Here is a 65,000-nt window from a genome sequence, read left to right on the forward strand (position 1 = left end):
GCGCTTGAAGCGTTCGCAATATAGTGCTAGGAATCACCAGTTAAGGTCAGGGTTGTTTGTCCTTCTGTTCTTCTTTTTCTCTGTTGTTGACATGCTACCTTTAAGCTGTTTGTTACGAAGCAGTATTTTGTAGGCACACAGTGTGTATAGTCATCATGTGAGGCTGCTTCAAGAAGTGCTTGCCTAAGTTTCCTTTTCTATGCGGCTGGTCCAATTAGTACATATTATAGTTCACCACTGAATTTTCTCCGATTCTAATTGGTTTAAATTGGTCACGTGATGCAATAGTGTTCATCCATGGAGAGACACTATCAGCCCATAGTGCCTGTCCAAGGAAAATACCTGGATGGATAGTACTCGTCCGTATAAATGTTTCTGTAAAGAAGCGGGCTTTCAGAAAGTAAACAATTGAAATATATTAAGTGGGTTTTTGTCTGTTTTCTTTTTCAAATTTTACATTTGGCTTCAACAACCTTCCATGGCTTTCATCTAAAAAAGTTGAAAACAATTCAATATGAATTTTGAACTGGCACGCGGAAGAAAATTTAGTGGTGAACGATAAAGACAATAGAGTGTTTATGTCTTGGAACTATCGGTCTGATAGTTGTCCCTTGGAAATTTGATGTTCTTAAAACTAGCAAATATTTGTTTTAAGAACATCAAATTTCCATGGGGCAACTATCAACCGATAGTTCCTCAACAGAAACACTCTATTGTTTAAATAGGGATACATGCCAATACCTTGTCATGTCTTCATTAGGTGGCATTGCCATTATCTCTTTGTGCCAGCTCTTGTGTGAGGAACATTGCCATTCTTGTTATCTTCTGGAGAATTTATTCATGTTTTTGGATACTTGGTTTTTTTTGTTCTTTTAATGTAAAAACAATTAAAGAAGGAGAAAGCAGTTTGTTTATCTACTTGTATTTTTATTCTCAAGGATGTCTTTTATCTCTTGGTAAATATGATGTAGTTCTCACCAGCTAAACTTTGCCTCTAGAGATTCAGTCTGTTCTGTTTTGGTTTCATTGTCAGTTGAAATAGACTTTAAAAACCTAGGTCTTGATAAGATAGTCATACTCCTGCAGTTGTTTCTGATTGAATTTTGTTTTCTTTTAAATTTCCCTTTACTGAGGAACAGCTTTTAATCTACAAGGCTGTACATGTATGTTATTTTAAAACAGTCAGTGTAACTTAAAATATAATTGCATTTGTGTGATTTTGTGTGTAACAATAATGCTTTGAATTTCTGTTTTTGCAGTAATCGATGATCATCATGGGTTGGATTAGGGCAAACATGCACAAACCGAAGAAAGTTGTAGTAGAGAAGGAACTAGGGATGGTGAGCATCAGCCCTTACCATGGTATGTATCAGTTGCCATGCATTGATAACTTCTTTAGAGTTGTGTCTTGCCAAAATAATTCATTTTTTTGTTACCTGTACGTAATTGGGTCTTAACTGTAATGGCAGCACTTTCACAAGAATTTTAGAGCTTATGTCCTCATATTATGCTTCAATATCTGGTTAGCTTATGAGTTTTTTCTTGTACACTAAGTACTCCAGCAATACTAAGAAGAACATTGCAAACCAAATGTGTTAGAGGAAGCCAACTATTATGTATTAGAGAAAGCCAACTGTTATGTGTTAGAGAAGGCCAACTATTTTTCAAAACACATCTTCTTCGCACCTGGATAAATTAGCCAGTTTCTAGTTTTTAATTCCTTTTCATCCCTGCTATGAAGGCTTAAAATTTAGCACCGGGAGTGTTTAGTAGATGGAGTTTCAAAATCTCAAGGAAGAAGTGATTGTACAGTACCACTTTAATGCACAGCTTATTATCCTTGTGTATCCATTAAACTAGTCAACAACCCATTGTCCCCACTAGAACAAAATAATTTTGTTTTTAAAATTGATATAAAATAAAAGTCTCAACTTACCGGTAGTTTGGGAGGGTCTGTGGTATATTATAGGTTAAGGTATAGATGTATGGCAGTGATACAAGCAATTTTTGCTGCATGTTACACAGAAGATATTTGCATATCATATGTAGTTATTCAAGCATTTGTTGCAGTGCACATATTTTTTCTATTCTTTGTTGTGACTCTTATTTAAAACCCCAAGAGCTGTGAACAAGACAGCTTGTAGGAAGTTGAGCTTTCTGTGTTAGCAAATGACAACCTTAACTTAAATGACAAAACTGGTAAACCATACATGTACAATTGCCCCTACTGTATTCTACATGTATACTTACAGCCTGCAAAGCACTCACTTTCTTTCCTGCAATGGTTTGGGGCACAACAAACATAAATGAATTAAGAGAGGTTGAGGAGTCAAGAAGGCAGAGCAAAGAAAACTTTTGGATGCCATAAAGCTCCTAGAATGAGCTTGACGGCTATTAATGCAGTGTTCGAATGACACTAACTTTATTGCTAATTTGCCCTTTGGGCAACTAGTTCTGTTTTTGTTGGTTCCCCATGTGTCTTTTTAGTTGCCTACCTAGTAGACTTTTGTTGCCCATTAGCACTCACGAGAAAATTTCAACTTGCAGAAATGCTCAACTTTTTTATAAACTTGCCTTCTTGTTTTGGTGTTGCAACAGTGATTCATTGGGTGATTAATCAGTCTTAGAGGACATCACTCACAAGATTTTAAACATCCATGAACTGTGCCCACACATTTTGATGAGACTCCACTTTTCTAACAAATAGACCCAGTGAAGCACTTTTACTGGTCAAATACGATGAACCAACTGTCATGAATGAAAACATAATTCATGCCCAGAAGCACATCATTATCATTAATATTATTGTTATTATTTTTGTTGTCATCATTGTTGCTTTTATTGCTATTTTTATTTATTATTATTGTTATTATTAATAATTGTCTTTTTAACTATATATTAAGGAATGGCAAAAAGATGGCTCAGCCTGTACCTGTAGTACCTATTTTGTATTTGTAATCATAGATTAATGAAACTGCTTCTCTTCCTCACCAGAGATCAGTCGGGGAGTAGCTTACAATCCTGACAACAGTGCCCCATTTCTTTTTGAGTCACAACAGTAAAACTTATAGCCAAAATATTGCCGTACCGTACAATTTGTGTGGAAAGACATTGACACAAAAGTTATTTCCAAATACTGTTGCAAAATGCATCTTTGAAAATTCAATGAGGTTATCAAGCATTTTGTAGTATTTTAAGAACTAGGGATTAATGCTTTTTATGGTTCGCACAATTACTAATCGACTAGCCACTTTTATTTAGCAAGCTTTGGGGCAAGCTTCTCACAAAATTTGGGTTCATGGCTTGTTTCGGAAATGAGAGTGAATTGTAGAAACTTTCAGTGAATGTTAGAGTTGAGTTTACATGTCTTTGACCTTTAAGTTAATACTTCTGAACTTCTGCTCAAATGATTTCCCGGAAACTTGAGCATGGTTTGTATTAAGTCAAAATAAGCTGGTTCCAGAAATTGAGTAAAAGTATGCCAGCAAAATTTTTTTTACTGGTAGTGTTGTCCAAAAAATGGGGTCCAGTCAAACACCAGTAAGAATAAAAATATTATCCCCACTAAATGGAATTAAGTAACATTATCACCGAGTGAAAGACAAAATATATCCCAAAATTTGGGAAAAATATGTCCCAAATTTTCCAAAATTTCTTAGCCAACACTTCAAAGCCCCAAAATTTATGTTGCAAACTTTGACATGGGGTAGTGTGCCCACAATAACTGTAGAACCACCTTAAGTAATGATGAAATGGAATCAATAGAATAACCATGATAAGAATGGTGTTACCCTTTTGATACAATATTAATAACAAACAGTGGGGCTTAACTTTTCAAAATTACAGAAAAACTCAAATTGCATCTAGGGCCATCAGATCACAGTTTTCAAGCAACATACATTTAAATAGAAAGGAATTGTTAGCCAAATTAACTTTAACTAAAAATAACAGACTCTTTAAAAATAAAGTGGTTTGCTATTAAACAGTTAAAAAACAGCTCCTTTATATTGCTATATGTAGAAACATAAAAAATGAAAAGGGTTTGTCAAACACAACTCGATACACCACCACCACCCACATAAATTATGATACTCTCCCATGTAGATGTGGAAGGAAAACACCTTGTTTTCACTCTAAGAGGAATTGGAGTTTGCAAGCCCTGACAGTTGTTCAGATTGGTTTCTTTGGAGTTAATGACAATAAATTGATTAACACCAAATTAATTAAGAGAGCACTCAACAACCAAATTGATGCAATTTTGTTGGGTTCTTCATTAGGCCGTTGCTGTTGTTGTTGTTTTTCATCATGACAGAACTCAAAAATGATATTGTTCGTAAAATGCTTGACAGTGGCCTTATAAATGAGTAGTTTTATGGACGTTATTTTGAAGATATGCTGTTGATGGACAAACCAAATAAATCTGACATGTTTTACAGTCAACAAATTTGAAGATGGCTTGATCCATTTCCTGGACATTTCTCTGAAAAGAACATCCATTGACATTTATAGGAATCACACAAACACTGGACAGAATGCCTTGTTTTCTAGTCAAATACGTTGACTTAGCAAAATTACTTGGGTTAGGCCTTGTTGCAGCAGCCTTCTCGTATATGTGAAATAGACTCTCTCATTCAGAAACAAAGAACAATGATTCAAACGTTCTGTTGGGGAATGGCTTTCCTAAATCTGTGGCTTCTAATCTTGTGAGGTGTTTCAGACACAGTAGCTCGGAACCTAGAACATCTTATCCCAACAACAACAAGACTATGAGTTTTAAGGATTTTAAATTCTAATGTGGGGTTTGGGATTGGCAGTAGTTTTGCTAGGCTAATGATGTAATTTTGAAAGCAGATGGGAGCTCCTCTGGGGGCCTGTCCAGAAATCCCCATCAATGTCCCAGACCAAAAATGGCATGTGCTTTTAATTATTACTTCATCTCATGCAGGAAGGAAGTGATGTCTGAACAGTTTTCATTGAAGTGCCTTGAAACCAGAACCAGAGTATTAACAATATTACAAACAACACAACAAAGAAAGTACAGGATGCAAAACAGAGCACAGTGATGCAAACCCAAATGCAAGTTAATTTTGAAACCAAATTGAAAATTGCTATGTAGAGTGAGACGGGTAACTGCAATCACAACTGGTGGTTTGCTATTTGCGTGAAAAATTAGCAGACATTAAGTTGAAGGAAGTGACTTTATAGAGAAGTCCATTTGCATCATATTAATCAAAAACTGGTTTTCTTAGTTAGGTACAGAAATACAGTATGTTAATAAGCAGTTTCTAAGAAATCGATTTTGAAATAAAAACTAGCGCTAAAAAGTCACGACGTTTCGACCTCTACGAGGTCATTTTCAAGTGAGCAAATTTTCTACATTAGCATATAGCCATAAATATGTTAAAAACAACTTATAATAGATAAAAATGTGGCGAAGGCTAAAATGTGATAAAATATGTGAAAAAGTGTTAAAAATATACAATGGAAAAATAAAATAATCTTAGCAAGAATTGCCCTAAACAAATAATTTGGCGCGAATTGAATCGCACTGTTTGTTTAGCATTGGTTTCAGTTCTTTGATAAAAAACATTTCAAAAATAAGGCAGCCAAATTTGTTCTGACACTTTCTTAAGATTCGAAAACTCTGTGTGATGTCTTCTGGCTCCATATCGTGCTGCTCTCTGAGGTGGTTTCCGATTGCCGATCCTTTGTGTTCTTCAATTCGTTGGTGTAGGTGTCGGCACGTGTAACCGACATAGCCTGCATCACACAGGCCACACTGAAATGAATACACCACGCATTGTTGACTCACAAGAGGCTGCTTGTCTTCCCTGACCTTAATTTCATCCTTGATCTTTCTACTTGTGTAAACTGGGCTAATATCTGCGTTGATCTTCCGACTGAGGTCAACCAGCTGTTTACGTACTACGTTTGCGGATTTCTGGTCCTTGTAGGGCAACACGATTCTGACTGGGGCTTCTCTTTTATCAGCCACTCGAGTATGTGAATCCTCGGACATTTTTGATTCAATAAATCTGCGAATGATTGACTGCACAAGGTCGTCAGGATAGCACAGTCGGGAAAAGATCTCTTTAAGGCGTTCACATTCCTCGTGAAAAAACTTCCACTTTCAAAATACAGTATGAATATTTATAATTTGAATTATAATAATATTACTGTTGTACTTTAGATTATAATTCCAAAGCTCTTTTTAAAAAGTGATTTCAGTTTCATTATGTAGTTTGGTGCTTTGGGCCCAAAACAGCAGCCTGAAAACGGTCCTTGTAAGTTGATAAGCCCTTGAATAGCCAGGAAGTTTCAAGAAATGGGCCCTGAAGAGGCAAAGGGCCGACTTCAGACACAACTTAAAGCGAGTTTCAATTAGTCCAGCAAATTTATTTCACTTTCTGTAGGAGGAAGGTAAATTCCTAAAGATAAACATGAAACGAATTGCTACAAATAACTAACTGAAGACGGCAGAAAATTAAGAGGAAAATACAAACAGACGATAAACTAAACGGCTTACCAAAATGCTGGCAACGGGGTTCAGGGAACCAAGAAGATACAAGTGAACCGGACGATAAACTAGCGCTAAATGAACATGAAAGGATAACACAAATATATACGCAACGAAATTTACATACGACGCGAGAAAAAAAGCATGCAGAATGTGAAAAAATACATTAACATACGGAACAAAAAAGGACACAAAGAAAACACGAAATAGCCGTAACAGGCCCCTTCACAGAAAGTTTCAGTTTTCCACAATATTGTTGTGTCTATTGATGAAGTAAATCCTTCTCCATATTTTTAATAGCCTGGCCAAACCATACCTGAAGGCATTAGATGATATGATCGATGAGGAGGAGGGGGAGTTAGAAGAAGACAAAGAAGAAGAAGAAGGACAAGAGGATCAAGAAGAACAAGCGGAAGGGCAAGAAGAGCAAGACAATGATGATGAACACCTCTACAGAAAGTTAATAGAGGATGAGTTTAGTGACAGTGATAAAATCAGAATTTTTTTCGTAGATTTTTAAAATTTTTATCAGGATTTCTTTAACAGATGTATTAATAAGTAATAATTAAGTAAATAGAGGATGAGTCTGAACTTGTTTTGATTGTTCTACATTTACAACAGCTTATTCAAATTAGCCGAAGCTCAAAGGCTGAGGAAAATATGTCATTACTTTTTTTTTTACTAAATGAACCACAAATCACTGTGTTGCCTGTGACTAGTTTGTTGGATCTAGATCTAAGGGACAAAAGAGTGACAGAACTTTTCATCTTTGTAATAAGAACCCAGTCACAGTCGTGCCTGGGTAACTGTGTCCACCTTCCTTGGTTTAAATAAGCTAATCAAAATGCATGAATGGTGAAAATATCAAGCATCATGTAACCTGTTGATCAGTCGACAACTCCACCTCTCACATTTCTTTTCATAATTTGGATTTGCCAGATTTGAATGGAAGCCATAGGAAAGTTGTTGAAAACATGTCAAAAAATGATGAAAAAAAAGTTAGTTTGGTGGCCTGTGTTAGAAGTGCACAACTGTAAATGCAATGATAAGTATTATATTAGTATCTCCAAAAGGCATTTATCTGTCAAAAATAGAATTTCTCAAACTAATTCTAACTTTGGTTATTTTGCCTTTGTAACAATACAAATCTCAAGATTATAGTGGTTTTACAACACAGGCTAAAAACATACCCTAAAATGTAATTTTCGAAAATGTTTGGATAAAGCAACGGTTTGTATCATACGTGAGCATTGCAGATAATTCAAGCCAATTAATTCAAGGTCACAAGTCAGATTGTTTTGGTTCGCCCGTGTGTAGAAAGATCTATAAGATTCCAGTTGATAGTGATAATGGTAATTATGCCTGCTCGTGAAAACACCAGTTGTATAAATTCCAGTCTAGCCATAAATAAATAAAAAAAGATTTGTAATCTTCTTTGTCATAACTGAATTATGTTATTGAACTAGTATGAGGTCCGTGTTGGTAAAACATTGGTCGAGTTCTTCGCCTTGCAACGTTACGGCGAGATCCATAGACTTGTTAAAAAAAGAAATACCCGTATCAGTATCCGACGTAAGTTTCATTCCACGTTCAATGCTAAATTCCTGAGGGGTGTGCCTACAAACGAGGACTAACAATAGAGCTATAAATCAATGAACATAATAAATCCCTCTAAGATTCTCTAACCGAAACAAGTGATAGGTTGAGGTATCACTGAATTCCTAATTTTCAACCTTCTGCTTTCATTTCATCGTCTCTCCCGGTTAATAACACGCACCGTTGTAGCTAGTTCCAGCCGATCCCAGGAATGCAAATCTCATTAGCAGTCAGTGCTCTGTCTGATAACCATAACGAGTACTTTTAAGGTATCAAGTCTAATATCGGAGATTCGGTGATATTTCTTTCTAAAAACAAAAACTGAAATAGTGTTCAACATAACCTTGCTCAGCACGTCTGCGAAAATCTATTGGTTCCTTTCAGAGGTTTCTTTAAGAGCACTCGGCTAACTTCAAGGTGCGATTTCCGTACAGCGCCAGCATTAATTATGTATGCAACTATCTCAAACTATCACATTATACTCAAACAGCAATCGTGAAAAGAACGAGTCAGTCAAAAAATTGCATGTATAATTAATGTAAGGGGTGGTGCGAGAATCTTGCCAACCTCCTTGTCAAAATAAGAGAGCCCCTCTGCCAGTTTTGTCCACATAGTATAACTTCCACTGACAGAATCGCTATGATTACGATGACGACCACAAAGCGCTTTGTGGTGTATTGAATAGGCCACAAAGCGCTTTGTGGTGTTTTGAATAGGCCACAAAGAGCTTTGCGGTGTTTTGAATAGGCCACAAAGCGCTTTGTGGTGTGAAAAATTGGAAAAACCAAATTATTTCAGAAAATAGCTGTGAGACATTTGCGAGTCAACGAGCCATCCAGTTTTCAATGTTAAATCCCAAAATAAAACACCACATAGCGCTCTGTGGTGTTTTGAATAGGCCAGAAAGCACTCTGTGGTGTTTTGAGTAGGCCACAAAGCGCTCTGTGGTGTTTTCAATAGGCCACAAAGTGCTCTGTGGTTTTTTGACTACTACTGCTGTTTTGTAAAGCAAAGCGAACTAGGAACAGTTAGAAAGCACGCCGGCCATAAAAATCTACTCGACAAGAAAATTTCTGTAGTAAATGTTCGATGCTACAGGAGACGGCTTACCCAAAAAGGTTCAGTCAGCCTCAACAAACTTATACTGAGAAGAGGGCTTTCGCGAACCGGATTTCATGTGAGTGACAAGATTGGGAGTAGAGAAATATTGCGCAGATTGAGTGGTAGTTTTCAGCACCGAAACTAAAATTGGTCACACTGCTTCTCAGAAATTTTGTTTTGCCTCTGTAATATCATTAAACGATCTGAATAATTTGAGGATAATCAAAGCGCGGAGTTTAATATCGGCTGGCCGGGAACACGCAGTTCGCAAACCGGAGAGCAACCACTGTTTAAATCTTCGATCGAACTTTCATATTGAATTTGAAACTGAAAATACACTAAGCGGTCAATTTCCGATAGAAATCTTGTGAGGTAAATGCCATTCTTGCACATAGTCGCTGCATATTTACGTTCAGAGTCACTCTGGTTTAGAGTAAAGACATACAAAGTCAAATACTGCTTCCGTACGCTACCCCTCCAAAAATCAATTTTGCTCGAAGACCGAACTGCAACGGAGTTTAGTTACCAGTCTTATGCTGCGTGTTATTAGATAGAACGCATGATATGATTGGCTCCGTATATCACATTACGTCAGAGGACATGTCTGCTACACAGGACATAACTGCAACGGTGGTTTACCCGTGGTTTTTTAACCGCGCGGCCATGGGCCGAGCGCGGTTCATGGTTTACCCGACAGAGCTGAAAAACGACTGCGCATGCGTAGGGTTTTGGCGGGTGAGTCGACGAGTGGTGGCATTTTCGATCGTTTGATCAATGCAAAGTTTTGGCGCCATTCGATGTTAATTTTTTGGACTAATATCATCCGAGAAAAATGGAGAAGATGGAACTTTCAATGTCATTTCAGTCAAGCAGATGTTCCTGATATCCTGAACATATTTCTGGCTATATTGACGGTCTAAACACAGCAAATTCTAGCAGACATCGGTCGCAGCGCCATGGTGAGTAGTGACCGCTTTACGCTTGTTAAGCTTATTTTGGATACCACTTACAGGTTAAAAAAGTGTAAATTTCAACTCCCTTGTTGTCAATACATCTATTCAAATGTGTTTGCTCTTTACAAATAATTATATATAGATGTAACCGACCCGCAAGGATAAACCTGCCACGTAAGCTCGCATTTGAGCACATCAGCTTACATTTGTACTTGAGCACTCGTTGCATGCTTTTGGACCTCACCTACTTTCTGGATACAGTAGTCGGAGTTCAAATTCAGTTTGGTGCACATTTCTACAGATGCTTTCCTTATTTATCTCCCCGTCAATTTAGTAAGTAACTATAAAAATTAGTCAATAGAGCCTGAAATATGCACGGAAATGCTCAAAACTTTGAGTGAAAAAACTGTGCGCAAAATTTCCCTCACCCAAACGGTAAGAATTGCCTGTCTCGACGATGCTTTCTCGGGAATTCTTGAACTGGAAGCAAGCCCAGTAGAAGGTCAATCACTGCAGCAAAAACATAAGAAAGGGAGGAAAAGGAAAGGAGAAAAAAAATGAATAAAATAAAAACGAAAAGTTTACAGATGTAAACCACACTTTCTCTTTGATTTCTGCGTATGCCCTGGCCAAAATGTCGTAAAACGCGATGCTGGTGGAAAGAAAGACATGCTGTCCTGTTGCAACTGCTATTTGAGTCGATTGCAGCTAATTTGGCTCATATCCAGCCTGAAAATGTCCAAAATGTCCAAAAAATGCTTTTTAGACAAAAAGCTCCGGCAGTTAATGGGTTAAAAAGTAGTTTAAATAGTGGAATTTAGGAAGCTATCAAAATATATGCTAAAAATGCTAAAAAGCTGGGAAACGTTTAGTGAGGTGTTAGTGAAACTTTACATTAGTGACTGTACCAAGAGTGAACTGAAAATTGTTGACTTGCTTGAGCCAAGAAAGTAATTCAAAGGAGTACTGCCATTCTGCAAAAGCTATATTGGGCTCCACCGTTCCCATGTAAGTGGCTGTCTAAGAGGAAAACATCTTGTGTGGTTGGAATGAAGACGACAGTATTGGAATTTAAAATAAAAATAGATGTTTATGCTGTGTGTTAAAGCAGTTCTCCAGTGAAAAGGTAAATTAGCTGCAGGACTTGCTTCAGGGATAATGCTAACAGGCATTTCAGGTCCTACAGTGGTGCCACCAATTACATTGTTTAATACAGTAGATGATTGTAGAGCTTGTAAACACCAAATGTTTGAGGAATGTTTTGTATCACTGAGTCATAGATGCTGTTACCCACTAAAATCCCTTGCACAATTAGCTGGTACACCCATGTCTGGCTCAGTGGACTGTTGAGCAGAGGAATTTGAACATTTTCTGAAAAGAACCTTTTGCTAAACAAAAGTGCAATAAAAGTACAGGCATTGCTTCCTTTTTTTCCTAGAATTGTGGACTGTGAAATACTGCTTGGGAATGACCAGAAAGTGACATTGCCATGATGGTTCGGAGGGATGATAATGAGTGTTAGAACTCGAGAAGAGCTGTTAGAGGGAGACAAGGTATTTGTAGCTGAAGGTTGATTTCTGGATGAATGATTGGCCCGGGACAGAAGAGGGATAGTTGCATAAGTATCCAGGATGCTTTTAACCTTTTGAGACCATTCTGGTGAGGTGTAGAAAAGTTCAGCGTCGGATATGTTCAAGCCTGTAAGTGGTGCATTATTGCTTTCATCTTTATGGAGTTCATCATCATCATAATTTTCCCTTTCATTAGCATTTTTAGACGACAAAAGCCCATTGTTGAAGGTGTTTGCTAACTTTTGAACTTTTTTCTTCAGTGGTTCAGCACAGATTGGACAGCAATGATTTGAAGGCAAGCAAGCTTGGTGAAAGCAGTGGAAGCAGGCCAGTCTAACAATGGTATCTGTTTCTCTTGTGCAAGTTGGAAAATCACAATAAATATCTGGGTGAGGTTGTTGGCCTGGCTCTACATCATCGAGATTATAACTTAGTGGAAGACACTTGGTGTCTACTGTGGTTTCAAATGTTGGGAGATGGTACAGTGGCTTCCCTTTTGGTCTTCCATTATTTGCAACTGGACGTTCAACCTGAGTCAAATAAATGAAATGTTGAAAAATTAAATTGTGTGCATGTCAGTAGTACATGTACATTTATTATGAGGAAAACATGATGTTAGTAATTTTGTCTGTTTGTTTTTATTTTCTATTTTTTAAGTCAGAGATGTTATCAGTATTCATTAATTATGTTCATTTATTTTAATATTCATTCTATTGTTTGGTACATTTTATATCTATGTCTGCATATCCTTATCCTACATATCTAAGAATCATGTAAAGAAGCCTAAACCACGCATTTTACTTAAACTGTCTTAACACACCTCAGGAATTTGACAATACTTTAGAAATGTGGAAAATGCTTGCTTGCAGCTTGTGTTTTTTCTTGCATCATCAAATTCTCATATTGTTTCATGATGGTATGATAAATGATTTAGACTTCTGTATTTATTAATTTTATGACCTTTTTTTGTTTTCAGGATTGTTACCTGGTATGATTTGTGGCAGTTCTGTGAAATGCTCTTAAACAGATCAAGAAGAAATTCTGCACTTTTCCCTGCAATAAGCCACAAGTTGGATTCACTCTGCTGACCACGGTGGTACTGTGGAACAAAGGACTGGACAAAGGAACTTATTTGTACCAGTTTTACATTTGCATGTCACAAGAAACTCAGAAATACGTGCCACTCATTTTAAAGGGCATTCTTATTGTAACCTCCCAGTAACCATACCTTTTGAGGAGGGCTGTAATCGAAATTAAATTTAATCAATTAGCCAAAATGGCTTTTTTTTCAATGAGATCTTTTTGGTAGTGTGCATGAAGCTATTTGTTGATTAGAATTGCTTATTTATTTGTAGACTGACCTCATTTACTCTCTGCAACTGTTGTGCTATGTAGTTGGCATGATCTTTAGCAAGGTCTGCTTTTAACTGTTGCACGTTCCTAGGCATGGTGCTGTATCCTAAAATCTGACCAGCAGATAGGCCTTGCAAGGACATGCCAGAACTAGCTGTGTATAAGCCACTGTCCTTTTGCAATGCAGATGTTTTTTGTGACCTGTCATGTAGGTAAAAGTAATTTGCTTCTATTGTTACAACCCCTATGAACAATGAATGAAAAACAATTTTCTTACAGGTAGCTCACTTCATTTAAAGTTTGTTACCTAAAATAGGCCATTATGTGGAGTAGGGACGCCACTCTCTGCTCTTGCATCTCTCTCCTTCTGTTGGACAAGCTTTTTCTTCCACTTAAACAGTTAAGGGTGTCCTCAAAGAGTCCAGGGCTATTTTTGTCTGTAAACTGTTTCATTGCCTCTGGATTGTAAATTTTCTGGTCTGGGGTGGTTATTTGATGTCTGTACAGGGCCTTTTGAAATGCTTCCGACTTCTTTTCAATTGTTGACTCTAATAGAAAAATCAACCATGACAAAAATTAAAATATTTTTGTGAGAAGTATAGAGTTTTTGTTATGATGCTAAGTTTTAATTCAAGCAGCTTCAAAACAGTAAAAACACCTTTTATCTCTGCGAGCTGTTTTGTTGCCACATGAAGCTGTGTTTGCAAGGTGCAGCACTTTTTTGTCTCCTTTCTGAGCAACAAATCCATTTCCTCCGGTGACTTCTAGGAGGAATGCAACAAGAGGTTTGTTATTTCGAACTGATTTTACACAGCTGGCATCAAATATGATACAAAATTATGAGAAGTACCTGTTTTGGCATGGGTGAGGTGTGATGGAATGTCACATCAGTACTTTTTCTCTGAAATCATCAAAAGGAACTTATTTGTACCGGTTGTACATTTGCATGTCACAAGAAACTCGGAAATATGTGCCACTCATTTTAAAGGGCGTTCTTATTGTAACCTCCCAGTAACCATACCTTTCGAGGAGGGCTGTAATCTTGTTCATCTTTAAACAATTGGTCTGCATTTTTCCTACAACTGGAACACCATCGCACACCAGGACGGTAACCACTCGTAGTACGTCCGATGCGGTCAAACATTTCATAAAACCTCGCTGGTATGTTGGCTGAAATATCAGTTGAGTGCACAGGAAGTGGACATGCAAAAAAACCATGTGCTTCGCGGTTTATTCTGGTCCAGTGTCGAGTACATGCCCAGCTGTTCGTAATGCCACCGACACACCTTGCTATAGCAGCATTGAACCTCCGCATTTTCCCTTTGCATTCCTCGCCTTTTCTGGTTTTTCTGTGGTACCAACAGGTCCGCTCACCGGAAGTTTCCGTGAACATCAAACTCATTAACATAATCTGCAACACGAGCCGAATTTTCGCGGCACGAACTCCGACTTCGCGGCAAAATTTCGATGAGTGTTCAAGGATGGAAGTGTGGTGCTCAGGAGATATGTTTTAGAACTAATATCGACCGGCCTTAAAGGAAAGTTTCTCTCAGCGCTCTTAAATTTTTCAAAAATGCCGCCATTTTACGTATACGTTGCTATGGTTTTATGTTGTCTTTCCCAGTTTCTCGGCGCGCGCGAATGAGCATGCGCAGTCGTTTTTCAGCTCTGTCGGTTTACCCGTGGTTTTTTTTTTACCCGCGCGGCCATGGGCCGAGCGCGGTTCATGGTTTACCCGTGGTTTTTTTTTAACCGCGCGGCCATGGGCCGAGCGCGGTTCATGGTTTACCCGTGGTTTTTTTTTAACCGCGCGGGCCATGTGCCGAGCGCGGTTCATGGTTTACCCGTGTTTTTTTTTTAACCGCGCGGCCATGGGCCGAGCGCGGTTCTAGGTTTACCCGTGGTTTATTATTTTTTTTTTGTCGGTGACCAGACGCAGACCTCCGCTCGGCCAAATTCCGAGTCACGCAACGTGTGATGTTTTTTCCGCCAGAAGCTGTTTAAACATTAATACACGGATAATTTTACGGATATTGTTTCCTTTGTTGTGGGTAAAATATATTTTCTTTTGGTTTTATCGAAGCGTTGGATTCAAAGGGATTAATAAATACGCTAAAAAAAGGTATTACGTCAGCCATGGAATGCGTTAACGTTGCAGCTTTCACTTTCGCTACGTGACTAATAAGATCGTGTTTACTTTGGAAGTTTATTTCGCCAGAAGCGGCGGTCATTAATTTATTTGCAAGTTTGCGAGTATTTCTTGTGGTTTTAGGCAAATGAAGTAAATTCTTTGGCTCTTTCATCGCAGCGAGTTCATAGATCGGAAGGAAAATGAAATATTTGCAAGCCAAGCAAAGAACATGTCAGGACATGCAATGATTACGTCATTGGTAGGGAAATAACCACCGTACTAAAGATAGCCGTCGATAACGCAATTCTTGAATTATGTGACTCGTGTGACTTCTTTGCTAGCCCTTTACTCAAGGAAAATATTAAATTTAAACTTGACTTTTAAGAAAGAAAGCTGTTGTTAATAGTGTTCGTATCTTCATGCCCATACATATCCCAAAGAAAGTTCCAGATTAACACTATTACGTCATCGGAGATTTCGCAACGGCTACGACTGATGGTGCAATAGTACAGTCTGTGTTGATCAAGTGATGTGATGTCTACAGTAATCAATGAATCATCAAGGATTACTTTCGAATGTACACTACGTTGCAACTGTAGTGCTAAGAAAATAGTTAAATTTTAAAAGCGCGGTTTTAAGATCTAACAGATCTTCTTGTTTTTCGCAGTTTTGTCTGCGACCAGACCCAAGCTTCCACTCGGCAAAATTTTTAGTCACGCAACCTGTGATGTTTACTCGGCAAAAGCTGTTGAAACATTAATAAATCTCATCTCCGATACTGAATTTCGCGGGAAAAAATTAAAAACCCAGCGTTCGTCAAAAATTATATTTTTTCACCAGAAATTTAGCTCGGAACATATACATATTTATATTCCTTTGAATCGTCGATGAAATGACCTTTTCCGGATATTTTTTTCCTTCGGGGTCAACAAAAACCTCCGATTACAAAATCACGCCGAACCCACACGTTGCAAAAAAATCTCTTCAAAACCCTGACTTCGAAGCGATATAACACTTCAGCGTTAATAGATACCACACATCGGTTGGCGGTAAATCTATTCGTTAACAATCCAGCCTTGTGTTAAAATTTCAGCGAAATCGAAAAAAACCAGAATTAATTCGAATTTTTTTGTGACCTCACTCCCCAGACTTGACCTAACAAAGGAAGCAACGAACGCCCATAGCAACCGAAAAACACCAACATAACAAAGCCAAACGTTTCGGCCAAAAATCTCCAGAATTATCTCCTGAGAGCTTAAACTTGAATGGGAACATCTTTTTCGAACTTTTTCCAACTGATTTAGACGAAAGACTGGCCTCGGCGGGCTACAAGAAAGACCAAGAGAAAAACAGAAAAAGACAGCAGAACAAGCCGATAACATTTCATCGCACGGCTTTCGGCACGAAAACGAAAATACAGCTTACTTCTGGATAAATTCAGCCTTAGAAGCCAGCAACCGGCCCCAAATTACTTTCTGTATCCTTACAAATGTCCTGACTTCCATCTCCGAAAGATTTTGCCCCAATTTTGAGCAAATAAACATTTTGTCGCCGGTGACCGCCATTACGGTGGCTTGCATACTAAATTAGCTAACTTGACAAAATTCTCCCGAGGGGGCATGTGACGAAAAGAGCTGAAAGATGGCAGTAGTAAAGCACGTTAATAGGGGCCGTAACCAATCAGCGTGCAGGGATTGTACCACGTGACCTAAAAATTCCCATACATTCTTTTAAATTGTAAAATCCAAGATGGCGCCTAGGTAGGCAAAACATGGCGCCCGTGACGTCATGCAGTTCGCGCATGCGTAAAAATAGACGAGATACAGGAAGTGAATTTCAAAAATTTTATTGACACATTTTTACATGGGTGAGTATCCGTACGGAAACGACATGAAAGTGTTCGTGTCTACGACGCGTTTGTCGAAGACGAGTCCGTAGAGTTTGGTGCGTGTGATGACCTTGAGATGTTTGGTGGCAGGGTTTCTGTAGAAGAAGTTGGGGTTGACGACGGGGATGTTGCGTCGTTGCTCTAGAGGTTGTTCGAGTTCGTCGAGGAGATTTTGTCGCATGACGTCATAGTTGAGTTGCCTGTATCCTCGTACATTGAGTGAGAAGCCACGCACCTTACAGCACACTTTTCCATTTTTTGTCGTGTACCCGTAATTCTTGGGTCCAGCGGAGGTGAAATCGATGATGTAATCACCGTCGTCCAATTCGTTGGTCATCTCGCCCAGGTAATCGCCTAGCGTGACATCGGCTTGACCTGGTTTGTGCGAGTAGATGACGGAATCGGTGTCAAAGTAGAGAACTTGTTGTTTTAACAGTTCCAGGTAGCTGTATAATTTGAGTCGAGCCCAGCAGGTAGTGAAAGCGGCGACGAAGATGTTGATTCGTCCGTTATCGGGTTGATTGTCTTGGAGTTCGGTGTAGACGACCTCTAGGGCTTCGTCGTGGGCGATTCTGACTTGTCGTATGTCCTTGAGTGGATTGGAAACGAGTGCAAAGAGTTGCGCTGCGGTGTAGACGACTTCGGTAGTGGGTTTGTGTAGGTTTTCGCCGAACTTGCCCCAGAAGGAGTTGAGCATGAGTTTGGCGGTGGCTTTGCGTCCTGGATTTTTCTGGATCATGGTAGGGTCGAGAGCGATGCCTTCTTTCTGGTGGTATTGTTGCACGTACCGTGTCTTGTCTTCAGCTGTGTTACACCAGTTAGGGTAGCCAGCGGATTCCTGTTTGATTTTTAGCCAGGTGTTCACGTAATCGGCAAAGAGTCCTTTTCGTCGTTGTTCTGGCGGGAAATGGTGGACTTCGTGTATCTTGATGAGCGTGTATCCCATGGCAACGGCTTTCTGGATTTCGGGGGTGCACCAGGTCCCTCGTAGCGAGCGTTGCTCGACCGTGTGAGGGCAACGAGGCGATTTCTCAAGGAGGGGTTTGTTCATTTCGTGTTCCACGCACGATCGGCAGAGTGGGAAGGTGAGTTTACCTCTGTGCCGAAAAGGTAGAACGGGATGGTAAAGTCCGTGAGGAGGCAGTATGTCCACTTTGGCCATACCGAAGTAGTGATGGATGTCTTGGTCGTCGGGGTTGACGATGATTTGTGGGTGTCCTACGGGGTATTCGCATTCCTTGTTGACCCAGGGGTAGAGCGACGTCACGTCGACGTACTTGGTTTGTTCTCCTCGAGCCACGTCGGTCACGTGATGTAGTTTGACGGCGTTCGTGCGTCCTCCGAAGAAAGCGTCTCTGGGTTCGAGCGGTTTGACGATTTCGAACGTGTCTAGGAACCGACGTAGATCAGGGTCGGTTTTGACTTCTAGGTTCCAGTCGCATTCCCACTTGACGCAGAGCTGGTAGCCTTGGCGACTGAGAAGGTCGTGTTTGCGGAGTGTGGTCTCGTAGACTTCCTGCATGGTGCGATCGGCGTGACAGATGGGATATCGGTCTCGATGGGTCGGGAAACAGCGAGGACATCCGTGCCATAGACATCCGTGGAATTCGTAGACGGTTCGAGTGGTCGGATCGTATCCGTCCACGAGCTGATTGACTAGTCGTACTTCGCCGCCGTTTCGTACCGTGAGGATACGATCGCCTTGACCCGTGCGTTGCAACGAGTGTTCTTGCCAGGCGAGCCATTTCAGGGCTTCGACGGACTGATTGGATCGGGCGCCGTGCCATCCTCGCGGGGGCCTGGAGGCGATGGTGTTGATCGGGACGAGTTTCTTGCGCCAGAATCGGTTGCAGGCGGAGGCGATGGTGATGCATTTCTCCATGGGGTCAAAGTCGGCTTTTTGTTTGAATTCTTGCCGGAACTTTTGACAGCCCGCTTTGAGGAGTTTGACGTCCGACTCGCAGTAGGCTTCCATTTCTTCCCTTAGTACGAAATGGTAGTCGTTGTCGACTTTCTCTTGGTACCACTGTTCGAACTCGGCTTTCTTTTTGGCGGACATGCCGTCGGGATCGTACATGTCTCGCGGCGGCATGGGACCTTCGTACTCTTGATTTTCTAGAGTGTTGAATTTGTGCGGGAAGAATCCTTTACGCAGTTCTGTGATTCCGAAGGTGGCGGGAAAGTTGGCCAGCGGGAACGGGAGAAAGCAGAGGGAATCTTTGAAAGTCAATCTGTCGGATTTTAGGGACAGTATCTTGGTGCCGACGGTGATTTGGTCCGTGACTTCTCGATGGGTGGCGTAACAGTGTTGCAGGATGAACATCCCGTCGTAGCCTTTGAAATTGTGAAAGATGACGATGACGTTCCGATCGTCTCCGTCCTTGTCGACGGCGAGGGATTCGAGGTGTTCGAACATGTCTGCGGTGCAGTTTGGCCCATAGAAGGAGTGGCATATCTCATCTTCGTCGTCTTCCAGGCAGAGTAGAATGGGTGTCTGATTCCCTTCGTCGTCGGTGATGGCTTCGTAGTCGCAGTACACTTGAAGGGGCGGGTCTTTGTCTACCCAGACTCGCGTGTCTGGATCGTCGGGACCTGGTTCTTCAAAGGGTCGCCCGTTGACTTTGTCGCGTGGGACGCGTTTCTTTTTGGGCTCGTCTTCGTCTTCGGGGATGCGTTGGATGTAACAACGGTGCGTCTCCAGATAGACTTGTTTTTCACAGATGCTGCATTCGCCCCATCCACACTTGTGATCGGGGGAACGACGGTCACCTCCTCGCCCTTTCCTATCTTTTAGTTCGTAGACGTGGCAACAGTCTGGACACTTTTTGTAAGTGTTGCATATGGAGGGGATGTTCGAGCTACGTCGTTGCAGGTGGTCGTTGTAGCATTGCTCACCGAAGAATTTTCTGTGACACCATTGGCATATCGAGGTGGGTTCGGTAAACTTGCCTGGCGCTAGGAGTCGTTTTTTCTCGATGAAATCGGGACAGTCCTTTCGTTTGCAGGCGGGACACCATTGACCGAGGCAGGTATGATTTTTAAAGTCGTCGTGATCGTAGCCTCGATTGCATTCGTCGCAGAAGTAGGATTTGTTGATGAATCCCTTGAACGAATTGCATCCGTCGTAGTGATCGTCTTCTTTGATGAGACGAATGATCTTATCCGAGGGTTCGGGTCCCGCGTAGATGATCATGTGGGGTGGGTCGATGGACATGACTTTGATCTGGTAGCCAGGTAAGGCGGCCTGAAACTTTTGTAGTTCGTGAATGCCACAGGGTCCTTCGGGAACGTCGGCTCGACGGTGGAGCTCTTGGGCCAATCGCTCTTGGACGGGTCGTCCCTGCTTGAGGCTGTGGTAATCTTGGTCACGCGTATTATAGTTCGCGTCAGCTAGGGCTTTCATGGTGACGATGGCTCGGGCGCAGCAGAGAGTGTCTTTGTTTTGGATGGTCACGCGCGACCGTTTGACAATGTTACGCACGGCGGCGCAACTTGGCTTGTATCGTTTTTTTCCGCTGCCACGACCCGGGGTACGTATGAAAGTGGTTTCCATGGTAAACGTGTCGTCGGGGGTGAATTCTTCGTTGGAGTTGAGTTTGGCCGCGAGAGACTGGAGATAAGTGCCTAGTCTTTCACTCCCTTCTTCGAATTCTCGCACGGTGAAGGTGGTGGACTGAAAGGCGTGCGTGAAGGCACGGGACTGCATGGTGAAATGTACCGTGGAGTCGGGTGTCAGGGTAGGATCCTGAGCGATTTGTTGCTCGATGGATCGCTGAAGGGCGCGAGTCAATTCTTGGCCTAGATTGTCATCGCGAGTCAAGTCTCTGTTTTGTCTGAGCGTGGCTTCGTACCGTTGTTTGTTGAGGACGTTTCGCCAGTTACGTCTTGCACCTATGGGGCTTAATTCGAATTCTAGAGGTGGTCTTGCACCACCACCTGATTGGACCATCACTGTGTCGAGAGCTGGATCAAATATCCATTCATCGTCGTCGTCGAAGGGGAAGGCTTCGTCGTGGGTCCGTCTGTTCTGTGAAGACATGAATGAGACAAAAAAATGTTACCAACATCGCTTTTTTATTTTTACAAGAACCAATCATGATACATGAGTATATGAGCGTCTAACTTTGATTTTTTATTAGATACATGATTTAATGCGTTTCTAAGACTAGCTCCTAAATAGACTTTCTTTTTCTCGTGACGAATGTTGACATAATGTCCGTAGTAAGCTACGTGATAAGGGCTATGCCCGTACAACGCTCTACAAACACTTAGATGACATTTCCTACGGCGTATTTCTATGTGTCCGTATCCCCATTGTCGTTTCAGCTCGTCATAATCTAAGATACTTCGTATAAGTCGACTCAAGGGTATATTGTTCCTTCGATCGCGTATGCACTGCCAGGTGGCCAAGTCAATCACGTAACACTTTAGTTCTTCTGGTAGTCTATCCCAGTGACTCTGTAAGAGAGTTTTTTAATCCGTAAAATTCAGCGTGTTGTATTTGATAAAAGGTAGGGTATGAGAAATTCTTTGCTACGGGGACGTTTATCATGGCCTCTTTTATATCGTGACCTAAACTCGTTTCTTTAGGTTTGTCGTAAATGTCAATGTAACAACCTATTACTTTAGTATCTCTGAATCTGTCTTCTTTTTTCTTATTTATGCAGCATCCCGCATCACATAGAACACGGACAATCTTAATGTGTCCTAGACCCCATTGTTCTTTCAGTTTGCCGTATTGTACTATTTCGTTGAGAACACGTTGTAACTTTTTGTTTCTTCTACGCTCGAGTCGTATTTGATTCCTGGTTAGGCGCACGATGTAATCTTGTAGTTCTGGAGGAAGCAGATCCCATCGACTCTACAATCGTAAAAGTCTTTTAACATCTTCGATTCTGTAATAGGCATGATTAAGTCCGTACCCTAGAAATACTTCGTATCTGTGTTGGGTTGTGTTGTGTGTTTGCGTGTAGAATCCGTACACGATCATGTGCTTATTTTTCGTTCCGGGAACTTTTCCTTTGGGGCAATGCTTTAGCAGACACGTCTCTATCTTTACTTTGATTGGACCTAGTCCCCAGGCGGCGCGTACATTTGCGAAGGCATGTATCTCGTTGCGCAGGGCTTTCCACATTTCACGTTTGCGTATATCTATTAGATACTGAGTCTCTCTGAGGCGAAGGATGTATGTCTGGATTTCAGGAGGTAGCCAATCCCAGTAACTCTATGAAAAAGAAGGTGATGAACAAGGCGTGACAAAGATGAATGAGGGTGAGGACGAGTCTCAGTTGTCTAGGGAAGCGACGATCGTACTGAGATAACAGGGCGTGTGACAGATATGGCAGTACAACTTTTCTTTGATCACTCCCTTGTTCACCATCTGATCGTCGAGTGCTTGGACGTAGCAATCGTAATGAACGTAGTAACGACAACACTTGGTACGAGCGCAGGTTTCGGTTCTAAGGATAACTTTATCACATAGGGTGCACGTTATATTATCCATTTTTTAGATACTCACTTCTTCATGTTGATTCATGTGTTCGTTCAGCTCATCGTCAGTGATCTCATCCATGATGAAGCGCTCAATACAAGTGAAGACACTCAGAGTGCCGTGAACGGGTCGGTCCGATCTTTTTATACAATCGGTAGGATGGTGTCCAGTCTACGACCGGGGGGCGTGGTTGGGGGGATACCCCCCTATCCCCTGGGTCTACTCATACCACGTGACTTCTACTCGGGCTGCGATTGGTGTATGACTTGATTAAAAAAGCGAGGTCAGCGTATTTCAGTTTTTGAGTCATGTCGATTGAACCTAGACGCAGTCGTCGACTTCGAGGTCTGCCACCCGAAGAAGCGCCTATTCGACAAGTTTGTTTCATTTGTCAGAGAGATATCGACATCGGCTCCTTGACGCTATGTCAACGCACTCCATGCTGCGATGTCTTCATGCATCGTCGTTGCTACCAGGAGATGGTAAGACAAGTGCGAACCTGCGGTAACTGTCGACGCGTGATCGAAGATAATCAGCCTGAGATCGTGCTGGAAACCGATGAGGAACTCGAGGATGATGATGATGTCGATCCGTTCGTGTTACCTTCAGGTGCGAACGGTTTAGTTAGATTTAGGCAAGAGTTGGCTCGATATCGTGGTCAGGATAGACCTAGACACTGTCATCACGAGGGGTCGTATATGTGGAATGATTTGCCGTATGACCTCGACCCCGACATTTGGCAATGTTATTACACCATGGTAGAAAATTTCGTGACTTTGTTTACGAATGAAATCATGTACGTGCACGGATGCGTGCATCTCCCCGTAGAACCTGTACGAGAGATCAGGAATGTTTTGTACCGTCTATTCATATTCAACACTCCTTACTCCACGTTTAACTTGATTCGAATTCTAAGGTTCAGACTCTTCTTTAGACGCGTGGAAGGGCTAAGCAACATTGTGATTCAGCATCTCTGTGTATTACCCTTTCCCGGTGGTCCATCGCTTTACAATGAGGACGGTCTATGGAACTGACACTGTTTTTTTTTTTTTTTTTTATAGTGTATGAACAACGACAAAGAATTCAGGATGACATTTGGCATTTCAGAGACACGGGAAGACCCTTTGAGACGCACAATTCATTGACGCGTTCGTGGAATCGCTTGCGATATCCCATTCCTGTTACGGTGTGGTTCCATTACTATCGCGAGTTGGAGAACTTTGTGCGAACCACGGAGGGGCGAAGCCCCCTGTACATTCACGGCACCGTGTTCATGCCCTTCCATATTATTGCGTACGATCACATACGCATGGAAGTGTATCGCATGTTTTATTTCAACACCCCTTATAGAGTGTACAATTTCATACCCAGACTTAGGTTTAGATTGTTGTTTGTATCTTCGAACACGGTTGTGGACCGAATAAGAGTCGAACGACTGTTTGTGACCCCGCGTGTCTCTGATACTCTGTACTACGATGGTATGACGTGCGAGTCTTGAATTAAAAAAACAACGACAAAGAGTGTAACTTTTTATTTAATGATTTCAACCTCAATAAAGTTTACAATTTCAAACGTTTCTTGGCTTGCATGATTTTCTTAACAACGCGTTCTGTCATGGTTTTACGTCCGGGTAATTTGTCGATGGCTTTGATCATCTTGGTGTCGGCTTTCCATTTGTCCTGTAAGTTTTTGGCCCTGGAATAGTCAATGTCGTGTTGTTTGGCCAGTCGGTCCAGACGATTGATCCCGGGGTCTCCGCGCGCTAGACGTTTCTTCAGTTTGGTACCAGGTCCCATGTACTGATAACCCGGCCAATGAAACTCGATCCCAGTCTTGCCCAACCATTTTTGGATGTCGATCCCATACCCGCGTTGACGGCGGCGTGTTCTTCTCATAGGGGGTGCTTTTTTCTTCTTAATCCGTGTCATATCTCAGTCTTCGTCTTATGGGAGCGTCCCAATCTTCCCAGCCTTCTCGTAACTTTTCTGCCTCTGTCTTCTTGGCCTTCTGGTACCTCTTTGCCTTGCCTTTGGGACTGTAACCACCGTCGTCGTCGTCGTCTTCAATACCGAGTGAACTCAGTAACTGCTTTCTTCCGGCAGAAAGGGCTGCTTTTTTCACACTCCCTTTTAAACTCTTGGACGGCCTCTTACCGGGTTTGGATTGAATGGGAGGTTTGGGCGTTTTCAGCTCCTTTTTAAGACCTGTCGTGGTAAGGGGTTCTTGTTTGATGATCACGGGAGGTGTGGGTTCTTTGTTGGCTCCCTTGAGGATCTGTTTCAACAGATTTTCGACGGGGGTGTCGACCATGCCTTCGGGTTGTGTCGTCCCTTGGTACGAGATAGGACCGGTTTTACCCGTCCGTATACGTTTCACTAGTTTACTTTCTTCGGTGGCGAGGGGTTTGGTCATCTTAACGGCTATGCTGTCGGGAATACGCCTGTCGTTCAAGATGAGATGTTCTTCGGCGGCCAAACGACCCGCTTTGTCCAACAAGGCATTCTCCGTAATCTGACCCTTGTAATAATCTTGCAATCGATTGAAATCTTGAACGGGTACCATCATGACTTCGTTCATACCTTCTGCTGACTCAGAGTCGTGTCAGGAAACTCGGACAATTCTCTCAAGGCCGTCTCGTAACAGTCTTGCCAGTACCGTATGGATTCGTCTTTCTTTTCCAACTCGAGTTTGAGACTTTGAACGGTTTGCTTGCCTTTCCCGCACTCCCTGCACAACTCGATGCACCCACCAGGCGGCGTGGTATCTCGTTTCGTTTGACAGGTTTGACAAAAGTCATCGAATTTTAAAGCCATGTATTCTTGATACAGGGCGTGGTACTTTCTACCCCAGTACTCGGACGAGTCTTTCCATCGGGCTTCGCGTCGATTGGCATCTTGCAACAGCTGCACGAGCTTAGGAATGGTATGGTCTTCTCTAGGTGGGAAATTGGGTACGACGTCGATTCCCTCCAAAGGGTAACCGTCTTCACTACGCCCTTTCACCGTACACAACATGCCTTGAAACAACCGTGTAATCCGCTCCAGAACCCGGCACCGTTCTGACTCATGAGATGCTCTCTTCGACGCTTGAGCGAGTTTTTGCGGCGACCCACTTCGCGCAAAACCTTTTTATGTCTTTTCAGTTTCCCATAAGTCGTTGCGTTGATGGGTATCCTTTTTTTCAGCAAATTGAAAACCATCTCGCTGATGGCGTTGATCTGATCTTTGTCGGCGTATTGCAACATCTGTTGACGCCTGTTTCGATTGGCTTCTTTCAGGATGCCCGTCATGAAACGACGTTGTCGTCGTAACCGCTCCATCGTGTGAGTCCTGGTGGATTGTACATCCTCTTTTTATCGTCTTCTTCGCGTAGCGGCTTCGAGTGCTTTCTTGGCACCGAAACCGGCTGCCCCTGACGCGGCACCCAACGCCACGGCTTTACCTCCGGCTATCAGAGCGGGTATGAGAGCTGCTAAGGGAAAAATACCGCCCTTCTGTCTCTTACGCGTCATCTTCCTCTTCTTACCCATCATCATATTCTTACTCCTCCTTTTCAACGTTCTTCTACGCCCTACGTACATGATGTTATGAGTTGAAAGCGTCTATCACGTGTCACTTTTATAGCGGTACGTGATGAAATCGTGTGTCGTAGTCTAGAACGTATCGGTCGTACGTGGGAGGTGTGAAATCCGTGACCACGTCGTCCAATGTTTGCATCTTGGTCAAAAACCCATCCAATTCATCCACACCGACCATCGCGTAGTTCCTCAGTTCGGTCAGCGTCTTTTCGTAGGTCGTGTAAGCGAACTTGGACATGTCCATCTTGAACGAATACTTCTTGAAATCGTTCCATCCTTTCAGTAAGGTGGCGAAAGCCGTCAGTCCAATCGCTGCGTACCCGTCTTTCCACACGGATCCCAAGACGATACTCGCGGCCACGCACAGTAAGGACAGTCCGTTGAGAATGGCGTTACACAATTTGTGATGATCAAACATCTGCCTTCGACACCACCAATACTTGTGATAGAACGCATACAATCCGTCCAAACGTTTCAGCGAGTCCAACTCCACCACGGTGGTGAAAGGTTCATCCAATAGACATACCGAAGTGCGTATACTTTTTTTCATCGTCGAGGTCGTCGTTTTTTCTTGCGTCTCAACAGTCCTCGTACACCTCGACCCACGCCAGCAGTGGCAGCGCCAAGGGCGGCGGCCCTTCCAACTCGGATTCCTGTTCTCGCTGCGCGTTTACCCAAGGCTTTGGCCAATGCCAAGGCAGCACCTTTACTGACAGGCGCTAACGTGGACAAGGCACCAGTAATAGCACCGCCCCACTGCTTTCTCCTTTTATTGCGAAGACGACCTCTTCTCATGGTTGTTTTCTCAGTTACGGACACTGGTAGAATTGCGTGTCACGGTAGGACGCTGGCCGTTTTTATAGGTGGTCGTGATCGTGTTGGTGGTCGTGATACCAGCAATGCGACGACCTGCGGCCGTTTGTTGTTGTTGTTGCAAAATCTCTTCCAGTTGTTGCTGCATCTCTGCTTGGTTGAGAATACGGTCTCCTCGCCTTCTTCTACGACCCCCTCGAGAAGGAGGTGTGGAGTCGTCACTGCTACTACTTGCACCTCCGCCTCCACCTCCGCCTCCACCTCCGCCTCCACCTCCACCTCCGCCACCTCTACCTCCTCTGCCTCCACCTCTACCTCTGCCTCTACCTCTGCCACTGCCTCTTCCGACGCTCCTATCACTGGCGCTACTTCTTCTACGACTCCCAGCATCACTGGACGACGTTGGCGTGTTTTGACGTGGTACGCGTCTAGGTCGTTTCCCTCCTCTGGTAGGTCTTGCCAATGGTGTTGAACCGACCCCCACTGTCACGTTGGAGCGCGAGGGTCCTGGGACAGCGCCACCGACACCCGCCGGGACGTTGGTCTGTGACGTGCCTACTCCGACCTGAGAGACATTGGGCAGTGGCGGTGTTGGCAGTTCAGATAGTGGTGAAGTGGGAACGGGAGTACTCGTTCGAAATGGAGACCCCAAAGGCGAATAATCGTCCAGAGCCGAGAGGTTGAACTCGTCACTGTCGATTGTTGAGCTCATCTCTCTTTTCTCTTGCTATCTTCTTCTCGGCGAGTTCTCGTTGTTTATGAACCAAATAATCGAAACCTTCCCCGTTATATGCGTTGATGATGGATTGTACTTGACGGTAACTCCCGCATTCGGTGACCTGTCTCATCGGTTCGTAGTCCAGCTCGTTGGGATTCATGATGTATTTGAGCCTGTTTTTACACAGGTGGATGAATAGCTGAAACCACTCGACCTCGCTCCTCAACATGATGCAAACTGATGGCATCGTACGAATCCCTCGTCTTTTAACACTCGGCTGATGACGCGTTGATCGTCCTGACTGGCTGGATGAAGATCCAATAGCATGTAACCGTAAGGTCGATCAGTGACCTTTCGAAACGTGTCCAACACCTCCTGCCATTGCGTGGGAAACGATTGCAGAAGTAAATTTCGTATTCCCAATTGATCCCGAGGGTTCTTGAAGGCCGCGATGTAATGCGCATTTCGGGAAATGGTCTTGGCGAATTTTCCGTTGGGGAATAGATCCTGACACAAGTAAATCACCGTGATGTTCCGATGATGCGAATGTTTGGTGAAGAGATCCAACACACGCTTGTCGTTACCCCCCTCGTCCATCAGATCGTCCAAGACCAACACGCCTCCTCCAGGAAACCATCGTGGTAACTCGTCGCTGTCTGGGATGCCTTCGTGAAACTTGACCCCACCCTTCTTGAGCTTTTTGAAACCATCTTGCCACGAACCGTAGCAGTAATGAATACTATGGGGTGGTTCTCGGAACAAGTCGTCGTTCTCCAAGAGCAGTTTGGTGGTGAACACCGTCTTGCCGCAGCCGGACGGACCCGCTATCAACAAACTCGACGGAGTGTGAAATTGAAACGCTTTGCGTCGTTCCATGATCTCGAAGAAAATGGTCCAGGGTCTCGAGACGCTCGGTGTTTTATCGGAACAACTTGGACAAGGGGGTCTTGACGGCCGGGATGCGTTTCAAGAGACCCAATAGGGTGACCTTACGATTGAAACAGACGGGTTTTTTCTTGGCACGACTCTTGATCTTTGCCATGGCCCTCTGGGCAGCGGCTCTCTTTTGAGGCTTTTTTTTCTTGGCGAATTTACTCAAGTCTCCGAACTTGTCTTCGTACCAATGCCTCTTTTTCATTCTTCTTTTCCTATCTTCCTTCTCTGAAAGCATTGGCTTAGCAGGAGTGGCTCTCTTGCGTTTCCTACGCGTGGTCACAGTCGCAGGTAAGGCACCGGTGTCAAGGACACCCCTTGGAGCCGTTGGAGCCATGGGAGCAGGTTGAAGAGCGACTCTTCTTGCGGGTCTGGGTTGTTTTTGTCGTACCATGTTGAAAGCACTGGGTTGAGGCGATTTTTTACCCGGTTTTCCGTAGCGTTTTTTCCAAATTGGCTATCACGTCGTCCAAATATCTATGCCCTCTAAACTGTAGATCCATGAATGACTGCAAATTCCAAATGAACGCTTTTTATTTTCAAACCGCTTAATTTTATAACAAATGGCGCACTCCTCTAAAGGAACCGACCGTGTCCTGGTGACACGGTGTTTTACAAATCTTGCGCCAGGTCAACTCGTCCACGATCAAACGTTTCAACATCTGTCCTACTTTACGATCGTTCTCTACATACTCGTTTTTCTTAAAACGATTCAAAAACGAGTTCATGTCTCGACCCTCGGCTCGGTCGATCAGGAACATCAAGGCGTAGTCGCCGCAACTCTGACTGAACAGGGACTGTAAACTCTTGCCGTTGTAAATATGGTACTTGAAATGACGGTCCAACCACGCTTGGAGAGGTTGGACGGTTCCGTACGCGTCCAACGGCAGGGCGTAACTGTCCAGGATCTCGCACTTGTCCTTGTCGGCCCACAAAGCGATCCAATGCACGCCCGGTTTGTCGTGAGGGTCCGTGTTCACGATGTAAGCGGTCGGTCCTTCTTGGGGTACTGTCCTGGGAAGGCGATCGCAGGGTACCGTCCCGTAAAAGACACAGCGTAGGGACGGATTCGTTCGTGCCAAATGATCCAATTGTAAATTATTCAAGGCTACTTTCTCCATTTTTTTCTTCTCTCATTGGTACACGTCGTAGGTGACTACTCGGTTCTCGTTGATCTCTAGCAAGTTCTCGAATTCGGCGTATAACAAGACGGTCAGGTTTTCTCCCGGGTTGGCTCCAAAATCGATCATCAGACGCAACTCGCCTGACTGCTTGGGGTTCAACACTGGACTGTCCAAACATCCGTTGGCTGTGTTGTCAAATACAAACAGGTTGCATCTCTTGCCGTGACCCCAGTCCACTTTTCTGACCATGTTTCCTTTTCCCCTACACAACGCTCCCGAGGCTTGGAGGAATCTGTAGTAGCCTCTCTGATCTTTTTCGTCCCCATCGTGATCGAGCTCCAAGGTCTCGTAGGGGTATTCTTCACCTCTCACCAATTGTTTGATGGAAGACAGATTGAATCTTCCAAAATTGAACGGACTCTCCGTGATGGTTCCGTTGAAGGCAGCTTGTTTCAACAACACCACTACTAACCGATTAGGTAGCTGATTGTGGAAAGGATTGTTGCACTCGAAATGACGATCGTCGCTGGGATGAGAGTAGGTACGAATTTCACCTCTCACCGTGGGGTAAGTGACCACTCTTCCACTTTTCATGGTGGACATGACTTCTCGGTACACCGAGGGAGTCACTCTCACTTGAGACAGGAACAATCTCACATTCACGTCGGGTTCAGTCAGTCTTAGGGAAGCGGCACCGCCCCATCGGATGGTCCACAGAGCTGGGTCATTGAAGTACATGTCGATCTGGATCTGCACGCCGGGTACCATTAACTTGCTGAGATGAAACACTTCCAGGTAAGGTTTGAACCTCAAAGTCACTCTCTTTCCACCTAGGAACTGGACTCGAGCATCGACCAAGTTCTTGAGATCTTGAGGTAGCGCTTTGTAATCATTGTGAGATGGATTTAGCTTATTGGCAGTCAATTGATCGCCATCTCCGTCGTCGGGTACGCCGAGACAATTGTACCACCCATTGGGTGCCAGGATCGTTTCACCGTCGTCTCGGTCGTAGTTCAACAGCGCTTCTAGGTAGGCTTTGTAGTGGTAAGTATCGGTCTGAGGGCTTATCAGAGTCCCATTCAATCTCACGTTGATCTGTTTGAAGAGGGTGTTGGCAATATTGTTGGCAAGACCCAGGATATCGGCAGCCAGCAGATTCGAAGCGTCACTTTTCTTGACACCCCATTCCACTTCAAAGAAACTCTCGTTCAAGTCGATAAAGTCTTCCTGAGGGTCGACTTGAAACGTCACCGGGTTGATGCCCGTATTGAACGGGTTGATTCTCACCACGCGTCGAGATGCCATGCTCAGATCCGTGGGAGGGACACTGAACATATTCAGACGAGGGTTACGAACCCCCGCCGACCTGGCATGAGCCACCATGTCCGTCATCGTCGTCGTCTAGGTCGTCTTCGTTTCCTTCTCAGTGCGGACTGTACCCAACGATAGTTTGGAAGTTTTGAGCGTGCGCGGAGGATCGAACCGCCTTTATACGTGCGTACTCCTACAGGGATACGTCTCACACGTCTCGAGTAGATGGGAATCATATTCCAAAGAGGTCTTTTCTCACTCTTTTGGACAACGCTCGCTGTAGCTCTTGCGTCGCTTTACGTTTCACGGCCCTTGTCGCTCCTCTCTTGACCCCTGCAAGTCCTCCTTTCCAATTGGGCTTTTTTCCTTTGCCGCCCGCATTTAAACCTTTCAGACCCTCCATGGCCGTCTCGGTCAAAACGTCTCTTAGAATGGTAGGACCTCGTTTCTTGACGTCTTTCCACATGGGTCCGAATCCGTCTCCAGATTGCCTCATTTTATCAGGATGAAATCGTACTAGTGCTCCGCCGATCATGATTTCTTGAAGTGTAACGTTACGATCGTATTACCAGTTCCAAACGTCACCAATTTACCGGTTGTCTCAGCCACTTGCACCTCTATAATGTCGAGGACGTCTTTGCGCACGGGAATATATTGAATGTGATAAGGTTCGAAATACTGAGTACCGGCCCCTTTTCGAATCAAGTTGACCTCTCTCAGTAAATCCGTGACTTGATTCCCCACCACGCCACTGCCTCCCACGTCGGAGTACACGAACAGGGAACGCGAACTGTTGCCCACCACGACTTCGAACGCCTTGTTCAGGTTGAGAAAACGCCAATTGCAATAGATGCTGAGTTTCAAAAAACTGTATCCCGTTGGATATTTGACGACCGTCCAAAAAACAGGTAATCCATCCGTGTCGTGTAAGTCCCCTACGACGGCAATGTCTGGAATTTCATCTTTGAAGAATTCGATCTGCAAGTTAGGTCCCAGTTCGTACGAACTACCATTCTTCTTGAGCCATCCCATTTTCGTAGCCAGGTCGACATTGAGATGTAATGCAGGCAGGTCGGAGAGGGGCCGAAGGGTATCCTCGTTGTTTGTGACCAGTTCTTCGCATTCCCACTTGAAATCGATGTAGGTTCTTTTACCGTCAGACGTGACATATTTGGCTCCCAATTTGGGCCCCGAGTCACTGAAGATGCGTTGTCTCTGGAAATAGGCGATCATGGACTTCATGAATCCGACGCCGTCCACGTTGTGGAACACCTCTTTGATATCGTCCGTATCAAAGTAAGCGCCTCCCAGATCATGTCCGCTACCGAATAGGCGTCTCCATGCGTAATAGGCCAAGGTGACTTTTTTATTCTGGGGATCGGTCGGCGTCAAGGAAGGAAGCGTCACTTGAGCATCCGGCATAGCGATGCTACTCATCCCCACTCTCCATCCTTGTCCATCCAGACGTATGGGATTAGGCAACCGGATCTTGAAATGGTTCGCTACGTTTTTCGGAAACTCGCTCTTGCTGCTGTGACTGGGTAAGGTGACGTAAAAATCGCTCATCCTTTCTTGAAATGCAACGTGATCGTGGTCACGCCCGACGCAAAGTCAACCGGTTGTCCGTCGTCCTCAGTTACTTGCACCTCAACAATGTCAAAGACGGACGTGCGCACCGGTAAATATAGGATGTGTCTAGGTTGAAAGTCGACGACGTTCGGATCGTAATGAACTTGTTTCAACTGATCCTTGAATTGATCCCCCACTACCATACTCTGTGCCACATTCGAATGCACGAACAAAGAACGACGGTTCTTACCAAACGCCTCTTCGTAACTACGGTCCAGGTCCGTGAACACCCAATTGATGAAACAACTCAATTGTAACTCTAGCGCGTCGATCTTGTAAAATAGTTCGTCCCCAGGATCGGCAGATACGATCAAGTCCGTGGCATTGGGTACGACTTCCTTGGGAAATTCTTTTCTCAAGTGGGGTCCCAAGACGTAACCCGGTTGTCCGTTATCCAAAATACCCATCTTGACCCATTTCATCTTCTTGGCCAATTCGAGACCGATCGACATCCGGGGATACAAGGTATTGCCATTCATAATGAGAGTAGTGCTCGTTCTCGAGTTGTCAATGATGCATTCTCCCTTCTCGGCCCGACGCATGACCGTGTACAGCAATTCGTTAGGATCGTTGGCGTTGCTCTTTTTCTTGTACATGGTCGCGCCGACATCCGTTCGATCTCTCAATCTCCACAGGTATCGATCTCGTATCGCGTTCATGAACTCGGTACCGGTCCTAGGCGTGAAGTCCAAATCACCTTCTCGCAGCACAAAAATGACCCACACGTACATGTCTCTAGACCCATCCACCATATCGATCCACCAGAATTGAAACAGAATATCCTGTTTCGAGTCCATCTTACGTGTCGTGGACGGAAACGAGAGGTCGCTGATACCCACTTTCCATCCCGGTTCTCTCAAATGTAACGGGTTGGGCAGACGGTTCTTGAAACGGTTGGCCTTGTTGTCCGGAAACTCGTTCGTGCTGGCATCGCTCCTCAACTGCACGTAAAGTTCACCCATCCTTAAAGTGTAGTGTCACCGAGGTCACGCCCGAGGCAAAATTCACCAGTGTTCCATCGTTCTCGGCCAATTGAACCTCCAATATATCCATCACGTTGCTTCGTACGGGTTTATATTGGATGTGAGTGGGTTCGAAGTCGACCTTGTCAGTGTCGTGAGGGACTTCTCTCAAGAGATCCGTCACGCGATTCCCCGTGATCGTGCCGCGTCCCACATTCGAATACAAGTACATGGGCGGACGAATACTAGGACTGACTTGGACGTCACCACCATAGTGTTGATCATAGAGCTCGTCCAGATAGTCGATGCGCCAATTGCAATAGGGACTGAGCTGTAAGGACCCGTCGTTTGTGATGTTCCAAAAATTCGTGGATTGCAAGTTGTTTTGATCCTTCCAATCGAGTTTGAAAGCGGGCACCACATCGTCTTTGAAGAGTTTAACCACGTGATAACTCAATCTGTAATCGGCAAGTCCAGTCCTTTCCACCCACTTGAGTTTCTCGACCAATTTAGGACCAAACCATATTTTGGGACGCAATAGTACCGTGTCACCCGGAGTTTCATCGAGGAAGGTATCGCTGTTGTCGATGATCAAAGAGTCCCCTTCCCAACGAAACACCGCGTAGTACTTCTTCCCGTCTGCAGCGCGTAGAGTTTCTTTTTCGTTTTCCAGGAAGTGCGTCAGACGGTCTTGGTAACGACCCACCAAGTATCGTAGGAGCGCTTTCCCACTCTTGACTATGACTCGGTCCTCGTGCAGATCAGACCCCCTGACGGTAAAGGTGTTACGGAAGGGTCGTGGAAACCAGCTACCGTCTGAACTCTGTGTTTGTGTTTCCATACTCCATTTAAATTCCAACAGTTTGTCGTCGTCTTCGAAGAGGTGGGGTCTGTGAGGCAACTGAGGGTAACGTCGAGGGGGTGGAGGCGGATAAGAAACACTACTCAAACCCACTTTCCATTCCTTGTCGGACTCAAACAGGAGCGGGTTCGGAAGACGGTTCTTGAAACTGTTGGCCTTGTTGTCCGGAAACTCGTTCGTACTGGCATTGCTCATCAACTGCACGTAAAACTCTCTCATTGTTTCGTCTTGGGCTTTTGGGTCACGTACAAGCCTTTTTTATCCACCCAACTGTCGTACTTGACTGGCCAACCTTTCCAGCGCACCAAGACTTTATCCCCTTTTCGTTTGACGATCTTGTCGATGCGGAACAAATCGTCGTCTTTCACGTTCACCTTTTGCAAATCTTGCGCGTAAAACGTGCCCTCGACAGCAGTCCCGTCCCATTCTTCCACCTTGTACGTGGTGACCTTACCCGGACGCACCCTACGTATCACAAACACCTCCTCGGTCCAACCGGGTAAATACCCTTTCTTGAACTGTCGGAACTTCTTGTTCAATCTCACACGATCCCCGACGTTGAGCGGAGGTCGTCTCGATTTTTTACCCTTTTTCTTTCCGTAAAGAGTCTCCCAGACGTCATCGCTATTGGCTAAAGTCACTTTATTGGGAGCCATCTTGATACTGCGATGATACGATCGGTTGTACCCTTGGACCAACTCTTGTAACACGGGTACAAACTTCAACGTATTCTTCACGGTGAAGTACCGGTACAAACGTTCTTTCAGGGTCCGATTGAACCGTTCCACCACGCTGGCTTTCGTATCACCCCGCGTCGAAAAATGATGAATGCCTTTCTGCTTCATCAAATCCTGAAACGTCTTGTTGTAGAATTCCTTCCCGTCGTCCGTCTGGAGATTGAGGGGTTTTCTACCTCCTTTCAAGATCTTAGCCATGCCCTCCGTCACCGCTTTACCCGTCTTGCTCTTCAAGGGTTGGACCCAGGCGTGCTTGGAAAACACGTCCACGACCGTCAAGAGGTAACGATACCCTCGATTGTACCTGGCGATGTTGACCACCTCTATCAGGTCGGCCGTCCACTGCTCGTCGATGCCGAACACCACCACAGGGGCGGTGGGAAACCGACGCCGTCGTGGTTTGTGTAGCGTGTACCCCAAATCACGCTGCAGGACCTCTCTTGCACGGGGTACCGAGATCTTATTGGCCTTAGCGAATCGCGTCAGACCACCCAGACTACCGGGTCTGGAAGGATCCCTATACCGTCCCAGTAACGTTCCGGTCGAAAGCGGCTTCTTCTTTTGACCTTTCTTCATAGTCGATAAAGTTTGTACACGCACTGTCTCCACAACTCGAAACGTTGCTCCCGTACCTCGAGATACTTCTTAAATGAATCGGGTTGGCGTTTCAACCACAAGATATAAACGACAAAACGCATCACGTTGGGTTCGACGTCGGTATAGTCAAACACCTCCAAGGGCGAATCGCTGAAATGGTCGGGGACGGGTTCACGACCGTAACGCGCATAGACACTAGCGCACTTGTAACACAAGGTCGTCCAACACCATCGATCTGCTAGGGTCGTGCACATTCTCGAGATCAACCAACTCAAAGCATGAGACATGATGATGATTTTAAACCCAATTTTTTATTCAAACTTTCTTATATAGGTACAAAAACGTCGTGCCTGATTGGTTCTTACGTAAAAATCGACTCTGATTGGATAACACGAAAAAGAAGGCGAAGAAAAGACTTAGTCTGAATCTGTAAAGTAATCAACATGTTCCTTGTTCTTAAGATCTCGTGCGTACTCATTATCACAGTCTTCCTCGTAGGTATCCATGGCATAATATCTACAATTTTTAAAACCGCATTCCCCTTTACCAGGTCTCCACTTCAGGGCTTCCGCTTCGTTCCCCTTCACATAGAATGCTTGTCGCATACTCTCCTTACACTCACCACACAGGTCATCTTCATCCGCTTCAATGGCACCAAAGAAAAACCGATCCTTCCACAGATTACGTTGATGCATGATATCGTAGATCAACTCTTCCAACTTCAGACACGTTTCCCTGTAATCTCCCTTTCTGAAAGTCAGTAACTCTCCCACCCTCGGACTCTCGTCTGCCTCCAACACCCGTCGTGACAGGTCGCGCGCGAACCGCAAGGGTTCGAACAGATCACGGATGACCTCGCTCATCCTGTACGTGAGTTGATTCGTGGCGATCAAACAGACACGTTCGGCGTCCAGGACGGGATCACGACAATAAACGAATTTGAATTGACCGCTACCACTTCTGTACATCACGCGACACCACTCACCACAGAAAAGGTAAACATTTTCGTTCTTCTTCATCATCTCCAAAATCGTACCACCCCATTCTGGACGACGTCTCATCAAGAGATGAAAAGACCACATACTAACGGGTATCTGACCTAACGGTTCGAAGAGATTGTCAAAAATGTACAGGTCCACTCTGACATCCTTAATGGCATCGAGATCTCTTAACGTGTGTACCTTCTGATCCACGACCTGCTCCACGATATCAGAAATATGGTTCGAGTTGCTATAGTAATTCATCTTGACACCCTCAGACAAACTCGTTAAACTTCTTTCCTTCTCGATCCGCTCGCTTCGTGATCTCCAAGCCCGACAAATGAGGATAGCAACTACGTACACCCCAGTCAATCAAGTGCCTCTGGAGCCTATAGTACAAAGGAGAGACAAGACGTAATTCCAATTCAATTATCCTTGCGTGTACAGTGTATTTTTCGCCTTCTTTTTCGACCGAATCCAAAACGCCAGAAGCTCGATTCAACTGTTCTCTCAGATCTTCTAGGATCTCTTGCACGTCTCTCTCATCCAAAATCCTAGGATTCATCACCGCGAATGATTTCACTGCGTCGTGCGTGCTCCTTTTATACCCCGCGCGTCACCTCCACATTCACTCAGTACGCGTACTTTTACGTATCACGTGCACCAATTCAGATCCACCAATCATAACTAAGACACGTTCTGATTGGGTCACCAAATTGACTATAAAGTCGAGTCGCACATTCCATCACGAGTCACTTTTCAAAGTCGTCATGGATTCACACGTCGAACCCGTCAAGAAAAAGAAAAAAATGTCCAAGAAGAAACTGGAACTGATGTTACCCAAGAGAGTGGAAAGAGAAGGTAAACAACTACAATCCACTTTAGATAGATGGTTATTCAAAAAACCTCGTGCCAGACTCCGTTTCAAAGAGCGCGTCCTCCTCAAAGAGATCACCCCTGACTCGGTCAGTTGGACCACCGTACCACTCAAAGGCTTCTCGGAACCCTGGAGCGCATTTTCGATCCAACGCCGAGAAGTCAAACGTGACATGAAAAGTAACCATGCCCGGCGAAGGCAAAGGCTGACACTCAAAAACATTAGAAAAACCCGACACGTCCTAGAAACCATGCGACGAGAAAACACCTTGCTGGGATACTAACTCTACATTTTTTCATCATATAGACAATGAAAAGCTACCTGCCATTCAAGGCGGATGCATGACCGTGATCAGTGAATCACCTCCTCGAACCGTGCAAGTCATGGAAGCCATGGGACTCGATAGGTTCAAGAAAGACAACCTCATAGAACTACCGCCTGAAGTGGATCAACGAGGAGAATCAACCGAAGTCCAAGTGTTGGAGGAATTCGACCCCGATCAGTTCCTGAACCAAATGACACCCCAAGTTCCCATCTGCCCCCGTTGTATGGTACCCATGAAATACGGGTGTGTGAAAACCAAAGAAGGGGGTATCTGGTTTGAGTATTACCGATGTCCCTCCGAACGATTCTACACCAAGTGTTATGTGACCTGCGGTGTGAAGGAAGGAGTGAGTGCGTACCTGCAACGCGTCGACGCACAGACCCACCCATGCTACAGGAACATCGACCCAGCCCGTTTCCGATGTCTATGCAACAAGTCACTGGTCTTAGCCACCTCCCACTCCCAGTCCAACCCAGACAGGCTCTATCTCAAGTGTCCCAAGCGTAACTGCAAGTTCTTTCAATGGATCGACGAATACCCACGCGGGATAGCCCAAGACATACTGATTCATGGACAGAACCCAAACTAAGAACGGCAGGGTAGCGCAGTGGAAGCGCGTTGGGCTCATAACCCAAAGGTCCGAGGATCGAAACCTCGCCCCGCCCATTCACACGGACACAGTTTTTTAAAAAACACTCCGTTTTTATTTTTCTACACATTAGGTAACCTATCATCTGCATCTATCATAGATCTCATTGTCACTTGATTACATTCGTTAAATGTGGAGTAATAAAAGTCAATGACACTGACATAGCGTCTCGCCGTCTTCTTTTGTCTTCGAGTCCACTTGGACTGAAACGGTTCGAAACCGTAGCACAACATCATTCGGTGAAACGTGATCCTGTCTACAGGCGGCTTCACCGTCTGGTTCCAAACCAGGTTCTTACGAATAGCCTTGATGGCATTAAACAAAGTTCTGCCAAACACTTTCTCCACAACGCGATATTGGCGCCTGCTACGTGTCCAATTCTCACGCTGTTCGTCCACGAATAACAGGATCTGGTGCAACATCACCTCGAGCTGGCTCGAGTTTTTAAAACGGATAAACCACCGACGGCCCGACAACAAATCTCGGATCGGGAAATCCATCGCTTCGTAAAAACGGGTCCATGCCTCGTCCACCATATAGATCGCCTCATCGTAAGTCACATCAGGTTTTCTCGGCACGTGGTTTTGCAGACCAATCTCTCTAAGGGCCATAGCGACGCTCAAAACTCAGAGTGATGCGCAAACGAGGTCGATCCGCTTTATAAAGTCAAACACCAACCAATCGCAGCTCGAGTAGAAGTCACGTGGTATGAGTAGACCCAGGGGATAGGGGGTATCCCCCCAACCACGCCCCCCGGTCGTAGACTGGACACCATCCTACCGATCGTATAAAAAGATCGGACCGACTCGTTCACTCCAAGTCATTGTATGGCCGCCGCTCATTATAGAAGACTGTGGACCCTAACATTGCTGTGGATTCTCAACGTCCCAAGTGAGTATGGAAGCATTAGAGCGTTGTAATACCGAGTTAAACACCTTGAGAAATCTAGTGAGCGAGTGGATGAAGGACGAAGAAGAGACCCCTTTGTACCGCGACCTAGAAAACCTTTTAGGTTTCATCGGGGTAGCTCTGGACGTAGTAGATCTTTTGTGCCTCGAAGAGAGGTTGGGGGTCGCCGACGAGGACGACATAAATGATCTAGTGATTCACGTAGACTGGGCACGAAACATCTACCAACATTTATTATGAAAATTCTTTTCAGACATGGAACACGATCATTGCTACGTATGCAAACAAAAAAGACCGTGCTGCCGCAGCCCGATACTCGAATTGAGTAAAAATGGGACCCACGACAAATCCATAAAACACGTCAAGGGACAGTTGAGAGAAGCCTGGGGACTAGGGTGCGTATGGAAAACCTGTTGCGGTGCCATCTATGGCATGTACATCAACACGGAAACGAACCGTTACGAACCCGTCTTCCTGGGAAACCACTATGCTGAGGCCCTGTCACGTGTCAATCATGTCAAATCGTTCTTGTAAATAAGGTCGCAGGTCACTAGGATCTTGCACACGTACCACCATGTAAAAATTAAGTCGTGTCCAATAAAAAAAAATGTTGTTGTTGTTCCATTTTTCAGACTCATGTCATTCGCTAACCCAAGTCCTAACGAGGTAAGCGCTTCGATGGTCTAATGGTTAAGACGTTGAGTTGTGGCCTCAAAGACCCAGGTTCGATTCCTGGTCGGGGCATTAAAATTTTTTTCTTTTTTCAATAGAGACCCCTGGCCTGTAAAATCAAATTAGATGAACCACACCCAGACGAAGATGTCATGCTCCTCTTCCTAACCCAACATTTTCCCTACCCGTGGTACCTGAGAAAAGACCTCTCCGACATATGGCCCTTCGGACGCGTGTTCGAATCCTCCTCAGGCCTTCACGGAGAATTTATCGACCCACAGACCATGATGCTATCCCTAATGCACCTGGGAACCCATGACGTGCAAGCCCTAGACATGATGAAAAATATCACGCAGCAAACCACATATATTCTCTCATTAAAGGCTCTTTATTAAAAAAAAATGTTTTTTCACTCTGTGGGTTGTCGTGGTGAAATTTCCTTCACAAATGCTTGGTACGCTAACTCTTCTCTATTGGGACCAACGCCCTTCCACTCATTCCATCCGGCCAAAAATCCCTCCGGCAAATTCTCCAAACACACAGGGTCTTGAAACGATCTTGTCTTGTCAGCAAGCATCTTCTCAGACAGGAGTCTTCGGAACCTCATCACCTCATCCGCCAGCTTCGTCACTTCTTTCTTCAGGACGACATCAATGGCGTCAGAAACAGCGTTCTTCATGATCCTTCCAAGAACACCCTCATGAACGGTACTCAGCACTCTCTCTGCAAAGTCTTTGTCGTGCGTCAACACCTCTTCAGCAACACTCTCCACCTTCGCCTTGATATCCTTTGTTGGCAGCTTCATTCTTCTTGTCGATACAACAATACTCACTCGATACTCATGCAAAACCCATTTTTATAACACATACGAACCTCGATTTCAGGCATTGGCTAGTGCCCTATTTGGACATGCACGTGATGCGTGACGTCACGGGCGCCATGTTTTGCCTACCTAGGCGCCATCTTGGATTTTACAATTTAAAAGAATGTATGGGAATTTTTAGGTCACGTGGTACAATCCCTGCACGCTGATTGGTTACGGCCCCTATTAACGTGCTTTACTACTGATGGCCTATAATTGGCTAATGATGAGATCATCCCACTGTCTAAATTTGGTGAGAATCGAAAGCAACGCCAATTTTCTGTCACGTTTTCAATCTGTGGTCACTGGAGTGACCAAAATCGATACATCGGTCAGGATAGAGTTTTATTATTAAATTATATGACTTGTGTGACTACTTTGCTAGCCCTTTACTCGTGGAAAACACCAATTAAATTTTATCATGACTTTTAAGAAAGAAAGCTGTTGTTAATAGTGTTATTATCGTGTCATTCATATCGCTCATGCCCATACATATCCCGAAGAAAGTTCTACAAAGATTAAGACCATTACGTCATCGGAGATTTGTCAATGGCTACCACTGATGGTGCAATAATACAGTTTGTGTTGATCAAGTGATGTGATGTCTACAGTAAGAAAAGAATCATCAATAACTGCTTTGGAATGTGCACTGCGTTCCGACGGTAGTGCTAAGCAACCAGTTAAATTTTAAAAGCGCGGTTATAAGATCTAACAGATCTTGTTTTTCGCAGTTTTGTCTGCGACCAGACCCAAGCTTCCACTCGGCCAAATTTTGAGTCACGCAACCTGTGATGTTTACTCGCCAAAAGCTGTTGAAACATTAATAAATCTCATCTCCGATACTGAATTTCACGGGAAAAAATTAAAAACCCAGCGTTCGTCAAAAATTATATTTTTTCAGCAGAAATTTCGCTGGGAACATATACATATTTATGTTCCTTTGAATCGTTGATGAAATGACCTTTTCCGGATATTTTTTCCTTCGGGGTCAACAAAAACCTCCGATTACAAAATCACGCCGAACCCACACGTTGCAAAAAAATCTCTTCAAAACCCTGGCTTCGAAGCGATATAACACTTCAGTGTCAATAGCTACCACACATCGGCAGACGGTAAATCTATTACTTAACAATCCAGCTTTATCGTGTTAAAATTTCAGCGAAATCCAACAAAACCAGAATTAATTCGAATTTTTTACTGACTTCACTCCCCAGACTTGTTCTAACAAAGGAAGCAACGGTCGCCCATAGCAACCGAAAAACACCAACATAACAAAGCCGATGTTTCGGCCAAAAAACTCCAGAATTATCGCCTGCGAGCTTAAACTTGACTGGGAACATCTTTTTCGAACTTTTTCCAAGTGATTTAGACGAAAGACTGGCCTCGGCGGGCTACAAAAAAGACCAAGAGAAAAACAGAACAAGACAGCAGAACAAGCCGATAATATTTCATCGCATGGCTTTCGGCACGAAAACGAAAATACAGCTTACTTCTGGATAAATTCAGCCTTAGAAGCCAGCAACCGGTCCCAAATTACTTTCTGTATCGTTACAAATGTCTTGACTTCCATCTCCGAAAGATTTTGCCCCAAGTTTGAGCAAATGAACATTTCGTCGACGGTGACCGCCATTACGGTGGCCTGCATACTAAATTAGCTAAGTTAACAAAATTCTCCCGAGGGGGGAATATGACAAATTTGGTGAGAACAAAAGTAACGCCAATTTTCTGTCACGTTTTCAATCTGTGGTCACTGGAGTGACCAAAATCGATACATCGGTCGGGATAGAGTTTTATTATTGAATTGTATGATTGTGTGACTACTTTGCTAGCCCTTTACTCGTGGAAAACACCAATTAAATTTAATCATGATTTTTAAGAAAGAAAGCTGCTGTTAATAGTGTTATTATCGTGTCGTTCATATCGTTCATGCCCATACATATCCCGAAGAAAGTTCTAGATTAAGACCATTACGTCATCGGAGATTTGTCAATGGCTACCACTGATGGTGCAATAATACAGTTTGTGTTGATCAGGTGATGTGATGTCTACAGTAAGAAAAGAATCATCAATGACTGCTTTGGAATGTGCACTGCGTTCCGACGGTAGTGCTAAGCAAACAGTTAAATTTTAAAAGCGCGGTTATAAGATCTAACAGATCTTCTCGTTTTTTTTCGACTTCTGTGCGAGCAGACCCAAGCTTCCACTCGGCCAAATTTTGAGTCACGCAACCTGTGATGTTTACTCGCCAAAAGCTGTTGAAACATTAACAAATCTCATCTCCGATACTGACTTTCGCGGGAAAAAAATTAAAAACCCAGCGCTCGTCAAAAATTATATTTTTTCAGGAGAAATTTCGCTGGGAACATATACATATTTATATTCGTTTGAATCATCGATGAAATGACCTTTTCCGGATATTTTTTCCTTCGGGGTCAACAAAAACCTCCGGTTACAAAATCACGGCGAACCCACACGTTGCAAAAAAATCTCTTCAAAACCCCTTATTTCGAAGCGACATATCACTTAAGCGTTAATAGGTACCACACATCGGCAGGCGGTAAATCTATTCCTTAACAATCCAGCTTTATCGTGTTAAAATTTCAGCGAAATCGAACAAAACCAGAATTAATTCGAATTTTTTTGTGACCTCACTCCCAGACTTGTCCTAACAAAGGAAGCCACGGTCGCCCATAGCAACCGAAAAACACCAACATAACAAAGCCGATGTTTCGGCCAAAAAACTCCAGAATTGTCGCCTGAGAGCTTAAACTTGAATGGGAACATCTTTTTCGAACTTTTTTCAACTGATTTAGACGAAAGACTGGCCTCGGCGGGCTACAAAAAAGACCAAGAGAAAAAACAGAACAAGACAGCAGAACAAGTCGATAATATTTCATCGCGTGGCTTTCGGCACGAAAACGAAAATACAGCTTACTTCTGGATAAATTCAGCCTTAGAAGGCAGCAACCAGTCCCAAATTACTTTCTGTATCCTTACAAATGTCCTGATTTCCATCTCCGAAAGATTTTGCCCCAATTTTGAGCAAATAAACACTTCGTCGACGGTGACCGCCATTACGATGGCTTGCGTACTAAATTAGCTAACTTGACAAAATTCTTCCGTGGGGGGGATATGACGAAAAGAGCTGAAAAATGGCCTGTTTAACAAATAAAGAAGCCCCGACTGTGCTCTGTTCTGTAGTAAAGCACGCAGGAAGCGGTAGAGCACGAAAGAAGTGTAGGGGAAAACACGAGACGTAGTCGAGTGTTTTTCCCTACTTCTTGAGTGTTCTACCGCTTCCTAAGTGCTTTACAACAAAACAGAGCACAGTCGAGGCTTCTTTATTTGTTTTATGATAAAGAATCAGATAATTTCCCTGCGCATTCGGCTGAATTTTCAAACCAAACTTTATTTTCCAAACGAGCAAAAGTGGCGTCAGCCGTGCACTGTTCTCTGATAAAGCACGCTAAAATAAGCCAATCACAATCCTTGTTAGAATTGTTCAAATAATTTGATTGGCTAACGAAGCGACAGCTGTCAATCACAAACTGGACTTCAGCTAAGCTTTCAGTTTCGAGAAGTTTGAACGGCTTTCGAGAGAAGAGTGATGCCTTCAAAGTTCGCTTTTAAGTTAATTTTTAAATACGGATCGCAAGGCAGGTAAAGGTTTATAGTCAAGAGGAATCCGGCCGTATTGTGGCCCATGAAAACGAGCACTTTTCCAGTGGAAATAACGAAACGCGGAGCTCAAAGCTTGTGGATGAAAATGCGAAATGCCGGCTTGAATTTGAAAGGAGCTACAGTTATTTACGGCTTGTAGCCGCATGCAGCAAGATTGCCCGAACTAGCGTAAAAGTTAGAAAGACTTAACGGCTCCCACTGGTTCTACTTCGAGCACAGAAGAGAATATGAGAGCAAGTTTTGCACTGACCACTCGTCGGTTTACTTCGCTGAGATGACCGGAGAACGAGCGTTACTACACTGCATGTAAGTGTTGTTTTAGCAAATGAGCATTTTTAATTGTAAATTTACAAAAATAAAGCTTCTCATCATAAACAGAGACAGTTCAATTGTTTTCTGTCGTTGTTTTACTTCTTAGTATAATTTCTGCCTTCGTAACAAAATTAATGTCTTTATCGAAGCACTGTTTAGGTTGAGAATTTGTGTATTTCACTACAGCTGTACATGTTTTGTCGGCGGGAATCTAGCAAAACTTGTTATTTTAATACAGTTTTAACACTACTGTTACTAACAATGGTCTCTGTGAGCCATATTTACTGCAGAAAAATAGCTCGCTTCCAGTGCGTTTGTCTGAGTCAAAGGGGATGTTTAATTTGGGTCAAATTTGTCAAAATTCCGAAGCAAAAATTTGGAAGCCAACTTACCGTCATCAACCCGTGCTCTGTTCTCTGATAAAGCACGCTGTTTGAGCCAATCAGAGCGCGCGTTATATGGAAACTTTATTATAAAATTGGCTAAGGATGAGATCATCCCACTGTCTAAATTTGGTGAGAATCGAAAGTAACGTCAAGTTTCTGTCACGTTTTCAATCTGTGGTCACTGGAGTGACCAAAATCGATACATCGGTCGGGATAGAGTTTTATTATTAAATTATATGACTTGTGTGACTACTTTGCTAGCCCTTTACTCGTGGAAAACACCAATTAAATTTAATCATGACTTTTAAGAAAGAAAGCTGTTGTTAATAGTGTTATTATCGTGTCATTTATATCGTTCATGCCCATACATATCTCGAAGAGAGTTCTACAAAGATTAAGACCATTACGTCATCGGAGATTTGTCAATGGCTACCACTGATGGTGCAATAATACAGTTTGTGTTGATCAGGTGATGTGATGTCTACAGTAAGAAAAGAATCATCAATGACTGCTTTGGAATGTGCACTGCGTTCCGACGGTAGTGCTAAGCAAACAGTTAAATTTTAAAAGCGCGGTTATAAGATCTAACAGATCCTCTTGTTTTTCGCAGGTTTGTTTGCGAGCAGACCCAAGCTTCCACTCGGCCAAATTTTGAGTCACGCAACCTGTGATGTTTACTCGCCAAAAGCTGTTGAAACATTAACAAATCTCATCTCCGATACTGACTTTCGCGGGAAAAAATTAAAAACCCAGCGCTCGTCAAAAATTATAGTTTTTCAGGAGAAATTTCGCTGGGAACATATACATATCAGGAGCCATAATCGGGGACGGAGACCGTAAGTCTGCGGATTCGCGCGCACCTATGATATGGGACAATTTTTCTATTTTTAGAACAAATTGCGCCATCCTGACGTCATATATCCGCGCGGATTCACGCACATGTCGGGGGCTCTCGCGTGGATGTTGTCACGTTGTGTGATCAAATGGTGAGAGTTTAGAGATTCTCTTGCGTATTTTTCACGGCGATGGCAGGGAATAAGACAGGGAATACGAACCAGGGCGCTTATATGTAGTTTTATGCTCTGAGCTAATGGAAAAGGTGGGTTTTTCAGGGTCGAAAGCAAGACTTCAACCTCGCGCTGAGAATGAATAATAAGATCTGCTCACGCTAGTTGTAAGCTTACGCGTATGTTTTTGCGTTTGTTCTGACTTAAGAATATAGCAAGAAAACTATCTACTCTGGTATCGAGTTAATTTGTGAGTTTCTCAGACAATGGTTAATCATAACCAAAACCTGTTTTGATGGTTTCTTATTGTTTCTGCTTGTTTGGCGAGTTTGCAAAAGATTTTGAAAGGAAAGTCTGACGCGTACAATTAGCTCATTTGCATAGTGCAGCTCGTGTACTTTCAAGTCCGAGTCGGTGTTTTCAATTGTCAACAAATCTTGACAAAGATTTCTTTCGTTGTCTTTTGTGCTGAGATGCTGCAACAAATTTCACGAACGCAAAAAAGGCTACTAACATCATGTGTGTTTCTTCAACATAAGCATAATGAAAATAGACAAGGAGTTTTGATAACTCGATCAACAAAATCGAATCGTTATTTGAAGTTGATTAACGAAAGCGTCATCGTAACTTTGCTGATTATTTCCGCTTTATTCACATATTTTCAGCTTAGCTTTTAATATGTTCTCAAACATTTATCAATCTTAAACATATTTAAAAACTATAGAGTTATTGTTTGAGTTCGATGTACGCTTTCACACGAAAGTGCGGCGGAAGTACAATTTGTCATGTTTATTGACTGTACAAAACACGCATCGGCGGGCGCTCTCATTCATCGACAACAGAGAATTAACTGGATCTTTACACGAATAAAACTGAGCAGTATCTACGGACGTAAAGTTATTGGGCCTTAATGAAACATTAAGCGTTGCTTACAATTCAAGCGAAACTCAAACTAGCAATTATTTTGTTTAGTTTTCGGTCGCGATAGACTGGCAAATTCCTCGCAAGCGTGTGGCAAGAGGAGCAAGGAAACTATGAAGTCCTGAAGCCCTGCTATATCTTAATATATCCAGCTAGTTTTTTGCTCTGTAATGGAAAAGCTGTTAATCTTCAACATATGTGAAATTTAAAGTGGAGTAATGTACAGCTCATGTAAAAGAAGCATCCGTCGGGACACAACTTGGTCAGCGATATATATAAGCTTACAGCGGAACATACCTAAATTCGACACTGTCTTACTTCACTCAAACTGGAGCAGCTTACGACGAAAATACTTAAGCAAAATTCCAACAGACGTAAACGCGTTGAGTTGTGGGCCAAAAACATAAAAAATTTCGGGAATTTCGGACGCCATTTCCCCCGCGAGACTTCCGCAAAAATCCTCGCAGCATGTACGCGCGTGTGCCGCAGGTGATGGCGCAATTTGTTCTAAAAATAGAATTATTGTCCCATATCATGGGGACAACCCCAATACTTGAAATGGCGCGCGCTTACGGTCTCCGTCCCCGATTATGGCTCCTGTTTAAGACTGAAAAAGTAGCCCAGACTGGCTTATGTGCAGCGTGATTTTGACCAACTTTGGATCGATTTCCGAGAACTTGGGGGATATTTTGCTGTCCGGGGGACTCTGAAGTAACTCATGGTTGCCTTGGTTTTTGGTGAAATGGACAGAGGAAAAATAATTGAACGCTTGGTTTCGAGCTTCTAGGCTGATATCCAGGAACTTGGGGGATATTTTCCAGTCCCGGGGACTCTAAACTAACTCGTGATGGCCTTGGTTTTCGGTGAAATGGACAAAGGAGAAATAATTGAACGCTTGGTTTCGAGCTTCTAGGCTGAAATATAGCCCCACTTTATTTACGACTGAAAAAGTAGCCCAGACCTGCTTACGGGCAGCGTGATTTTGACCAACTTTGGATCGATTTCCAGGAACTTGCGGGATATTTTCCAGTCCGGGAGACTGTAAAGTAACTCGTGATTGATTTGGTTTTCGTTGAAATGGACAGAGGAAAAATAATTGAACGCTCGGTTTGGAGCTTCTAGGCCGAAATATAACCCCACTTCATTTAAGACTCAAGAAGTAGCCCAGACCTGCTTACGGGCAGCGTGATTTTGACCAACTTCGGGTCGATTTTCAGGAAGTTGGGGGATATTTTCCAATCCCGGGGACTCTAAACTAACTCGTGATTGCCTTGGTTTTCGGTGAAATTCACAAAGGAAAAATAATTGAACGCTCGGCTTCGAGCTTCTAGGCCGAAATATAGCCCCACTTCATTTAAGACTGAAAAAGTAGCCGAGACCGCCTTACGCGCAGCGTGATTTTGACCAAGTTTGGGTCGATTTCCAGCAACTTGGGGGATATTTTCTAGTCCCGGGGATTCTAAAGTAACTCGTGATAGCCTTGGTTTTCGGTGAAATGGGCCGAGGAAAAGTAACTGAAAGCTCGGTTTCGAGCTTCTAGGCCGAAATATAGCCCTACTTAGCTTTATTTAAGACTAAAAAGGTAGCCCAGAGCGCCTTAGGCGCAGCGTGATTTTGAACAAATTTGGATCGATTTCCAGGAACTTGGGGGATAGTTGCCAATGCCCGGGACTCTAAAGTAACTCGTGATAGCCTTGGTTTTCGGTGAAATGGACAGAGGAAAAATAATTGAACGCTCGGTTTCGAGCTTCTAGGCCGAAATATAGCCCCACGACAGTATTTTACGGTATAGCGTTGCTAATAGCCTCCATAATTCCGCCTCTTCTTCTATACCCCTCCTCTAAAAAGAACTTGAACGGAAATAGGCTCCTTTGACCCTTGGAAGATTCACGGGAATTCACAGTAATTTTCTTTGTATCAGGAGCCATAATCGGGGACGGAGACCGTAAGTCTTGGGATCCGCGCGCACCTAAGATATGGGACAATTTTTCTATTTTTAGAACAAATTGCGCCATCCTGACGTCATATATCCGCGCGGATCCGCGCACATGTCGGGGGCTCTCGCGTGGATGTTGTCACGTTGCATGATCAAATGGTGAGAGTTGAGAGATCATCTTGCGTATTTTTACAGCGATGGCAGGGAATAAGGCAGGGAATACGAACCAGGGCGCTTATATGTAGTTTTATGCTCTGAGCTAATGGAAAAGGTGGGTTTTTCAGGGTCAAAACAAGATTTCAATCTCGCGCTGGGAATGAATAATAAGATCTGCTCGCGCTAGTTGTAACTTGTTACGCGTATGTTTTTGCGTTTGTTCTGACTTTAGAATATAGCAAGAAAACTCTCTACTCTGGTATCGAGTTAATTTGTGAGTTTCTCAGACAATGGTTAATCATAACCAAAACCTGTTTTGATGGTTTCTTATTGTTTCTGCTTGTTTGGTGAGTTTGCAAAAGATTTTGAAAGGAAAGTCTGACGCGTACAACTAGCTCATTTGCATAGTGCAGCTCGTGCACTTTCAAGTCCGAGTCGGTGTTTTCAATTGTTAACAAATCTTGACAAAGATTTCTTTCGTTATCTTTTGTGCTGAGATGCTGCAACAAATTTTACGAACGCAAAAAAGGCTACTAACATCATATTTGTTTCTTCAACATAAGCATAGTGAAGTTTAACACTGCGAAAATGAAAATAGACAAGGAGCATTGATAACTCGATCAACAAAATCGAAATCGTTATTCGAAGTTGATTAAAGAAAGCGTCATCGTAACTTTGCTGATTATTTCTGCTTTATTCACTTATTTTCAGCTTAGCTTTTAATATGTTCTCAAACATTTATCAATCTTAAACATATTTAAAAACTATAGAGTTATTGTTTGAGTTCGATGTACGCTTTCACATGAAAGTGCGGAGGAAGTACAATTTGTCATGTTTACTGACTGTACAAAACACGCATCGGCGGACGCTCTCATTCATCGACAACAGAGAATTTACTGGATCTTTACACGAATAAAACTGAGCAGTATCTACGGACGTAAAGTTATTGGGCCTTGACGGAACATTAAACGTTGATTACAATTCAGACGAAACTCAAACTAGCAATTATTTTGTTTTACTTTTCGGTCGCGATAGACTGGCAAATTCCTCGCAAGCGTGTAAGAAGAGGAGCTAGGAAAGTATGAAGTCCTGAAGCTCTGCTATATCTAAATATATCCAGCTAGTTTTTTGCTGTGCAATGGAAAAGCTGTTAATCTTCAACATATGTGAAATTTAAAGTGGAGTAATGTACAGCTCATGTAAAAGAAGCATCCGTCGGAACACAACTTGGTCAGCGATATATATAAGCTTAAAGCGGAACGTCCCTAAATTCGACACTGTCTTACTTCACTCAAACTGGAGCAGCTTACGACGAAAATACGTAAAGCAAAATTCCAACAGACGTAAACGCGTTGAGTTGTGGGCCAAAAACATAAAAAATTTCGGGAATTTCGGACGCCATTTCCCCGCGCGACATTCGTAAAAATCCTCGCAGCATGTACGCGCGTGTGCCGCAGGCGATGGCGCAATTTGTTCTAAAAATAGAATAATTGTCCCATATCATGGGGACAACCCAGGGGCGGGGCAGAAGACTCTGCGACGCCTGGCACTTTTTGTGTATCTGAATCATCCAACAAAAAATGACGTCACATCCGGTAAAAAAGAGCGCTGAGCGGCAAAATCAAATTTGAATATGGCATAATCGTTCTCTCAGTGAGTAAAATGGCAGTATTTTGCAATCGGCCGGACATTTTTAACGTTTTATTTGGCCACGATAAACAAAATGTTGTCTTCTTCCTCGTCATATCAGTTTGTTTGAAGGACAGGGTAATAATTTATTCAAAAACACGCTGTTTTGAAGGCGTGTTTTTTACGAAATGTCACCATTTCTTCCTCGCTGAATTCCACAGGAGTCATCGTTTGTGTGGAAATAATGAATTCTAGGTAAGTTCTACTCAATTCAAATATCCTATTCTCTTAGGTAGGCATCACACTAAGAAAAATGCACAATGACAGGTTTCTAGACATGGGGGAACCTTATTAACAGAAGCGCATTTTTTAAGATTTACTGTTGCCAAACACTCGGGAGTATTTGAGTGCTGTTAATCGTATCACTGCAAGAATAGACCCACACACATAACGCGCTTTGCAGAACTTTCTTGCCTATCGACACTAACACAAACTCATGTGTTTGCTCATGACTCAAACTGATGCCATAAAATATGTTACGATTGGTTAAGAACCTTAAACAAGATATGTTTTCTCTAAGCAATCCCTTAATTGATAAACGCTTCGTTACAGGCAGGCCGTGAACCCCTTAAAAAAAGCAAGAGGATTAGTTTTGACGGCGATTGAGTAATTTGGACATATCGTGGTTTTTTCTCATTTCTAATCAAATTTATTTTTCCGTTTCAACAGTGTTAAACGTCAGCAACGCTAAGTTCCAATACCCCCCCCCCACTGAGGTCAAGCATGCACCTTTAAGTTCTTCAAACCCTCTCATTTGCCCTGTTTGCAGACCAAGTTCCTTATCTATTAATCCCTGTCATATTGGCCACCCATTTTGAAAGGTTACTAAAAATTGTGCATTATATTTCAGTGTGCTTTCCCTATGTAATCTTACATCAGGATATTTCAATCCCTAAGGGAATGAGAGAACACTAGCAATACTGGCAATTTTCAGTAATTCATCACTCTTTCAATATGCCATCTAAACAAATTGTTCGTAAACAGTAGAGAAATTTCATGTCCCTACATCTAGCCATAAAAGGAAGTCTGGGAACAGGCAATAGCAACAGTGACACTGCCAGGCTGGTGAATTTTACAAGCTAATGAACTCATGTCTAACAATGATGAGTGATGATGAAGCATGGTGGGGTGAAACTGAAGAATCAAACTGAGTGACAGTAATAGAGTCAGTGTCGTGAGAGTGATGCTAGTGTCTGTGAACTTGGACCAGATCAGCAAAGAAAAGGTTTCGTACTAGAAATTGACAGAGAGCAACAAGTTTGTGCTAAATAACTGAAGAAGCTGGCTCAGACCAGTCTTGAAGCCAGTACTTGTCAAGAGTTCCTGACATGTGTATGTGGGAAGGCTCTCTGTAATGACCTATATGGGGAGGCTCAGCTCAAGATGAGTACCCTTTTCAGGCTTCAGGTATAAAATGATAGGGATTTCACAAGTTGAGGTGTATGAAAGGGTAGGAAAATCTGTTTTTTAGGGATTCCATTCTTCTGGTTCTAAAATGTTGTTGAAAAGCTCTCATTTACTCTCCTCAGCCAGAATGAAGAGATTCTATAATATTGCTTATTAACCTCTTTCCAAGGGAATAGAAAAGGGATGAAGGATTCTTAAATAGGTTTGTTAAAGGGATACATTTACCCTTTTGCAATGTAAGGTCGACAAAAGAGGTGCCATTTCTATCAAAATGGTACAAATGTATACAAAAGGGTAAGGGGTAATGGACCTTGAGATAAGGCCTTTCCATTTAAAACTTTGCAGAATACCCCCCCCCCCAGCTTGTGTAACAAGGATGTTCAAATTATTGTTTTGTGAAAAAAGGCAACTATTAAAAAACAAAACAGTGCCAAGAGATTAAGTGATTGTCAATGCAAGTTTCCATTTGTATTTTGAATTAAAATGGGTATAACATTATCCTCAAGTATACTTTGCAGCTTCACAGAGAGGCCCAAACTGATAATGAAAACATATGTTTTAACACTTAAAATTCTATTTTTGCCCCTTCCCTTGTACCTTGTGATCTTTGTAGGAAAATTCTGAAAGGTCCCACCCCCCCACCCCCCCCCCAAAAAAAATTCAAATTTTATATACAAATCACTTTTTTATCTTGAAAATGGTCTCAGAGACGACAAAACATTTTTATGGCTAGCTAAACTACTTATTAGGAAAATAAAAATGTTCAAGGAAAAAATGAACAGGAAGAAACAACAACAAATTAACTATTTTTTTTTTCAGAAGAACTACTACTTGTATATTTTTTTAACTTACATGTAGGTCAACATAATTTGCTTTCACAATTTACCACAAAAGAAAACACCACAGAAAGGAGAACTATAGTTGTGGCATCTGAGCTACATTTTTAAATGGAAACATTTCCCATAAAAAAATTCCAAAATATATTCTTACCAATACAACAACATACCAAATATATTTTGCAGAGAAGTTTACTTAATTGATAAAATTGATGTAGTGAAATTTTCTATTTAATTTTTGTACACCTGATCTTACAGAGTGCAACCTTTGGTTTAATTGGTTCACTTTACTGTTAAGGAATAATATTAAATAAATCACACCAGAGTGGCTTTGTATCTTTATTATAATTCTCATTATCAGTAGAGAAATCACACTTGTACACTAGTCCACTGATACTGTTATGTGTATGTTAAACATGGGAAAGCAGGTTGCATCATCTAAATCATAGCATTGTATGCCTGTGTCACTCAGGGGTGTATATGCCAGGAAGTAACCACCTAAGAAAAGACAAACATAAATTATGTCATTGTTTCAATGACTCACCGTAAGTGGGTATTTGCTCATTTACCACCTTAATAAACACGATGTATTAAAGTATAATTTTTACTTCCGCTTTGAACTTTTCAAACCTACAGTTTGTTTTCACTTTCAGAGAGGTTCTTACATTCACAAGCACACCACCCACCCCCTCAGTCCTGACTCCTACCCTCCCACAGCCAGGATCCCATTTCAACCCTCCAACATTTCCATAATCACATTAAATCAGTAATTTTTTTTCTAATTTTGGTCTGACTTAGATTCATCTCCACCCAGCCACGAAAGCAACGGTGGCAGATCTCTGTATATTTATTGGTCTGGTTTACTATTGCTCTTAGATTTCCACCTCCCTTTTGACAGAATTAAATTCGATTAAAAAATAAACTACAGTAGTTTAATCAAATTAATGCAGAGGCAAACATTGAACCAGAAAATTACTATAATTTTGGTATGAACGATACCAAAGTATAACTTACATAATTAATATCACCCCTTTCCTATTGTAATTTAAGACAGTGCAGCTGCTAATAGATTGACCACGAAAACCTAAAAACATGACTTTAGAAACACAGGTAAGTGAGAATATTGCCAGTTTTGCTTTTGCTACCAACCACTCTGCTTTAAAATAAAATACATGGAAGATGATGACAAAGCAATAACAAAACCAACCAACCAACCTCTGGCAATTCAATAAACACACCAAATTCCCCTCCAAAATTCTCTTCAACACCTTACAGTACATGTAAATGTCAGCAGCATAAATTCAACTCAATGACTTGGCATGCTACTATCGTCAAATTTTTACCCCTTGATTCAGAATTTTTAGGAGTATCAAATAGAATTCCACTATAGATTACAAAAAGCACTGTTTACCTTTGCAAATATCTGCATTAGTTCTGGAGATATTTAAGTTTAAAATGTGTAAAATATATGCAAATGAGAGGACTGATGATTTCCCAATATTACATCAAGTGCAGACCATATATACAGCAGAGATCATTGAAACTTGGTAGCCTTATAGTTCTACAGGCAACACACTAATATGGCTATAAAAAATATGTTCCCAATTGGCAACTCAATCTTTTCCAGTCCCCTCTAACCCAATTTCAATAATGCAGTGATTTTCAGCTTGAAAAACATTAATCAAGGCCATGACTTTGACCTTACTATTTAATAGGCTTGCTGGATCATGCAAAAAGCACCATTGGCAAATATCAAAATGGAACTCCAAAGGTGGCCAGAAAAGCCTAGAATATCAGGGAAGGTCTGAAATGCAGTCTGTTGCCATGGTAACAAAACTGTTAAGCTCATATTATGTAGCACATCTGCAAATTGCATCGTAATAGCACTGTCCCCACTGGAGCCCATGGTTCAGTAGCTTACTTGGACAATAAATTTCATAACTTTCCTAGGGGACTGGATGATATAAATGGTCTGTGGGAGACTCCCAGAATATTTGCAAGAATGTATGACTATCTCTTTACAGGTATTTATTAATAAATAAATAAATAAATAAATAAATAGACACTAACACTACTAACATGATTGAGTTTGGAAAAAATATATTTTTTTTTAGTTTATGATATTTTGAAAAATTCCCCTCTCCCATCTAACATGCTGATCTTCTTTAATTTGGTACTTGAAATTGATAACAAGGATGCTACACCTTGGCAACTCATTGGCCAGGATATGTTGCACAGTCTTCACATCAGATAATGGGTCTGTACATATTTACGTATTTATTAAACAGAGATCTCCCCATCCCATCCCTATGGAAATTCCAATTTTGATTAATACTTTTCTTTAAAAAGTTTGGCTTTTGAGACCCTCCCCATCCTTGGAATTTCCAATAATCTCCTTGGGGTGGGTATGGACATTTTCTAGAACCACACGATAAAAGAAAGAAAGAAACTTCAAGATAAAATGTTAAAGTATAAGTCAGTGTGACATATATACATTGATTAACTTATAAAGAAATGATTGATCATTGCAACTATACACAACTTAAGCAAAGGTGAAATTATAGCCTGAAAAAAAAAAGTGTGAACTGGATTCCAACCCATGACCTCTGTGATACTGGTGCGATAACTTAATTAAAGTTCTATGCTACAACATACCAAACTGCTAATTTATTATGAAGTGACACAGCCAAAGGAGAGTTGTCAAGATATCAACTCTTTTTGTGAATTCTAAAAGATCAATACAAGTCTTCTAAATTTAAGATTATTATACCCAACAAAAGACACAGTAGGGCACTGCACTGTGTGCTCTCTCTACACACTCTTCCAGGCAGGATAGTAATACATATACACATATTTTTTTTTTGGAATGTACTGTTACTGCATGGTCATACAAGAGGTACTAGTTGCTGCTGAATAGTCTTAAAATAAGTGTGAACTAAGTGTGATAAAATATAATGTATATTAAATCTGCACCAGTTCAGTACAATTTAATACTAAATTTTAATCAGCTGCAAAAAAAAAAAATATTGTTAGCACCTGACATTACATGTACTTTGTGAAGGCTTCTGGAGGGGTTATACTTTTATAAAGTACCTGGCAGCAAGTACTATTTTGATTTAATAAAGCAAGACTGTAGTAACTGCTAAGAAAATGTGTTTGGTACATCCCAGAAAAATTGGGTGGGGGTCAGTGCCGCCCTCTTCACAAAAGTTAAACCCTTAACCTATTTATGACCATAATCTGCGATTTTCCCTACCCCATTTATGACAGTTGCGACTGCTACAGTTGCCCTAAACATAAGTTTTGAAGGACTTTTGTTGACGGTCTTATCAATAATGATGAAAATTGAGGTAGCTTATTCTAAAACACATACCAAATTAAAGACTAGAGGGCAAAAGCCTTACCCTAGAGTATTTATGACCAAAACGGCTGAATAACCATACCCTTTGGGGCTGCACATAGCTATATATAGCACATAGAGGAGAGTTCTCTCCCCCCTCCTGCTGGAGCAGGAATCAAAATATTATTGCCTTGATGACATAATAAAGATAAAATCTCAAAATAATCAAGAGTTACATGTATGTATGGGACTTCACTATCAAAATGATGCCTGTTGCTTACTGTACATGTAAATTGTTCAGTTCCAGAAAATATCCATACTCCCCCCACAGAAGGGATTGGAATTTCCTGGGGGGTGGGGGGTTCTATAAGACCAAAAAAATTAAAGAAATGTATGAAGCTCAATCGGAATTTCCAGAGGGGTGTGTGTGGGGGGGGGGGTGACTCAGAAAAATTCCTTTCCGTGGGGGAGGTATGGATATTTTCTGGAACTACACATTGCATAAATTACTCCTACAATGTGCCAGAACTCTGTTAATCTGGTCACCAACAGGCCACAAAAATCTGACTGTATAATTAATAAATAAGAAAATGACCGACTGGGCTTTTGTTTGAGCCAGAATAGAGTGGCCATAATAACGAGGTGGCTGTGTTAACGGGGGTGGCTGTAAGGTGAGGTACATTCCACAGTAGTGATAAAGATGACACTCTCAAACACCAATACCCATAAAGATTTTGGACAGTACATTTCGCATAATCAGTTGGAAGAGGAAGACGGAAATTGGAAATAAAATAGAATGGCTCTTGTGTGCCAGAGACAACCCTTTCCCCAAGTTACCCTGGCGGAGCTAACTTTTCACTTATTTCTTTGCAAAATTCAACCAACTGTTTACACGAGGATCACGAACCAGACTTGGGGGCGAGACAATTCAGGTGAGCAAGTTGACTTGCCTTGGCAGGTAAAGTAACCAACAACTTTTCTTTGAGTATACGTAAACACTTTGGCTCGCCTAACTGGAACAACTCTCAGTATGGCGAGTGTCACGTAATGCCTAGATTTAAGATTTAAAGCAGCAATTTGTATCAAAGAAGAGAAAATTAACTCAGCAAAAACCACTGTGATCAAATAACTGAGGGAAACTTAAACAAAGAAGGATAGTTGCACATTTGATTATTTAATGAGAGTTACGAATAATCATGCAGGGTCAACTTTTACTCGGCCTACAGGGGCTACATTTTCACCTACAAACACTTGATAAAGTTGCCTCAGGAGGAGGGTTATCTCGGGTACCCGAGACCATATAAATGGGACCTGTGTTGCCTCAAAGAACACCCCCACGATTTTCAAAGGGGAAGGTCCTTAAACAGGGCCTTAACTTAGGGCAGCTTCAATGGCAGATTCCCCCTGATGGCTTGGATTTGAATAATTGATTTAATTACTTTTAAAGAGGAATAGAACTTAAAAATCTTGCTCGAATTTCGATCCAGCGAGACATAAGCTTCCATGCCGTGAATCAAGTTTTTACTGGGCGTTTTAAAAGCACTCACCAAAGAGAAAGAGACTGATGACCCCAAAGTACCAATATATATGTACTGTATCTTACTGAAAACAACAATCTTCAACGAGAGATGTGGGAATGTGGAATACTGACCTTCAGCATGCGATCCAGCTTGTCTCTTCTACCAATACACGTGAGTCAAGAGCAACAAAAGCTCTGGTGACAGCGACTTTCGGAGCTAAACGGCTTCTGTTAATTATGTTCCCGTAGTACACAGTGCAAACTATGACCAGCAATGCCTCATCCATGTTGTTGTTTACATTATAGGCTATTGCACTTATTGTTATCACTAAATCACGAACAACAAGAACCAAAAGTCGGAACAACACCAGTTTTGCAACTGTGTAAAATTCGCCCGGCGATGACGGAAGGCTCTCCGTTATTTTGCTTCAAAACAATAATAAACTTTTCTCTTTTCCCGAAATTTTTGTTTAAAAAGTCGAAGTAATGTGTCTGCAAGATCTTTCCATCCTCAATATAAAATGAAACGAAACTGATGGTTTACAAATAAAGGGAAATCGTGAGTAATCGAAACGCCATTTTCTCGCTTTGTGAAACGAGCCGCGAAGCGCAGTTTAAACCGGATGTGACGTCATTTTTTGTTGGATGATGCCTATACGAAAATTTCAGGAGTCTTTTGCCCCGCCCCTGGGACAACCCCAATACTAGAAATGGCGCGCGCTTACGGTCTCCGTCCCCGATTATGGCTCCTGATACATATTTATGTTCGTTTGAATCATCGATGAAATGACCTTTTCCGGATATTTTTTCCTTCGGGGTCAACAAAAACCTCCGGTTACAAAATCACGCCGAACCCACACGTTGCAAAAAAATCTCTTCAAAACCCCTTATTTCGAAGCGACATATCACTTAAGCGTTAATAGCTACCACACATCGGCAGGCAGTAAATCTATTCCTTAACAATCCAGCTTTATCGTGTTAAAATTTCAGCGAAATCGAACAAAACCAGAATTAATTCGAATTTTTTTGTGACCTCACTCCCAGACTTGTCCTAACAAAGGAAGCCACGGTCGCCCATAGCAACCGAAAAACACCAACATAACAAAGCCGATGTTTCGGCCAAAAAACTCCAGAATTGTCGCCTGAGAGCTTAAACTTGAATGGGAACATCTTTTTCGAACTTTTTTCAACTGATTTAGACGAAAGACTGGCCTCGGCGGGCTACAAAAAAGACCAAGAGAAAAAACAGAACAAGACAGCAGAACAAGTCGATAATATTTCATCGCGTGGCTTTCGGCACGAAAACGAAAATACAGCTTACTTCTGGATAAATTCAGCCTTAGAAGGCAGCAACTGGTCCCATATTACTTTCTGTATCCTTACAAATGTCCTGATTTCCATCTCCGAGAGATTTTGCCCCCAATTTTGAGCAAATAAACATTTCGGCGAGGGCGACTGCCATTGCGGTGGCTTGCATACTAAATTAGCTAAGTTAACAAAATTCTCCCGAGGGGGGGATATGACAAATTTGGTGAGAATCGAAAGTAACGACAATTTTCTGTCAGGTTTTCAATCTGTGGTCACTGGAGTGACCAAAATCGATACATCGGTCGGGATGGGTTTTTTTTTATATGACTTGTGTGACTACTTTGCTAGCCCTTTACTCGTGGAAAACACCAATTAAATTTAATCATGACTTTTAAGAAAGAAAGCTGTTGTTAATAGTGTTATTATTGTGTCTTTCATATCGTTCATGCCCATACATATCCCGAAGAAAGTTCTAGATTAAGACCATTACGTCATCGGAGATTTGTCAATGGCTACCACTGATGGTGCAATAATACAGTTTGTGTTGATCAAGTGATGTGATGTCTACAGTAAGAAAAGAATCATCAATGACTGCTTTGGAATGTGCACTGCGTTCCGACGGTAGTGCTAAGCGAACACTTAAATTTTAAAAGCGCGGTTATAAGATCTAACAGATCTTCTTGTTTGTGAATGAAATCTACTTAACATGTTGCTGTGTTGTATTCTTTGTTGTCTGCCAGCTCCTCGGGCCGATCTAACGCGATTTCGGCGAGTTATCGTTCTGTGGGTTTCCACTACTAAAAGAAAGACAAGACCGGACAATGATTTCCGGAGTGCCCGCCGCTCCAGGCGAATAAATCCACTGAAAATAACCCTACCGGCTCAATTCCTCCGTAGAATCGAAGAAGAGATGTTGAAGTTCCATGTCAGTTCACTCGCTACGCGATTCCGTCCACAACGTCTTCGCTACGAAACATTTATTTCGAGATTGCTTCGCTCGCAAATTCGAAAACAGCCGCGTCACAAAAGTTAAGACACTTTTGCCGTTCGCATAGTACGTTGGGTCACTATAATTAGCCCGACCGGGGGTAGTCAGTAACGATTTGTCAACACGCAAACCAAAATGCTCCATGGGTACCCTCGTGATTTATTTGACAAACCCGCCAAGATTTTGATTGGTCGATGGTAACAATGCGTGTCTTGGTGGGTTTGTCAAATAAATCACGAGGGTACCCGGGGAGCATTTTGGTTTGCGTGTTGACAAATCGTTGCTGACTACCCCCGGTCGGGCTAATTATAGTGACCCAACGTACTATGCGAACCCCAAAAGTGTCTTAACTTTTGTGACGCGGCTGTTTTCGAATTTGCGAGCGAAGCAATCTCGACATAAATGTTTCGTAGCGAAGGCGTTGTGGACGGAATCGCGTAGCGAGTGAACTGACATGGAACTTCAACATCTCTTCTTCGATTCTACGGAGGAATTGAGCCGGCAGGGTTATTTTCAGTGGATTTATTCGCCTGGAGCGGCGGGCACTCCGGAAATCATTGTCCGGTCTTGTCTTTCTTTTAGTAATGGAAACCCACAGAACGATAACTCGCCGAAATCGCGATAGATCGGCCCGAGGAGCTGGCAAACAACAAAGAATACAACACAGCAACAGGGTAAGTAGATTTTATTCACAAAATATAAGAACAATTGGCTTTTCAAGGAAAGCCGTTGCATTCCCATACAAACCTTTATAAATTCAAACCGTTGTAACACAACACCTCCATATGCTGCAAGGCGAGAGTCATGTTACGCGTGGTCAAATTCGGTCGTTATGTAGTAGTACATGCCATATGTCACGTCAGCCTGAACGTTCGCATAAAAAGGATAACATTGAGAGCTTGGGTCGCCTGTGCGCTATAGGAAAAGAGGAAACAAAACTGCTTCCATATGCGGATGATATGACTGCAACACTCTCAGACATTAACTCGTTACAGGCACTTCTTGATTTTTTAGAAGTTTATAAAAATGAGTCTAGTCTAACGGTTAACTGCGCTAAAACGCAAGGAATGTGGATTGGGGCTTTAGAAACAACAAAATAAAACCCTTGGGTCTTAATTGGCCCGATGAGCCTATCAAAGCACTTGGAGTCTATTATTCATATGATGAAAAATTGTTACGGGAAAAGAATTTTATAGAAAATCTAGATAAAATAAAAAAACTTATAAACATCTAGTCGTCCAGAGGTCTATCTTTGTACGGAACGGTGACAATAATCAAAGCTCTCGTAATCCCCCAAATGGTCTATTTATTTTCATTAATACCAACCCCAGAAGGGGTAATTACATAATTAAATCGAATTCTTTATAACTTTTTTGGGAAAGGTACTGATAAGGTTACGAGATTGTCAACAATAAATGATTATGAGAAAGGGGGTTTAAAAATGATAGATCTTGAATGCATGAGCAAATCCTTAAGGCTAGCATGGTTAAAGAGCATTTTTAGTTTAAATAGTGGTACCTGGAAAAGTTATTTGCGCTGCCATCTTCAAGCCAAATACGGAGGACTTTTCCTTTTTAAGTGCAATTTCGATGTAAAAGACTTCTACACTGAACTTTTGAAGTGGTGGTCTGATTTTCTTCGCATCAAATAAGGACTAGAATAATATAATTTGCAACAATAACGAAATCCGTGTGCATGGCTCTCCGGTCTACTATGAAAGTTATTTCGAGTTCGACGTTTTTATGTAAGTGATCTGTTATTTAACTTGAACAATACTGAGTGGTTTGATGTTATCGCCAAAAAGATTCGAAAAACAAATTTCCTGGTATGGACTGGACTTCGCTATTCTGTGACAAACTATCTAAGAAATAATATAATCACTGCCACTCCATCAACAACCTCCCCCACCTTGACTATTGATAATCAGGTTTTTGATGTAATGGAAAAGAAATGAAAACAATACTAATCACTTTTGATAGGCAAAAAGGCACAATTACTGAGTGCAGCTAGTAAATTACAAAAGTTACTCTAGAACCTTATGTGAGAGCATTTCGGTACAAACTACTTAACTCTATCTTATATACTACTTCCAAACTGTATAAAATAAGTTATAGCCAACTACTCTCATCAGTACACTGTATCATCCAACTATTTTTCACTAAATCTGTATATATAATTAGCCTGCTTTGTGTGTGTGCTCTTGCATGTCTTTTTCTTATTTTTAACTTGGAAAATATTTATTATTTTCCAATTTGTAGTGGTGGAATAATTTCACTCCATCACTCCTTCACTTCCCGTTAGACATTTGAAAACCCGGGGGGGGTAACTCCCATATGAAAAGGCAAGGGATGCTCGTCGGAAAATTTGAATTTAACTCTTAGGGGTGACTAATGTGGACGTTGCTTGAGCTTCATTAGACCCCTGAAAGATATCACTTAAAACGGAATAGGTTCGATTACTAGCCACTGTTCAAGAAAGGATCCCCCGCGTTCATCTAACTCTAATTTCTATGTTGAGTACAAATAAAGTTGTTGTTGCTGTTGTTGTTAAGTCTGTTAAAATGACCTATGTACTTTTTGCAAATCGCATCCAGAAAAGTTGAATGATTTCTTGTATAGTTGTCCTTGTTCTAAAGCTTTCTGGGATGATTTTGAATTGTTTTGGTTCTCTGGTTCTCAAAAGACAATTGATCTTACTCAGCAAGACGTTATAGTTGGTGTGCTATCAAGATCGTGTCCCTTACTTAACTATCTTCTTCTTATTGCTAAAATTTATTTATGGGATTGTAGAAGAAACCAGACTCATCCAAATATTAACGGTTTTAATGCCAACATTTTAATTAAATATGAATCAGAAAATTATATTGGACGTATCAATAAAAAGATAGAATTTTTGAGGGCGAAATGGGCGAACTTTCAATTTAGTTAATTTCAGCTTCTCCGTTAACAATGTAATGTAAATAAGCAATATTGTAATGTAAATGGATTGTTAGTGATAGTGCTGTGTTAGGAACATATTGTTATATTGTTATATTTTGTATTGTAATTTAGTAAGTAGGAAAAAAGATATGTAATTGTGTATGTAAGCCAACTGTAATTTAATTAGCGTGATCGTATTGTAATATATGTATTGTGACTAGTACATGTATAAATAGTGTAAGTATAGTGTAAGGAGCTTAGTCCGTCATGCGTGACGCGAAAGAAAACTGTGAGAGTCTAGTACAGTGTAAGGCCCAGTTCAGACGCCGAACTTTTCATGAGCCGAACTTAATTCGAATTTGGACCGACCCAAATTATCAAAAGTACACCTGTTGATTCAGACGTCGAACTTAATTCGCCGAACTTTATTTAGTTTAAACCAAAACACATCGAAATGTCAGCGATTTTCAGGCAAAGTAAAAACTGCTTGTAAAATACGTTATAATAAGTTATACATTAGGTTCGGCTCATGAAAAGTTCGACGTCTGAATCAAAGCCGTTCCAAAGCCGAAATTCCCGGCTGAGCTAGGCGGGAAGAACGGCTGGGCCGTTCCAAATTCAAATAGCCGTTCTTAACTGATTCAGACGCCGAACTTTTCATGTACTTAATTCAATATAATTGGTTCGGCTCATGAAAAGTTCGGCGTCTGAACTGGGCCTAAGTGTAAATGTAAGTATAATATTAGTACTGTAAGTAGTGTAAGTGTTCGTCCTGTAAATAAAATTGCATTATATAAAAAAAAGACAGGGATTCTGCAGTTCCATCCTTCTTAAATATTAACCATACATCAAAATGTTCCCTGACAATATTTAGGAAAGCTCACAAATTTTGACGACTATAGCGTAGAAACGAAGAAACGTATCGTAAAGCGTAACGATGTTTTTAAAACTCTGTCCACACCATTGGCATGAAAAACCGTCGCCTCTCTCGCGTTTTCGTAACGTTATCCCCGTTCACACTTAAACACTCGAAAACGCGGACACGTCACAACCATCACTACAGCAGGTACATGTGATGTGAATGATCGGGGAGCAAGTAAAACATTGAACTATTTATCAAATCAATCAATCAATCAATCGATCGTTCGATCGATCGATCAATCAAGCAATCCAATTTTAATTTAGCACATAATAGTTTGTAAAACTAATGAACCTGTGGCCCTGTGAGTAAATGTATAATGCTTTGCTTAAAGTTGATAAAGATAAATTAAGGGCCGTAGCGCACACACAACTTTTGGGTTGTATGTGTGTTAATCAGATCACGGGCCTCATCCACCCTAAGGGTTACGCGACACTACTTCATATAAGAAATAGAAAACATATTCCGTGTTTCTATCGAGTTTTAGTATAAATCTACTCGCGTTCTATCACGAATGCCGTTCTCTGATTGGCTACGCT

General features: G+C 42.5%; 3 protein-coding genes, 1 long non-coding RNA gene and 2 other non-coding genes across 6 annotated transcripts in view; 3 read left to right on the plus strand and 3 right to left on the minus strand.

Annotated features, from left to right (window-relative positions):
• LOC145467753 (uncharacterized) overlaps nucleotides 1-7,890 on the plus strand; it is a 9,019-nt gene extending 1,129 nt beyond the window's left edge. Inside the window, exons 2-3 of the long non-coding RNA XR_014042105.1 lie at nucleotides 1,260-1,362; nucleotides 6,818-7,890. This is a non-coding gene — a long non-coding RNA (uncharacterized LOC145467753). The remainder of the gene's footprint in view (nucleotides 1-1,259; nucleotides 1,363-6,817) is intronic.
• A 5,193-nt stretch (nucleotides 7,891-13,083) lies between these two features.
• Nucleotides 13,084-14,613, minus strand: LOC145468236 (uncharacterized). Its single transcript, XM_081451906.1, has 4 exons — nucleotides 14,113-14,613; nucleotides 13,942-13,992; nucleotides 13,750-13,855; nucleotides 13,084-13,639 (listed from the first exon to the last, which is right to left on the minus strand). Exons 1-4 carry the CDS (start codon nucleotides 14,497-14,499, stop codon nucleotides 13,395-13,397), a joined length of 789 nt encoding a protein of 262 aa, XP_081308032.1. The 5' UTR covers nucleotides 14,500-14,613; the 3' UTR covers nucleotides 13,084-13,394.
• A 12,935-nt stretch (nucleotides 14,614-27,548) lies between these two features.
• LOC145468433 (uncharacterized) lies at nucleotides 27,549-28,725 on the minus strand. Its single transcript, XM_081452142.1, has 2 exons — nucleotides 27,916-28,725; nucleotides 27,549-27,739 (listed from the first exon to the last, which is right to left on the minus strand). The coding sequence occupies exon 1, from the start codon at nucleotides 28,583-28,585 to the stop codon at nucleotides 27,932-27,934; it is 654 nt and encodes a 217-aa protein (XP_081308268.1). The 5' UTR covers nucleotides 28,586-28,725; the 3' UTR covers nucleotides 27,549-27,739; nucleotides 27,916-27,931.
• Nucleotides 28,726-29,258: 533 nt separating this feature from the next.
• LOC145468582 (uncharacterized protein F54H12.2-like) lies at nucleotides 29,259-31,864 on the minus strand. Its single transcript, XM_081452318.1, has one exon. It carries the CDS (start codon nucleotides 31,156-31,158, stop codon nucleotides 29,776-29,778), a length of 1,383 nt encoding a protein of 460 aa, XP_081308444.1. The 5' UTR covers nucleotides 31,159-31,864; the 3' UTR covers nucleotides 29,259-29,775.
• A 6,775-nt stretch (nucleotides 31,865-38,639) lies between these two features.
• Trnam-cau (transfer RNA methionine (anticodon CAU)) lies at nucleotides 38,640-38,711 on the plus strand. Its single transcript has one exon. It is a non-coding gene; the product is annotated as a tRNA-Met (tRNA).
• A 1,565-nt stretch (nucleotides 38,712-40,276) lies between these two features.
• Trnah-gug (transfer RNA histidin (anticodon GUG)) lies at nucleotides 40,277-40,348 on the plus strand. The gene has a single exon. It is a non-coding gene; the product is annotated as a tRNA-His (tRNA).
• The last annotated feature ends 24,652 nt before the right edge of the window (nucleotides 40,349-65,000 follow it).

This window comes from Orbicella franksi, chromosome 14 (genome assembly GCF_964199315.1).
Source record: "Orbicella franksi chromosome 14, jaOrbFran1.1, whole genome shotgun sequence".
In the NCBI taxonomy this organism is placed as follows: domain Eukaryota; kingdom Metazoa; phylum Cnidaria; class Anthozoa; order Scleractinia; family Merulinidae; genus Orbicella; species Orbicella franksi.

Excerpts from the sequence above, each read along its gene's own strand:
- LOC145468433 (XM_081452142.1), bottom strand. The coding sequence starts at position 28,585 with ATGGAACGACGCAAAGCGTTTCAATTTCACACTCCGTCGAGTTTGTTG.
- LOC145468582 (XM_081452318.1), bottom strand. The coding sequence starts at position 31,158 with ATGACGGACATGGTGGCTCATGCCAGGTCGGCGGGGGTTCGTAACCCT.
- LOC145468236 (XM_081451906.1), bottom strand. The coding sequence starts at position 14,499 with ATGTTAATGAGTTTGATGTTCACGGAAACTTCCGGTGAGCGGACCTGT. Across the intron at positions 13,993-14,112 it reads ATTACAGCCCTCCTCGAAAG|AGAAAAAGTACTGATGTGAC; the intron begins GTATGGTTACTG and ends TGATGATTTCAG. Across the intron at positions 13,640-13,749 it reads ACAGCTCGCAGAGATAAAAG|AGTCAACAATTGAAAAGAAG; the intron begins GTGTTTTTACTG and ends TTTTTCTATTAG.